We start from the raw sequence: 72,089 nt of genomic DNA on the forward strand, positions 1-72,089 counted from the left end.
AACCAAATGACTAAAAACTGAATCAATGAAAACCCCATGAAATCAGTGTGCATAGAAGTGGTTACCATAAACACAAACGTGGCTTTTGGATGCAAATGCGCTTCTATGAAACACAGATGCAGCTTTGGAACACAGACACAGCTTCTGGACGTAGACACGCTTGGAAACCCCACAGACACGACTAGGGAACATAGACGTGATTTTCAGAATCTGCAAAAAAATAAAACTGTCGAAGGTGTGGACGTGAACCTAGATGTCGCATATGTGACAGAAAACCAAAAACATGATCTGAAAGTACGCAGATGTGAAAATACCAAAATACTGTCGAAAATGTCAAATCTGCAACTTCAAAACACAAAATCTGCAACAAGGATGTTAAATGCAAAAGGGACAAGAGTCCCACCGGGCGTGCCAAAATGTATATGGTGAAAATGGAAACAACAACAATGTTGAAAGACTAAATGAATTCAACCACAAAACCCTAGCCTAATAACAACAAAGATCCACCATAACATATGAAGATTACCTAAGACAATGCAAATCAAATGAAATCACAAAGATTATACCATCACATGTCCAATAGGGTTTGAATCTCCATTCTTCCTATCTCCATTGATCTTGCTTGATATATTTGCTCTCAGATTTTATGTGCACAAGAGCTCAACAAAGAACGGAATGTGGTTGCAAGTAGGATCTCATATGAAAAGCGTAGTGTAGTCAAAATGCATAAATTGATTAGCTAGGGTTTGATAATGAAGGAAGCATCTCCTTATATAGAAGACACTATATGAAATGGAGGGATAAGATTGAGAGGTGTAAAAGAGGTCGGCTATGATTAGAGGGTAGGTAGAGAAAATAAGAAAATAATAAGAGGGTAGGTAGTGTATGAATTAAGAGATGAATGACATGTGTCATAAGTAGAAAAGGTTAGTGAATTAATTAAATAAATAAAGATTTATTTAATTAATAGAAGTGGGATCAATTAAATAAATAAGATATTTATTTAATTTATGAAAAGGATAATTTAAATAAATAAATGTATTTATTTAAATGAGAAATAAGGCTAGAAGAGGATAAATGAATTAATTAATTAAATAAAGATTTATTTAATTAATAGAAGAATTAGGCTAAAGTAATTAAATAAATAAAATATTTATTTAATTAGACTTGGACAATTTTAGGTGTCTACAGTAATTATTCATAATACTACTGCAGAGTATTCATCTCATTGTGGGTAGGGTTTCCCACCATGGTTTTTCTCTTTCCAGGTTTTCCATGTCGAAATATTGGTGTTATGTGTGTTGTGCCTTCATGATATATATTTCATTGTGTTGTGCTCCGGTATAAGGTTTATAACTAAATTAATTGATGTACTTTTGAGTAAACTGATTCATCTCCCTCTCGGTTTACTGCTGGTATCAGATCATTCTAATAATTGGTATCAGAGAAAGGTCCTCTCTGCAGAATCTTAACCACTTGAGGAGATCTGATGGCAACTGCATCTAGTTCTACATTCAATCCTTACCAAAAGGAGAGTCCCATATTTGATGGTACAAATTACAAAATGTGGAAGGAACGAATGAATATTCATTTCAGATGTCTGGGAGCTGAATTTTGGGAGATAGTGGAGAAAGGGTATATACCTCATGATCCTAATTCTATAACATCGGGACCTGTTGATGAAAAGAAGAGAGATGAAAAATAATGAGAGAGAAAAAGAAGCATTGTTAAGCACCCTATCTGATCAAAAGCTATTGAATATCATAGAGTTGCACAATTCTAAGTTGATCTGGATAGAGATTGAAACTCTTCATGAAGGTGACCAGGCTGCAAAAATTGCAAAAGTTCAATATTTCTAGGTAATATATTAAACTTTGAAGATGGAAGAATATAAGAAGATAAGTTATTTCATGGATAGAGTCAATGAGATTGTTATGGGTATCAAATGTTGTGGCAGATCGGTTAGTAAGGATGAGATAGTGTCAAAAGTTTTGAGAGTTCTACCTCCGACTTATAAGATGAAGGCTACTGCTATCAATGAACTCTGGACAATGTCAAGTACCACTATGACCAGAGATACATTACTTGGGAATTGATTGCTTTTGAACTCGAAGAACTTGGAGATCAAAGTGCTACAAAAACTAAGACTGCATTTAAAGCATCTACATTCGGTAAATAGAAGATAGATTGGAAAGAGATGCATGCTAAGGATATGGAGGAAATTGAGAGAGAAGAAAGAGAACTTGAAGAGATGGAAGCCCTAATTGCTAGAAGAATTCCTAAAGCACCAGGTGGAAGTAAGTATGAAGGAAAAGCCCCTTTTAAATGTTTTTCATGCAATAATATTGGTCATTTTGCATCTAGATGTCCTGAAAGAGATGCTAGGAATCATGAAAGATTTGTGAGGAATGATAAGCCTAATCTTGAATATCAGAGCAGACCTAGATTCAGAAGGAATAAGGATAAATCTTTTTATTATGGTGGTGATGATGATTTGGGTATTTCTGATGATGATGATGAACCTATGAGTGGATCTGTCAATGGTGCCTCATCCGACAAAGATTGGGTCTTTATTGCTATTAAGGATGATTCTCTTGTTGGAATTGCACACTCCAATGAGAATTGAAGGTGATTGAAGGTGTTTCAATTGATTGCAACCTTGCAGCATTGTGGAAACTAGCAGGCACCGACACCAACAAGCATAGGCACAGGCACTGGCACCAATAGGCACTTCATCAACAAGGACAATAATGTTCACCAACATCCCAGTCGACAGGAACAACTTTTTGTATTTAATTGTAATATCTTTTGTAAGCCGACATGGCATATTGTTATAGACTCATATATGTATGAGATCTTGTAAATCATTTTAGTAGTGTGGTAGCATGGATGCAAAAGTGATAAGCAAATATTAAGGCAGATTTTGTATAAGGGTTTATGGTTATAGAATGAGCTTAAACTGGTACTGAACCTAGCATAGTAGATGCTGAATTATAGTAGTACATTATATTGGATTCTCATAATCCATTTTGTAAGTCAATGAGACTTCCTTTTGTAATTGAGCAGTGAGCTCTAGGAAGTTGGCCTTCCTGCATGTGCAGGCCCCTCTTGTAAGTAATATCTATTCATTGGCCAGTGAGTGAATATTGTGGGTCACAAATCTCACTGAGGTTTTTCCCACACTGGGTTTCCTCATTAAAAATCTTGTGTTATGGTGTGTTTTCTATGTTGTCTTTATTGTTCCTATTTACTACATTAATTCTTGTTTACCGATATACTATTTTGGAATGCAAAATACTTAATAAGGTTAAATATTCTGTTAACTGGTTAGATACTAATTCACCCCCCCCAGTATCTTTGGGACTATCATCAATCCTAACAATTGGTATTAGAGCCTGGTCCTCTATTTTCAAAAGTCTAACAGCTTGAGGAAGATTCTAACACCAGTACAAATGGAGAATTTAAGAAAGCACTTAGAAGGAGCTCTTGTGGACTATGATGCAGAGAAGTTGAAGAATATTAAACTTGAAGATGATTTGAGGACTTCACAGGAATTCATTCAAGGACTTCATAGGAATTCATTCAAGGACTTTAGGAGAATCTGACCATTGCTCGAAATAAGAGAAAAGAACTTCATGAGAAGATGCAGAGTAATGATGATGAAAAGGAAACTTTTAATGAGGTTGTAAGCAACATGAGGCAAGAAAACATGACTTTGAGGAATGAAATGCAAGATATGACTATGAGGTTTTGTAAAGACATTGAAGACAAAAAGAAGAATGAAGATGACTTGACTAGAATTCTCAATGATGGTGGAAATGAAAATCTAAGACTCGGTCATGAGAATGATATGGAAAGGCTATTTAGAAGAACAATGTGACTTATTATGCTTGTAACAAGATTGGACATATTGTAAAATTTTGTAGAAGCAAGACTTCACCGACAAATAATAAAGGATCTAGTTTGAAAGGCAAAGAAAAGGTTGATGAGGTAAAGCAAGAATTTTCAAGACAATGGATTAGAAAGAGAGATCAAAATGTTGATGAGACTATTCCTTCACCGGTAGAACATAGTATTACTCCACTGGTAGGAGACTCTTCATCCAACTAAAAAGATAACCCTTGGGGTATTGCAACAAGTTTAAAATCATGCAATTTTACCCTTGGTTGATGGTAAGAAGATAGATTTCTTCTTTACCAGCAGATGTGTTAAGTTTCACTTAACCAACGAACATTTTATGTGGTTGTTGGAGGAAAAGACATTATAAATCTTTGATTTTCCCTCTTTTTCATTCATCAAGCATTCAAACTTTTAGAGAGTGCGAAAATCCAAGCGAAGGCATTCTTAGCAAGAAGTGAAGCAAGTTCTTTCAAGCATTCAAACCTATCAGGAAGATTAAGGTATTGCAAACCCTACTGTTGTGGAAGTAGTTAAATGCCCTAGACCCATTTTTAAAATCATTCCTGAGATAGTGAAACAAGATGATTCCCTAAGTGCTTTTTCTAAAATTCCAAAAGGTGTTGCATATGCTGAAGACCCTAGAATCTATATTCATTGCCATATTGAGGAATTAGGTTTGGAAGAAATATTGAAAATATTTAAAACTGTTATTTGTGATGAAAGTGGAATTGTGAAACCCGAACATAAGGTTATTGAAACTTTAGGTTTTGTGGAAATCCTTGACATCCCAGAGTTTCCTAAGGAGGTAGTAAGTATTGTTCTTAGCAGAGTTAATGGTGAATTCTTTTGCCTAGACTCTGTTTGTAAAATCACTAAGGAAGCAGTTAGGGAAGTGATTGGTTTACCCTCCACTGGTAGAAGGCCAAATAAAACAAAAAAGGTTCCTAATAACACTGTCATGACATTAACAGGAGCAACCTATGATAGTAGATCCTTGAGAGTGAATGATGTAAAAGATGTGAATGTTAGATTCATAAGTATGATTTTAGGTTATAAGGCCACCCATGCAAACCGACTCAACTCTATTTCTAGTCTATGTATTAAAAGTGCATATGATATGGTCAACAATGATGCAAAGATAGATATATGTGAGTGGTTAAAGTATGAGTTAATAGATAATTTGAAAAAGATCAAAGGAGATAAGAAAGGTACTTTTCATTTTGGTAATCTCTTGGTATGTCTGATGTTGTATCTTACAAAAGAGGTTCCCGGTATTGGTAAGAAAGACTTTGGTTATGATATATCGGTAGGTAAACAATTGTTAGATATCTTCACTGGTATGGGGACAGAAAGGATAACAATATCATTGAGTACTTCCAAGCCTTTAAAGCAAAATTGAAAAGAAGAGAGAGATTACCACAAAGTATTGTAGATAAATATGAGAAGGAAATATGTTTTGTAATCAAGAAGGATGAGATATGGATGGAGGCGGTTCTTCCTAGAACTGTATGGGTAATAGAAATGGGATATGAGGCAGATGTAAACATCATCAAAACTTATGCTAAAGCCCTGTTAGAAGCCCCTACAGAACCAGAAGAAAAGGTTCTTGGTAATGCACAAACAATAGAAAGTGGTGTACAAACATTGAAATAGAGAAAGAGAAGAGAAAATTACATTAGGAGTGCATCCAAGCAAGTGATGGAAATAAAAGAAAACATTATGAACATCACTAGTATTAAGGAAAGTGACTTAGAAGGATTACAACTAGAGGCACATCTCTCACCGGTTGGTACATCCTCTGACAGTGAAATTCCTATAGAATTTAAGAGAGTTGATAGGAAGAGAAACCGGTAACCTCTCCTCCTCCCAAGAAAACAAGAACACCAAGGCAAAAGCAATAGGCAGTGAGACCACCAACAAAGAAGTTGACACAAAAGAAGAAAAAGCAGCAACAGGTTATACCACCATTGGACAACTTACTAAATGAAATAACTAATGATGGAAACTTATCCAATGTAAGCAAATTATATGATACATTCACTAATGAAGAGAAAGAAAGTATAGAGAATAGCGACATCGTACATCTTGACATATATAAGAAAGTGTTAATAGAAGTTGTAGATGATTTGCCTAGTGAATTGTATAGGTGGTTAGATGCTAGGAGGTTAGCAGTTATGGAACTTGATAAGAAACTAAGGAATGAAAAACTTTTGGTTGTTCATCCGGTTAACTCTGTTGAAGAGATTGATGAATTGATTAGTGAAGCTAATAGGTTAGTTTTTGCAAGCAGTCATAGGCATGTGATCCTAATGGCTGACAGAGTTAATAAAATTTCAAAAGAAACAACTGACAAATGGGACATCTTCTTTATTGAGAAAGAAAAACCAGAAGAACTAAAAATACCTAAGGGGAAAGGCAAGGTAGGGGAACTACTAAACATTAAAGTAACGGATAACCTACCATCACCTTCAGTTACTCTACTTGTATAGACTGATAGTGCACCGGCTACTGAAAATGTGGATACACCACATGAGAATACAAACCCTGAGTCTGAAATTTTGTACACTATGAACATAGACACTCAAGAGGTTAACATTGTAGTTGATAAGGAAAGCATAGAGGAAAAGAGAGATGTTACTACTGAGTAATTGGTAGATAATATTGAGGTTGGAACACAAGCATAACACATTAAGATTGGGGTACAGGTAGAGAAAATTGAGCATTCAATGGAACCCTTGGTTAGTGAAATGGTTATTGACAATAACAATGCAAGCACAGAGAAATCAGCAGAGATAGTAACTAAGATATTGGCAATAGAGAATAAAGAAAAACCAATGGAGATACTGGTAGTAGACAACACAGTGAAACAACCAGAGAAACTAGTAGATACACAGGTACACATTGAGGTAGTGAAACCAACAATGACAGAGAAACCAGAACCTTTGCTAGTGGAAATACAAACACAGACTGACCCACAAGAGGTCGAGACAGGCAAAGTAGTTACTCCCACCTAAAGCACTAAGATTGTAAAGGTAGTTGGGAAGACATCCAGTACTTCACTGATAGAATTTAGACCCACCAATGTGACTGAAGTACTTTTGGATTCAATAAAGAAAATAACAGACTATAATGCATTGGCCTATAAGGAAATTGATGAAATAATTCCTATTCTTAAGTTGATTGCACCCAAATACAATGTAGATACTAAGGATTCTTTATGTCAGTTAGATACATTGTCTAAATTCATTTCTGGAAATATATTGAATGTTGATCAAATAAATGAAGAAACATTCAAGGAGAAAATGGAAAAAGAAAAATAGAAATTCTTTGAGGAAACAATAAACAAGTGCATGAAATACATCAATACACTTTTACTGGCACTGAGCACAACAATTACAAGTTTAAGGAACTGTATAGAGATACTTGCAAGACAAATCTGTTGACAGTGGATATTGACAAAGAAATCAGCAGAGTTCAAAAGGAGATTAATGACATAGTTGATAATATCATTGGTTCATCTGAACCTATATCAGTTATTGAATAGGAAATTTCTAAATTTGAAGAAAAAATGGAGAAGAAAGAGAAAGAGAAGGAAAGGATAAAGGCAAAAGCCAGAGAGCTAAAGTGCAAAGTAAGTCCTAGGTTAGATAATCTTATCTCTCTGCGGAAAGAAATCTCTAAGGCATTAATTCAAGGACAAAAGACACCAGAAGAACAAATGCATCATCTCACCGGTACAATTCAAAGAACTGAGGCAATTGTGAAGGACAGTAACATGTTTATTCAAAGCTTAAACTTGGTTTTAGCAGACATATTCCATATTGTAACCAATCGGTTACAAAGTTCAAGCTGAAATCTGCACTCATTTGATAATTTTTGACAACCTTTGTCATTGATGTCAAAGGGGGAGTAGTAGATAGAGAAAAATGATTATCAGAGGAGATCATCTTCTTAGGGGGAGCACACATTTCAGAGCACACATTTTTGGTAAAATTTTGGACTTCTTTTTTGGATATAGTTTTTGGATTTTTCTCATGAGTGTTGCCATCATTGCCAAAGGGGGAGATTGTTGGCATTGCACACTCCAATGAGAATTGAAGGTGATTGAAGGTGTTGTCATTGATGGAAACCTTGCAACATTGTGGAAACTGGCAAGCACCGACACCAGCAGGCACTTCACTAACAACAACAACAATGTTCACCAACATCCCAACTATCAAGAAAAACTTTTTGTATTTAATTGTAAAATATTTTGTAAGATGACATGACATATTGTAATACAATCATATATGTATGAGATCTTGTAAATCATTTCAGTAGTGTGGTAGCATGGATGCAGAAGTGACAAGCGAATATTAAGGCAGATTTTGTATAAGGGTTTATGGTTATAGTATGAGCTTAAACCAGTACTGAAGCTGGCATAGAAAATGCTGAATTATAGTAGTACATTATATTGGATTCTCATAATCCATTTTGTAAGTTAGTGAGACTTCCTTTTCTAATTGAGCAGTGACCTCTAGGCAGTTGGCCTTCCTGCATGTCCAGGCCCCTCTTGGAAGTAATATCCATTCATTGGCCAGTGAGTGAATATTGTGGGTCACAAATCCCACTGAGGTGTTTCCCACACTGGGTTTCCTCGTTAAACATCTTATGTTATGGTGTGCTTTCTATGTTGTCTTTATTGTTCCTATTTACTGCATTAATTCTTGTTTACCAGTACACTATTTTGGAATGTAAAATACTTAATAAGGTTAAATATTCTGTTAACCGGTTAGATACTAATTCACCCCCCCCCCTCTTAGTATCTTTGGGACTATCATCAATCCTAACATCTCTGGAATCTGTCATTGAAACAACACATACTAAAGAAAAGGCTTTAGTTGCAAAAACTGAAGAGACGGATGAATGGGTCATACATAGTGGATACTCACATCACATGACTGGTGACAAGATAAAGTTTTTATCATTGCAAGAATTTGATGGTGGATTGGTCAGATTTGGAGATAACACAATGTGTAGGATCAAAGGCAAAGGAACAATATCATTGAATGGTAAGACTAATACTAATAATGTTTATTATGTTGAAGGATTAAAGAATAATCTTTTAAGTGTAGGTTAGATGGTGGATAGAGGATTTTATTTGCAATTCAAGGATGGAAAATAGAAGATCATCAATAGATCTAGATTGGAGATTGTTTCTGGAACTCAGACCAATGGAAATATATTTCATTTTAACTCCGCTGAGAAGGCTTGCTTGATTCCTCGGATTGAAAAAAGTTGGTTATGGCATAAGAGGATGTGTCATGTAAATTTTGATTGCATAGTGAAGATCAATTCAATACTGGCTATCCGAGATTTTCCCAAGATTGTTAAACCTCATAATCCAGTATGTAGAGAATGTCAAATAGGTAAGCAAGTTAGAAATTATTTCAGAAGTATGCATGATAAATCTAATGAAGTTCTTGATCTTATTCATATTGATTTGTGTGGACCAGAAAGGACTAAAAGATTTCATGGTGATAGATATTTTATGTTACTAATTGAAGACTAGTCTAGAATGATGTGGGTAGCATTTTTGAAACAGAAATATGAAGCTTTTTAGAAATTCAAAATCTTTAAGCTATGGTTGAGACTGAGATGGGATTGAAGATAAAATGATTGAGATCAGATCATGGTGGTGAGTTTACACCCGATGATTTCAACAACTTCTATGAAAGGAATGGTATTAGGAGACATCTTTATGCACCTAGGACTCCATGACAACAGAACAAATCAGTGGAAAGGAAGAACAGAACAATATTAGATGCAACAAGGATAATGATGACATAAGATAGATTACTTGATATCTATTGGAGGGAAGTTTTCAATACAATGACATATACTTTCAACAGAATACACATAAAAGGTTATACCAGTAAGAATCCTTATGTAAATTATGGTTCGGTCAAAATCCTACTATCGAATATTTTAGAATTTTTGAAAGGAAATGTTATATTAGAAGAGATGATGCATTAGGAAAGTTTGATCCTAGAAGTGATGAAGGAATATTTTTGGGTTATTCTACTAAGAGCAAAGCACACATATGTTATAACAAAATATTGAATAGGATAATGGAGAGCATAAATACCAAGGTGGATGAGCATGGCAGTAATCATATCAGATCATTTGATTATAGACTGGAAGATGAATTTATCAGACTGAAACCACTAATGCAAGAATCAGTTTAGTACATTGAACCTGTCACTCCAGTAGCATTAGAAAATTCAATAGTGATAGATGAACATCAAAACGAGTCAGCAAATCAAGAAAATTCAAAGACTCCTAGGTATGTAAAAATAAATCATTCTGAAGATCAAACTATTGGAGATAAAAGGAAAGGTGTGATGACTAGGAGAAGGTTAGTTGCTGAAGAGGTATGTTTAATTTCTTAAATTGAACTGGAATCATTTATTGAAGAGAGTAAGGATGAAAATTGGATAAAAGCAATGGAAGAGGAACTAGATCAAATCTTTGGGGATTATTGCAAGGTGTGCGCTCTTGGTTTCCTTGTGTTGTGCACCGCAGTGCTTAGGTTTGTGTCATGGCTTAATTTCCTCCTATGGATTATATTGGTTTCATGGCTTAGTAAGAAATAATCTTGCACTTCATTGTCTACTACTGAAGTAGAATATACTGCAACTCCTACCAACTGTACTCAAATTTTATGAATGAAACAAATGTTAAAAGATATAAGGGTAAGTTATGATGAGCCTATTATTATTCACTATGATAATACTTCTACTATTCACATGTCAAAGAATCTGGTATCTCATTCCAAATCAAAACACATTTCTATAAGGTATAATATCTTGAAGGAAAAGGTTGAATTAAAGGAAGTCAGATTGGTTTATGTGCCTACTAAGGAACAAATTATAGATATTCTAACCAAACCATTACCTAAAGACACTTTTGAATATCTCAGAGATCAGTTGGAGGATACCAACCCTCTAGAAGAGACTTAGAGATGTAGGAATGCATCAGTCTGGTAATACTATTAGATATTTTCATTAATCCAGCTTGATGAGATGGTGCTACTACTCAAGGGGAGTAGTCAGTTGTTTGGTTCATTAGTCTTGATTTAGTATTCATCCTTTGTCATTGATGACAAAGGGGGAGAAGGTATTCATGTGAAAAACTATGAGATATTTTTATGGTGTTTATTTCAGATCAATCTTTTCTCTTTCGGAGATTGTTGGCATTCCTTGGCACTTGGATGTTTTTCACATTCAGTGTTGGAAATATATTGGATTTGGTTAAGTGTTATCATTGATGTCAATACTATATCCTGATTGGAGACTATCCCGATTGGATCTATCCTGGTTAGTCTTGGTGATCTTCTTGGTTTTGGCTGTTATTCTGATCCATTATGATCAGATCTATGTAATCGGTCTTGGATACTTATTATGGTTGGTTACATGCTTGCTATATTCTGTTGGTTCATTATTTGGTGCTTTGACTACTATCACTTTTGGAATTTATCGATACCGACTAGTTTTTGGCTTTACCAACTTGCTTCTACTATCCTGGTTAGCTTTACCAGTATGCATTATTTGGTGACTTGGTTAGTGGATTTTGGGTCTGACTTATAGAATTAGTTTCCATCATTCCAAAGGTTCTTCTTGATCATATTCTGAGTATTTGGTGACTTTGCATTGGATGGCATGTTGTTATGATAGTCCTATTTGGATCTGGTTAAACTTTACGTTATTTCATTAAGGGTTTCTACTAGTTGGTGAAGCGTGTTGGATTTTGGTCTTAGAGGAATCTCTAATGGATATAATTGCTTGAATACTTGATTTAGGTCCATCCTATGTAATGTAAATCATAATATTGGTCTAGTGGTATTGTGTAATGTAATTTTTGTAATTATGTGTTTATGGGTTTAGGGTTTAGTCGACCTTGTCAATAAGGTTGATGGTCTATATTTATAGGTGACTTATTCATGTAACTTGTATATGAATTGGATGGATGGTTATGTCTGGATTATCAAAGAAAGGATTATGTGTGAATAAAGTCATATCATTCAAGTGAAGGTTGGATTGTTTTGTATTGCAGAGCAGACATCAGTACTTAACCAAAAACATATCAAGCATTAGTAGATGCTAATTCCATAGTTCATTTCTTTCCGAATTGTAGTCCGATGTTTAAGTAAGTGAGACTTCCCTTTGTCGTGAGTAGTGCGCTCTAGGCTGTTGGCATTTTTGCAAGTGCAAAACTCATTGTATTTATTCATAATACTACTGCATAGTATTCATTTGATTGTGGGTAGGGTTTCCCAACATGGTTTTTCCCTTTCTGAGTTTTCCATGTCAAAATATTGGTGTTATGTGTGTTGTGCTTTCATGATATATATTTCATTGTATTGTGCTCTGGTATAAGGTTTATAATTAAATCAATTGCTATACTTGTGAGTAAATGGATTCACCCCCCCCCCCCCCCTCTTAGTTTACTATCGATATCAGATCATTCTAACAATTGGTATCAGAGGAAGGTCCTCTCTACAGAAGTTTTGCCACTTGAGGAGATCCAATGGCAAATACATCTAGTTCTACATTCAATCCTTACTAGAAGGAGAGTCCCAAATTTGATGGTACAAATTACAAAATATGGAAGGAGCGAATTAAGATTCATCTTAGATGTCTTGGAGCTGAAGTTTGGGAGATAGTGGAGAAAGGGTATATACCTCATGATCCTAATTCTAGAACACCAACACCTGTTGATGAACATAAGAGAGCTAAAAATTATGTGAGAGAAAAAGAAGCATTGTTAAGTGCCCTATCTGATGAAAATCTATTGAATCTTATAGATTTGGAGAATGCTAAGATGATCTGGAAAAAGCTTGAAACTCTTCATGAAGGTGACCAGGTTGTGAAAATTACAATGCTTGAAGGTTTTCGTTTAAGATATGAAACTTTCAAGATGGAAGAAGATGAGAAGATAAGTTCTTTCATGGATAGAGTCAATGAGATTGTTATGGGTATCAAATCCTATGGTGGATCGGTTAGTGGGGATGAGATAGTGTCAAAAGTTTTGAGAGTTCTACTTCTGGCTTATAAGATGAAGGATACTACTATCAATGAACTCCGAACAATGTCAAGTACCCCTATGACCAGAGATACATTACTTGGGAAATTGACTGCTTTTGAACTTGAAGAACTTGGAGATTAGAGTGCTGCTAAACTTGAGACTACATTGAAAGAATCTACATTCAGTAAATAGAAGATAGATTGGAAGGACATGTATGCTAAGGATATGGAGGATATTGAGAGAGAAGAAAGAGAAGTTGAAGAGATGGAAGCCTTTATTGCTAGAAGAATTCCTAAAGGACCAGCTGGAAGTAAGTATGAAGGAAAAGTCCCTTTTAAATATTTTTCATGCAATAAGATTGGTCACTTTGCATCTAGATGTCTTGAAAGAGCTGCTAGGAATCATGAAAGATTTGTGAGGAAGTATAAGCCTAATCCTGAATATCATAGTAGACCTAGATTCAGAAGGAGTAAGGATAAGTCATGTTATTATGCCAGTGATGATGATTTTGGTATTTATGATGATGATGACGATGAACCTATGAGTGGATCTGGTAATGGTGCCTCATCCGATAAAGATTGGGTCTTTATTGCTATTAAGGATGATTCTCCAGAATCTATCATTGAAACAAATCATACTAAAGAAAAGGCTTTAGTTGCAAAAATTGAAGTGAAGAATGAATGGTTCATAGACAGTGGATGCTCACACCACATGACTAGTGACAAGAGAAAGTTTTTATCATTGCAAGAATTTGATGATGGATTGGTCAGATTTGTAGATAGCAAGGAGTGTAGGATCAAAGGAAAAAGAACAATATCATTGGATGGTAAGACTAATACTGATAATGTTTATTATGTTGAAGGCTTAAAGAATAATCTTTTAAGTATAGGTCAGATGGTGGATAGAGGATTTCATTTACAATTCAAATATGAAAAATGTAAGATCATTAATAGATTTGGACTGGAGATTGCTTCCGGAACTCTAACCAATGGAAACATCTTTTATTTGAACTCCAGTGAGAAGGCTTTCTTGATTGCTCAGATTGACAAAATTTGGTTATGGCATAAGAGGATGTGTCATGTAAATTTTGATTGCATAAGGAATATCAGTTCAATACCAACTGTCAGAGATTTTCCCATGGCTGTTAAACCTCATAATTTGGTATGTAGAGAATGTCAAATGGGTAAGCAAGTAAGAACTTCTTTAAAAAGTATACATGATAAATCTAATGAAGTTCTTGATCTTATTAATATTGATTTGTGTGGACCAACAAGGACTAAAAGCTTTCAAGGTGATAGATATTTTATGTTACTTATTGATGACTATTCTAGAATGATGTGGATATCATTTTTGAAAGAGAAATTTGAAGCTTTTGACAAGTTCAAACTCTTTAAAGCTATGGTTGAGACTGATATAGGATTGAAGATAAAATGCTTGAGATCAGATCATGGTGGTGAGTTTACATTGGGTGAGTTCAACAACTTTTGTGAAAGGAATGGTATTAGGAGACAACTTTTTGCACTTAGGAATCCACAATAGAATGGATTAGTGGAAAGGAAGAATAAAACAATATTGGATGCAACAAGGATAATGATGACAAAATCTAGATTAACTAATATCTATTGGAGGGAAGTTGTCAATATGGTGGTATATAATTTCAACAAAGTACACATAAAAGGTGATACCGATAAGACTCCTTATGAATTATGGTTTGGTCATACTCCTACTGTCTGATATTTTAGAATTTTTGGAAGTAAATGTTACATTAGAACAGATGATGCGTGACTTTTGTTCATTGCTTTTTCACTCCACGGGATAAGGGAAACCTCCACTTTGTTGCCTTGCATGCCTTATCTCATGAGCCTTGGCGATGATTCTCTTTATCACTGCGGGATAATCCCTGGCTTCTATCGGCTTTACCTTTCCTTACCCCGTGGGGATGCACATGATAAGGAAGTCTTTATTTGTCTCTTCGCTCTCTTATCCCACAATCTTCTCTTTATCCCTGTAGGGATGCATAGGATAATAAATATTTCTTTCCTTGGCTTGTAAACTTATCTCGCTACCACTTTTGAACTGGTAGGAGTCCTCGCAGGATAAGAATATCTTTAGTATCCATTGTTATTTCTTACCATGTGCGATCAATCTTCATAATGAAGAGTGTTGCAGGATAAGCTTCTATGCTTGTTACTTCCCTTGCCATTTCTTATCCCATGCCACTTCTTAGCATCTCGTAAATATTGTGGTATTACATTTTCTTTAGTCCTTTGAATAAATTCTTATCTTGCTGTGCCCTTTCTATATCCTGAAGATACTACAGGATAAGCTTCTCCTTCATATCTTTAGACTCTTTCTTATCCCATGATGCATTTTCTCTACTTTAGTTGTATTGTGGGATAACATTTCCTCGTGTAGTGTTATTTCCTTATCTCACACAACTGAGACCTACTGCAAATACACTCATGGGATAAGCTATGCCCACACATTTCCTTTGATCTTCTTATCCTACGCGACTAAGATACCAAGGCTGGCACTTAAGTGAATATTTAGAGCATGTGGAGACCTATAATGGGTAAAGTGATCATGTGATGGGGCCACATAAAGGAAAAATATGACTAAGCTTTATTCACCGGGGAAATTATATGATCCTTAAGGAACAAATATTTTAGGTAACGGACCCGATATAGAAACTTGACATGTGGGTCTGGTAAACCTATGACATAGAACCCTTTGGATCATGTCCTAAGGTGAGAAAACCAACTGACACTGATCAATTGCAAAATATAACATGGCCCGAGAGTACAAAGGGGAAACTTAGCAAAATAAAAATCATCCAAAAACCTTAAACCTTGGGATTTTTATCACAAGAGAGACATATTAAAATCCAAAATTCAGCACTTCCAACAATGCAAAAATATGAGCTCACCAAATGAGCTACAAAGGCCTATTCTGAAAGGCGATTCTGAATACAATCTGCAAAATTTTGAGCCCGGGACTTCAAAATTGATAAAAGTTTTGAAGTCCCAACACGTGGTGGTGTTGCGGTTGTTGTTGTGGCAATTCATGATGCTTGTAGATGTTTCTAGATCAAGTCCTATACATGTTGATGGTCCACATTAATCATTGTGTACATTATTGATGATTTCTCTAGTATGTTCATGTTATGTGGTGTTCTTAGCGGACCAAATGATTGTAGGGTGTTGCAGATTTTTGTGGCTTAATTCTTGGAGGTGTGTCATGTTTGAGGTGTTGGTTTAGGTCCATACTAAATCTTAGCTGATATTGTTTTGGTCTGCATGTAATCCTATAGTGTGTATGGTTATATGCTTTATAATGAGTGATGAGTGTTGAGCCAACCTTGAAATATACGTTGATTATTTGTATAAATATGTGTAATAATCATGTGAGAGATGTATCTACATTGTATCTGTGAATGTGTGAGATGTGCGAATAATTCTTTAATCTTTCGGTAGCAGTGAAGTAATGTGAAGAAGTGTGGCATAACAAATCAGATTGTGTGCTTAACCAGAACTACAACCAGGCATGAGGATATACTATTTTCTCAATTCATGATCCTCCTAATGTAATCCAAATATTTATGTAAGACAATGATTCTTCCTTAGAATTGTAGCCCTTCTTGTTATGTGATTTAAGCAGTGAGCTCTAGGAAGTGTGTCTAAATGCATGTGTATTCCCCATTATAATATTTCATATACTCCTAACAGGGTATTATCTCATTGTGGGTAGGTTCCCACTGTGGTTTTTCCCTTAAGCGGGTTTTCCATGTCAAAAATCTTGGTGCTATGTGTGTAATTGATGTGGTGTTGATTTTTCTTTCATTTTTAATCATCATATCTGAGATTATGTTTGAATTAAGTAAAGTTTGAGAGTAAAATGATTCACCCCCCCTCTATTGGTATTTTGGATATGTTGATATGGTTTTGTCATTGATGCAACACCTATCATCACTTGTCGACACTTATAATGACTTGGAGATATTTGGTTATGTTCACCAGCAAGTCAGAGACTTATGCACAGTCACTAGTATTTGGTTCACCAACAGATTATATTGTTCACTGGCACTTGGAATGACTTGGAGACTACTTGGTTATGTCAAAGACATTATTTGATCACTTTGTTTTGGTAATTTGGTTATTTTTTTATTCGGGTTTACATATTTGTTGTTATCAGAAAATAGGTCTAGGATATGCATCGACAAGCATATCTATTCCAGATCAACACGACACATTATGGAGATGATTTATTATTATTGTAAATGCATTTGAGCCAACATCATGCATCAGATATTGATTTATTTGTAATTCATTTTATTGTAATATCTTTTAGTGAGCCGACCTATTCAATTGGTCTTAGGTTATGGTATAAATGTAAGATCTCATTTGTGAGATTGATATGAGATTGGAAAAAAGAATTGTAGTAAGGTATATGCAAAAATAAGTAGAGCTATACACGCAAACATCATTTGAAGGTTGAAGGAAGGTTTTTGTGAAGGCAATTAGAACTAAACCGGTACTGAATCCAGCATATGAAGATGCTATTTTATGTAGTACATTATCATTGGATTTAACCATCCAATTGTAGTCAATGTGACTCTCATTTCATGATTGAGCAGTGAGCTCTAGGTAGCTGGCCTTCCTGCATGTGCAGAATCCATATTGTACACACATACTATCTACAGTAGTATCATTTGATTGTGGGTAAGGCTTCCCATCATGTTTTTTCCCCTTACAAGATTTCCACGTAAAAATATTTGTGTTATGTGTTGTGGATGTTGTTGTCTTTCTATTTCATGCATTAATCTTTACCAGTACTACAATTAACTGATAAAACTGTCTACCGGCATAAAGTTTGGTTTACTAGTATTAAGCATTAATTTTTGGTTAATTTAATTTTGGTTGAATTTATTAGACAACTGATTCAACCCCCCCCTCTCAGTTGTCTCTAGGACCTAACAATTGGTATCAGAGCGTAGTCCTCCTTTTGCAGAAGTTTAATAGCTTGAGGAGATCCAATGTCTTCTAATTATTTCAGGAAGGATAGTCTACAACTTGATGGAACTAACTATGACATATGGAAGATCAGGATGGAGACACATTTGAATTGCATTGGAAAGGACATACGGGATGTTACAAAGAATGGCTATACTACTCCTACTCAAGGTCAACCTAATCCACCTAACTTGGCTAAAGATGAGGAAAATGATTGCAAAGCAAGAGAAGCACTTTTGAGTGCATTATCAGATTAGCAAGTCATGGGATTGTTAGACAGATCTACTACTAAAGCTATTTGGGACAAACTGGAAACATTGAATGAAGGAGAATCCATAGTCAAAATTGCAAAACTTGAATGTTTCTGGGTTAGGTATGAAAGTCTAAAAGTGGAAGAAGAAGAAGAAATAAATTCTGTTTTTATGGAAAGAGTAAATGAAATTGTTTTGGGTATACAATGTTGTGGAGGAACCTTAAGTGAAGATGAGATTGTTTCTAAAGTTTTAATAGATTTTACACTAGCATATAAAATGAAAGTTACTACTATAAATGAACTGAGAACAATGCCTAATGCATTAGTATCTAGAGACACCTTGGTTGGAAAACTTCTAGCTTTTGAGCTTGAGGAATTTGGTCTTGTTAGTACTATTAAGATAGATCTATCTTTCAAGGCATCATCATCAACTATAGCATCATGATCATCATCTTATAAATTTGATTGGAAAGCCTTCTATGCAAGAGAACTTGAAGAAAGCAGGAGAGAAAATGACGAACTTGAACAACTTGAAGCACTATTTGCAAGGAAAATGCCTAAAGGTCAAATTGGAAGTATGTATGAAGGTAAAGGACCCTTTAAATGTTTTAACTGTAATAAGATTGGTCATATGGCTTCTAAATGTCTTGATAGACATGCAAGATTAAGAGAAGAAGCTAAGATAATATATAAGCCTAACCTTGATTATCAAAAATGCAAGTTTAAGAAGAATAGAGACAAATCTTGTTATTATGATGATGAAGGAGTTACTAATGATTCTGATGAAGATCTGATAGACAATGGATGGGCTTTTGTTGCTATAACAGAAGATCAACTGACACCTACTGTTCAACCGATAGAGCAGGCCCTAATAACTAAAATTGTAGATAAGGATGAATGGATTATTGATTCAGGATGTTCACATCACATGACTAGTGATAAGAGTAAATTCTTAACCTTTCAGGAATACAATAGAGGTCTAGTAAGATTTGGAGATGATAAAGTCTATTTGATCAAAGGAAAAGGCAATATATCTTTTGATGGTAAGCACAATACTGATAATGTTTACTATGTTGAAGGTTTGAAGCATAATCTTTTGAGTGTTGATCAACTAGTTGAGAAAGGATTTCAGTTACAATTCAAGAATGGTAAATGCAAAATCTTAAACAAAACTAGTTTGGAAATTGCAACCAGTAATTAGACTAGAGGTAATATCTTTCATTTGAACAACAATGAGAAAGCATGTTTGATTGCACATATTGATGAAAATTGTTTATGGCATAAGAGACTTTGTCATGTAAATTTTAATTGCATTGTGAAAAACAGTACAACTAAGGTGGTAAGAGATTTACCTAAGATTGTTAAACCTCACAATCCGGTATGTAAGGAATGTCAATTTGGAAAGCAAGTTAGAGCAACTTTCAAGAGTATTCCAGAAAAGTCTAACAATGTTCTTGATTTAATTCATACTGATTTATGTGGTCCAGCAAGAACTAGAAGTATACAAGGAGATAGGTATTTTATGCTAATCATTGATGACTATTCTAAAATGTGTTGGGTTACTTTTCTCAGGGAGAAATCTGAAGCATTTGGGAAATTCAAAGTATTCAAGGTAATGGTAGAAAATGAAATTGGCAAGAAAATAAAATGTTTAAGATCAGATCAAGGAGGTGAATTCACATCTAAGGAATTTAATACATTCTATGAAGTGAATGGGATCAGAAGACAATTATCAACACCCTAGACACCCCAGCAGAATGGAGTTGTGGAAAAGAAAAACATAACTATCTTGGATGCAGCCAGAAGCATGATATCAGAAGAAAATCTACCTCATATATACTAGAGAGAAGCAGTCAATACAATAGTTTATACATTCAACAGAGTTCACATCAGAGGTGAAACCGGTAAGACCCCACATGAACTATGGTTTGGTAATACTCCTACTCTTAAATATTTTAGAATATTTGGAAGTAAATGCTATATTAGAAGAGATGAGTATATTAGCAAATTTGATCTTAGAAGTGATGAAGGAATATTTCTTGGTTATTCATCTAAGAGCAAGGCATATAGATGTTTTAACAAGAGATTGCAGAAAATTGTTGAGAGTGCAAATGTGAAGATTGATGAACAATTTAGAGAAAATTCAGGGTACACAGACTCTGAACCGACAATAGAGATAATCACAAACGAACCAACTGTAAATACACCAGTACAAAATGGTGATCCAGTTACACCAACATCATCTGGAGATTCAACAGTCACTGAAGAACAACAACAAGTAAAAACACCCTCATATGTAAGATTGAATCATTCTAAAGATCAGATAATTGGAAATAAATTTCAAGGAGTTATGACTAGAGGAAGACTGGAAAATGAAGAGGTATGTCTTATTTCTCAAATTGAACCTACATCAATTAATGAGGCATGTGAAGATAAATATTGGATTAAAGCTATGGAAGATGAATTGGAACAAATTGAAAGGAATAACACTTGGTCATTAGTTCCCCGATGTAAAGACAAAAATGTAATTGGAACTAAATGGGTTTTCAGAAATAAACTTAATGAAGATGGTAAGGAAAAAAAAAAAAAAAAGATTAGTGTGTAAGGGATATTCATAGAAAGAAAGAATTGATTACAATGAAACCTTTGCACTGGTAGCTAGAATTGAGGTAGCCAGACTTTTATTGGCTTTTGCAGGACACAAGAACTAAAAAGTATATCAAATGGATGTTAAATGTGCATTTTTGAATGAAGATCTTGAAGAAGAAGTTTATATTGAACAACCTGATGGATTTTCTTTGATAGATAACAAAGACATGGTTTGCAAGTTAAGGAAAGCTTTATATGGATTGAAACAAGCTCCTAGAGCTTGGTATGCTAGATTGGACAAATATCTTTTGAAGCTTGGATACACTAAAGGTAATGCTAACAACAATCTATACTACAAACTGACTAATAATGACATCTAGGTTATTGAAGTTTTTGTTGATGATATAATCTTTGGAGGAGAAGATGGTTTGTGTAAAGACTTTTCTAACAAAATGTAGCAAGAATTTGAAATGTCTATGATTGGAGAGATAAAATTCTTTTTAGGATTGCAGATTTCACAGACTGATAAAGGTATATTCCTATGTCAATCTAAGTACTTGAAGGAATTAGTAAAGAAATTTGGCATGGAAAACTGTAAACCGGTAAGGACACCTATGACTACAACTGATAAATTATCTTTGAAGGATGAATCAACACCTGTTAATCCAACTAGATACAAGTCTATGATAGGAGGTTTACTGTATTTGACACAAACAAGACCTAATATTATGAATGCAATATGTATTGTTTCAAGATTTCAGAGTAATCCTAAAGAAAATCATGAATTAATAGTAAAAAGGATTTTTCAGTACCTACAAGGCACTACAAATCTTGGTTTATGGTATCCTAGAAATGAAAATTTTGATTTATATGCATACACATATGCTAATTAGGCAAGAGATGTAGATGATAGAAAAAACACCACCCACAGAGCTTTTTTTCTTGGTAGCAAACTAATTAAATGGTGGAGCAAGAAACAAAGTTGTACAAGTCTATCAACAGTAGAATCAGAATATGTTGCATCAACAACTAACTGTACACGGGTATGTGCAGGATCATGGTGTGCCAAAATAGGCCCTTAAATGGCAATGAAATTTTTAAAAAATCAAAGTTATGCAACTTGACATGAAAAATTGAATAAGTTATGAACATTATTTTTAAAATATGTAAGAAGAGAATCTATAGAAAATTGAATGTAGTTTCTAAGCTACTAGTTGTTTTTTGAAAAAAAAAAATCCTATTTGATGAAAATTTCAAATTTCAATGCAGTGGTACAAAAATTTCAGGAAAAAGATAAGAAGTAGGTGTATGCCTGACCACCCTAATCACAATCAAATTATAATATTTTTTTATAAGATTTATAATATAAGTATTAGACTCATGTCCAGATGTGACACATATTTTTTTATAATTTTTTATAAAGTAAATAATTATTTATGATTTTTTTACTACAGCTTTTCAGAAATTCAAAAACTCCTACGTCTGACCACCTTAACTTGGTCAGAACCTTATTAAATTCAATTTATTTATTTTCCCTATAGTAGACAAAGCATATGATGTGACACATGTTTCAGATTCAAAAAATGTTATGCGGTTTGAAAGTTATGAGTATTTTTCAATCAGTCTATCAATCAGGACTTTTGTCAAAATTCAATTAGAAAATAAATAATTATTATTTATAAAAGTCAAAATAAGACACGCCTTATATTGTTGGAAAGCTAATAACGTCCTTAAAAAGCCCTTTTCGTTTTATCAATTTTGGCTATTAAAAAAGTCGTCAGCCACCAGTGTAAAGTTTGGAAAATCAAGGAATACTGAAAAGCACGTTTTTTCAATTGACTTTCTAGGCTTGTCACTTCCAAGCCAAACCCCAAAGAAAACCCAAACCAAAATGTGGAGGGAAAAATTTATGTTTTAAAATCGAATATCCGATTTTATCGAATATCCAATTTTTGAAAAAATAAAAAAATATATTTTAGTAAATTGGGCATAACTTTTGCGTTTTATATCAAAATTTTGATTTTTTATAGGTGTTGGAAAGGTAATTAAGCGCTCTATGATATTGAATAGGTATATTTTCAATTATTTGTTTTAAAAAATAATTATAATTAATTTAAATTCATCCTTCATTTTTAAAACATAAAAAACCCATCACTTTTTCATATGATTTCCCTATTGCATGAATTTTTGTAATAATCATCTCAAAATAAACTAAATAAGTAATTAATTAATAATAGAAAATATATGAATTTTATTGAGTTCAATAAATTTTGATAAACCATGTTATCTATGTTCATTCCTTTCTTCACCTCTCTCTCCTAAACCTATCACTCCACCTATTTGTTTCTTCCTCCCTCTCTTTTGTCCATATTTATACATCTCTCTCTAGACCTATATCTCTAACTATGAATGAATACCTCATTAAGTCTCTCAAGCTCTACAAGGTTCTTATATTTCTACCTCTCCATAATTTCTTCCTCTATGTCTCTCTCTCTTCCCTAAGATATGAACTAGCCTCTCTTCATTTCCTTCCCATCTTTGGCAACAAAATTTAGAGGGGACAAGGAGAGGCATAGGGAAGTATCAAAAAAGGAGAGGGGGAGAGAGGTGAGAAGGAGAGATTAATTGGGGGGAAGAGAGAGTGTGAGAGAGAGAGCTATAGGTAATTAGGTGGAAGGTGAAGAGAGAGAGGGAGGGGGTGATTGGGGTGAAGAGAGAATGAGAGGGAGAGTTTGAGATTATTAGGGGGTAGGAGGAGAGGGGGAGAGGGGAAAGTATCAACAAAGAGAGAAGAGAGATGGGGATAGAGGTGAAGACAGACATAAAGAGTAATTAGGGGGTGGGTAGAGGGGGAGAGGGAAGTATCTATAAACCCATAGGAGGAGAGAGGTGATCGAGGGTAATTGAGGAAAAAAAATAATGTGAGAGAGAATATGGTGTCCTAAAGGGTCATATGGTGTCTCATGAATGTTTAGGACACCATATGACATAGTAGGACACCATATGATGTTGTTATAAGTCTTATGGTGTTCTAAGGGGTCATATGGTGTTCTATGAGCCTTTAGAACACCATATGGTGTCATTAGGGGTCTATGGTGTGTTAAGGGGTCATATGGTATCCTATGACCCCTTAGGTATTTTTAGGGGTCATATAGTGTCCGAATAGGCCATATGGTGTTGTTGGGGGTTTTATGGTGTACTAAGGGGTCATATTGTGTCCTAAGGGGTCACAAGACATCGTATGACCCCTTAGATACCATATGATCAATTAGGTTTTGTTAGGGCTCATACTATGTCCTAAGAGGTCATATGGTGTCCCATGACCCTTTAGAACACCGTATGACCCCTTAGAACATCATATGGTGTCATTATGGGTCTTATGGTGTCCTAAGGGGTCATATGGTGTCCTATAACCCCTTAGGACACCATATGACCCCTTAGGACATTATATGACCCCTTAGGATACCATACGATACCTTGGGACACCATATGATGTTGCAAGGAGTCGTATGGTGTCCTAAGGGGTCATATGGTGTCTTATGAACCCTTAGGACACTGTATGACTATAAAGACGTAAATCGAGCTAACTTCAAATAATAGCCGAAATACTCTTTATTCTTAAATAAACTCATAAATCAGTTAATAAACCTATTTCATTTTATTTTTCCATCCATAGCTTCATTTGATCATTCCATTTAGATCATAATAAACATGAAATTTCTATAAAAGATAAATATTCTTTATTCAATAAATCGATAAAAGTAGTATTTCGATCATACAATAATTACGCATTTCAAGTTGTTGTAAGTTCAATAACAAAATAATACAAAGTAAAGGGTGAGATGCATCCGTTGATCTACAACCCAAGTTGTCGCCAATACAATCTTTATCATGAAGACGAGAACAAAATTCAGGCACTTTTTCCGCCCAACATTGAAGCTTACGCTTCCTCGGAATTCTTGGTCAATCAAGAATACCCGACCCTGCATGAATTGCTTAGCAAAAGAATTCAAAGGCAAGATGGAATCTGGTGTGTGCCTAGATGATACATGCATTTTCAATTTTCTACTTCTATTAAGAAACAAGCATTCATTATCATTCAAAGATGTGTTAGAGAGGATAAAATAAAAGAATTTCGTCTATTTCTATGGATAATTCAAATAATTACTCGGCTGAGTATAATGCCATGCACAACAAAAATAGATAGTTGGAAAAAGCAACTATTCTTTCGTTTGAATAGAAATTGATAGAATAAATCTTTTATTACAACCAATCCTATATGATAGGAAACAATCTTTTATGGATAATCAAATATACATCTAAAAGAAAACAATCTTTCCCTTCTATCTTTCAAGCAATTTAAAGACAAGATTAAAATATTAAGAAGGTGTAACACATGTATGTATCTTACATATAAATTGAATAAAATGAGTACACATTCTTTTATTCAATTATCAAAACATTTAAATAGCATAATCATTAACATGCATTCCATTTCTTATGGTTTAGAATTCTAAGTTTATCTCCTCTAAACTCTCTCTATCTTTCTGAGTGGCCTGGTTTATTTACCTCTTTTCTCAAAACATCATATTTAGGTTAATACTAATATGTGACATTTCATGATTTAAAACATAACACACCGACTTCACTAATTTACCATAACGACAATTGAATATGATACAAGTTCATAAAAATCCTATGTATAAGGCCTTTTAAATGAGACACTCGATAACCATCTTTACTTTTCATGCAAAATTCCATAGTGTAAGTCTTTCCTTGTGATATCAAAATAACTTCATTATTTAATAAGTCGTTATCCTATTATTTCATCTTCTTCATGGTTCAATCTCAAAGTTTCTCTCTCTATCCTCTTACTTTATTCTTAGAGGATTGAGTGATCTAATTTATGAGAGTTTCACTAAGTTTATCAACAAACTTAAGAAAATATTTCACTATTGTATCTATATTTACGTGAACATAATTTTTGAACAATTAACAATGATTCCTTTCATGATTCTATCTCTTCCATTAGAATATTTCATAAGTCTAAAACTAGATCACCCTTTAGAGAATATCTAAAGCAACCTATGATACAATTCCTATCACTCTTTAGCATTTTCCATGCATGTTCATAGTTATTTTATCATATGTACCTTATAATACATTTCTCTATAAGACTATTCAAAAGAGAGTTCAAACAATTTTTTTCTAATCATGGCTTGACTCAATCAAACTTCATTCTAATAAACATTATATAACTTCATGACTCACTCACTATCCTTGCATAATGACCAAAGAATTAAGGTAGATCCTACCTCCTTATGCTCTTGTTATTGGCTTGAGGTGATGCACTTGCTTCCCTCTTCACATTTGCCTACTCTCTTTCAAGATGGTTCACAAAATATTTGTCACTTTCCATCTATTGATTCTTCTACTAACTCCATCCTCCATATCCTTCTTTTCTATCTCTTCTATCTCTAAACTTTACTCTGAAATTCGACTCTAAATCTGAAATGATTACGACTTGATCATAAAACACATCTAAATATCCACTACTTTTCTCTTCTTCATTCCATTCTCTAATCCTTAGTTGCATCTCCCCTCTTTCCCTCGAGCGTTCACTATTATTTATACTACTCTCCTTCTACATCAGTTGCTATAACCTTGGCTTTAACTTAGCCATGACATCGACACCTCTGATAATCATTCAAAGTTCTCTTAGTTCTTATGACTTAGAACTCTACTGGTTTGCATATATGTCGACTAGATTGGCTTCTATAGTTGACAGATCTGATTACCTATGCCCACATCTAATCCTTTCCTTGTCTTAGCTAGAGTTCTATTTAACAACAAAGCGTGATAAAATTGCAGACCTTCCTACCTCTCGGGTTATATGCCTTTGTCGACACGTCTCCTAGTCTATTTACCATCGACCTATTGTTCTCTGCAGCGATGGAATGCCAAGTCGGTCACTTTCTACCGAGAGTTGTGGGAGAGTTAAGTCAACAACCGACTTCTCTGCGAATTCACCAAGGATTGGGGAGTTAAGTGCCAAGTCGACTAGAATTTCATAACATGCAAAGTTAAGTAAACTACTTCTTTCTACACATGTCATTCATGGTAGATATCAATGGCTTTATGAATGGTAGACCACCTTGCCTGTTGACCATTCCTTATTTGGCAGTTTTTGTCTTGCAACATGGTTTTATGTGTCTTGCAGCATGATTATGCTTTTATCAAAAGGGAGGAGGGTTGGTAGTTAGTGGTGTTTCCCTTAAACTATGCCTACCTTAGTTTAAATATATTACCTTTAAACTCGCATAATACCGCATTAGACCTACAACGTGGAGTATGTAATATCAAAAAGGGAGGAGGGTGGTCGGTGGTAATACCAACTCCTCCCTTTTATTAAGGGGGGTGGTCGATATTAGTATCGAGCACCTTCTTTATCATTTAATTCTCTTTAAAAAATCTTAAACTTCACCCCCCACTTTTTTTTTAATTTTAATTTTAATTTTTATTATATTTTTAATATATAGTTAATGACCTTTCATTAATATATATATATATATATATATAAACATTAATCTTTGTCTAACAAATTAAATATATATGTAAATATATATTTTGGTTTTTCATTAAAATAATATTCATAATTTTAAAAATATGTTTTTATATATCATAATTACATATGTATATACTTGTATATGGTCAATTCATACAAGTATATGGTTGATTCATATACATATATAATATGTATATATATTTATTTTAATCTCAAATGATTACGTAGATATAAACAAAATTCATGAAGTAATCATATTTCACGATAATTGGATATTTATAACTATATAGATATACATGTATATGATTAAATCATTTTCTTATATACATATATATTTTATACTATTGACCAATTTAGAAAAGTAAGCTCATAATTATTCTTTTTCATACATTATACATATCTGAACAAGAAGAACATAAAAACCTAGGGTCAATATTTGTTTTTGAATCCTTTACACATTTCATCTCTTTTAACAATAAAGCATAATATTTCACAGTCACTCATGTAACTTATATATATTTCAATCACTACTCAAATCATGCAATCAATGCATATGTATAAATATTTAAATCAGTCTACTACTCATTCCAAATTCATCATTTCAATTTGAACAAACACTCAATAGGGTCATTTAAATCATCCATCTTTCAAGATGAAAATATAAATCCTAATGTGGTGTGTGAGAGATTCCATCTATCCTAACGAAATACAAGAGCTAAGACAACTCTACCTGAACCATGTTCTCGCCTTCATCATTTTTCACCTGTTCCTACATTCACTTTGCACTCAATCGCTCATTAGCAATGACAATCCCAATTTACAATAAAAATTATTACTGATCATTCAATTGTATATAAATCATTTCAGTATATTCGATATACTATCTTATTTTAATATCAGTTCTATTTTCATTTCATTTCAATTTCATTTGAAAAATAAACATTATTTTCCTAATTAAATAATTATGGAAAAAATAGGGTTCGTGACATCCTTCCCCTCTTAAAAGAGACATCATCTCAATGTCTTATTATTCTATCAATAAGCACAAACTTTCTCAACATCATAAACATTAACCACACATTATGGTCTCAATCAAATATAGCAATAATAGTATCATCTATACTATCCAAATTTACAACATGCAAATCAAAATCAGAGTATTCAAGTATTTCATGCATCAAGCAAATACTACTCTAAGAAAACAAAAGATGAATATGATATTCAATCATTGCATCATCCTCCCAAATAGGACTATCATCAGAATATCGGTCCCACTTGATCCAATACTGAGTGAAATCTCTGCTAAGTAGTCTTAACACTACTCCAATCAAGAATTTGGATGTGCTCCACTAGCACTATTCCTAGATCCTATATCCATAAGCATCTGGATTCATACTTCCAACACATCAAAGGGTCCCACATATCTTGGTACCAACTTTAATGATTTCCTCAATAAAATAAAGCTCTTATGAGGCTTCTCTCTCAAAAGAATTTCTTCTTGAGTAATAATTATCTGAGAGTCTTCTTTCTATTATCATAGCTTTTTCTTGTTTGTCGACTATCTCTTCCAATATATTCTTGATCAATTTCATTTGCTCATTCATTTCTTTTAAGCATATTAGAACCAATGATGATCCTATCTTTATTCTATCCCAACTGACAAATGTTTGTCATTTATGCCATAAGCATCATAATGGGTATCATTCCTTAAAAACATATGAAAAGATTTTGTTGTATGCCAACTCAGTCCAAAGGCAAATATTTCTTCCATTCATATTTCTAATTCATGAGATACATCAAAATGAATTTTCCACAACCTGATTAACTCCTTCTATTTTTCCATTCGGCCATCTACATAAAGATGTCATGCCAATTTAATTTAGTTCCCAATATATATTCAATATTGTCCAATTCCAAAATGTCATCCAAACATTCCTATTTGATATTTCTATTTTTGAAACTCTATGCAATTGATAAGTTAAATGAGTAAATGTCTTCACAAGATTCAATGATTCATCTTTAAATATATCCAAGTATGAAATATGCAAACTTTGTCAATCTATTGACAATAACCAACTATGATGTCATGCTTGTTCTTTCTCAAAAGCAATCCTTGAATAAATTTCATATTGATTTTCAACCACCTATACTTAGGTTTGATATAAAAGTCCTATTATATGATCTTTCTCAACTTTTGATTGCTAAACATTGTGTTACATACCCAACTATCTTTTCCAAAGTTCTTAGGTTCGTCACATCTTTATCAACAATCTCTAGATTAACTAGATATTTCCAAATGTTTTAAATATGGTGAAATATTTACTTACTCAAGTTTATGCCTCTAAGTGAGTACATCCTTCATTGACGTTCTTAATTACCCTCCAGTTCTTTTCTCAAATCTATCAAATCTATGATCCAAAGCATCTACTTTCAAAACCTCAATAATGTTTTTCTTCCAAGTGATTCTACATCTATTTCTATCTCAAGTTTGACTTTATAGTAGACATGGTAGATAAAATTTCCTTGATCTATGAGAACCCATCATTTGACATTCTTTTTATTTCCAGCTATTCCAACCAACTCAATCTGTTTCATACCTTAAACTTCTATCAATCCATAAGATTTCCAAATTACTATGTATGCTCTTAATCAACAAATAACAAGGCAACCATGATGGCAGAAAATTTCCTAACATCATAACATATCTTATACAACTACTAGCACAACCTTATACTCATTAATCTCAAATGTGTTTTTAATGCCAAAGACTATATATTCTTGAATGTTTAATATTCCAAAACCTATTTTAGCAAAAGACATCTTCCATGGTCACATGATCTCGAAGGTAAAAACTAAGTAAGATCTCATATAATTGATGAACTAATTTGAATTTGTCTATCTACTAAATATGTATATAAAATTTATTTTCCTTTGCAAGGTCTATTCTCTTATTCCACACATTGAATTTACTCAAACTAAAAATTATACAACACATAGTATTATTGCCCTAACTGACACAACACCTAGGCTTGATACACTCTCTGCTCTTACTCTCTTGCACATACCATCAGGGGTTCACTATGATCATGATAAGGACAAAATGCGATATGCAACCAAAAGACAACTAATCCAAAAACCAATGATCAAGTAATTCATCAATAAACCCAATAAATCATCAAACTGAATACATATCAAATGTACCGTGTATCTAGGACTAATCACATATGAAGGGGAGTTGCAACACCTTGGGGTATCTTTTCTAGAGTGTGCAACATAGTACCTACAATTTCATGTTTGAAGATAAGGACACAAAACTAGAATACATAGTCCTATGCAGATTTCATCATATCATCCATAATTCCTATCCATAAAGTACCTACCTTGTACACTATAGACATAGTGTAGACACCTAAAAATGGTCAACGCTTGCAGAATCATACTTTAACATTTGTGCATTGCCTCATCTTAGGTTTTTGCGTTGCATTAACATTTCTCCTATGTCATGCACTTGGTCTTTATCATTTGTGAGCATCGAGTCTTTCTTCTGCACTCTTCATTTGTCTCGCTTTCGAATTAGGTCTTGTCGATAACAATCTTTAATCATGATTTTGGTCGATCTTGTCAATCTCTTATCAACTTGTCAATCTTGTCATATTGCGATCGATTTGTCATCGATCCTTGTCCTCTTCAATCATGTCAATTTGGATCAATTTGTCATTGTTCCTCGGTGCATTTATCAATCAAATCATTTATCAATCCAAAATCATGATCGAATCGATATTAATTATCTTTCATCAAGACCTAATTCATCTTCTAGGGTTTTATGATTTAATCATTTAACCTTGTTTGTCATTTCTTCCTTTAGGATTAATAATTTATTTATTTTATCCCAAGTCTTCTTGCCACAATTAAATGTTCATTTAATTGGCTAACTATTCCTCTTTGTGAATTAATTAATAAATGATAAATTATTAATTAATTTATGTAATTTCTAATTTCCATCAATTTCTTAATTCCTCATTTCTAATTTTCTAAATTCATCTAATTTCAATTTCCTCCTATTTCTCTCCTAAATTCATGGAAATGACATGTCAATTTGTCATAATTTTGTCATAATTGACAATCAATCAATTTTTGACATAGAAGTTGTCATAATTTGTCATAAATCATCAATCAACAAATTTTGCATAGAAAGTGCATAATTTGTCATAATTTGTCATAATTGACATAATTGATTTGCAATTTCCATTTGAATTGAATCATGCTAATCTTGTCATCTCTCCAATTTGTCTATAAATTGGATGAATTTCTTCAATCAAATCCCTTGATTCTTGATCCCTAATCAGACTATTAAATTTCTAATCACTTTGTCAAATCACGCTTCGAGTATTCCTGTGTCAATGTCAATCTTGCTTTCACATTAGGTGTATGCACTTGAAGGTGAGATCTACAACAAAACTATTTGGAGAAGAAAGAAGAACAATGGAGCTGCATGAAGGGAACATCTGGTTTGCATAATCTTTACTTTTTGAATGTTTCAATTTTCATGTCTCTATTGAATGTGTTTAGGATAGATCATTGCATTTTAGTTTTCATGATTGAGCTAATGATTAGTATGTTTATATTGTTTGTGATGATTTCCTATTTCCTATGCATACATTAATTGGTGAACCCAATGTGAACACTAACCATCTAACCCCTTTATGGTGTTTTTGAGTGCTTTCAAGTTGATTTGCAGGCCAAAAAACCCAAAAATAGGGTCGTGCAGGGTTTTCTGGAGACTCCTACACCTGTGTGAAGCAACTTGCGCCTGTGTGAAGCAACTTGCACCTATGTGAAGCAACTTGTACCTATGTTGAAGACATTTTGCGCCTTTGTCATGCATTTTGTGCCTGTGTCCTGAGTTCTGCGCCTGTGTAAAGTCCAGAATAGGGGTAAAAATGCAGTGTTTTACTTGAAAATTGTCTTGATTTTGCATTCTGTTTTCTATGTTTTGGTTTTCGGTACTAATTATCTGTGCAGAATCTTGGCATACACATGGAAAAGACAAAAAATCAGACTACTAACATGTGTTATGCAGAATCGATAGTCAAAGAATAAGCACCTCATACTTTTAACTTGGGTTTTGCAGGTTGCCTTGGAGAAACAACTAAACTTGGTGTTTGTCATTAATGTTTTAGGCACCTAGTGATTTCTAAATAGGTTGGAATGAATATGTTTTTTCTTTGATTGTTGAGTGTGACATTGGAGTAGGAGAGTATGCTCTCATCCTTCTTAGGGTGATCAGAAATCCAGATCTTCGATACCATGCTCGTGTCTTTGATTGTGTGTCTCCTTTAGAGGGCCTGCCTTCCCGACCACTTTGCTTTTGCAAGCAAGTGATAATCATGAGAAGGGAACGACACAAAGTGAGTACGGCTAGAATTCCTTGGCATTCTAACTCACTATAAACAAATACCTGATGAGCGAAAGCTTTGAAGGAAGGGTTACGTGGGAATTGTAGTTACTTGGGAAGTGATGACCCTTGAACTCTTTCTCATATCAACATCTAAGCAGGGCCTCTTGGTCTAAATCATGCTTGCATGACTACATTTGTTTGGTATCTTGATGGGCTTAATGTCTCAATCACGCTTGCATGACATCAAGGAGTAACACTTAACAGAAATCCTTACTACACACCTTGTTTTAGAGGCCAAAAACCCTTCTAGTTGCTTGAGAAGGAAAAGTTCGGATACTTGGAAGAGATACTAAGTTTTCCATGGGGAGATTTCCATGGGGACTGATGGTTGGCTGCCCTGAGAAGTGAGTGCCATGGAGTGGAGCCCGTGGGGTCAAGCATCTATGTATTCTCCTTGAATCCCATAATGAGTCTACCTCTCAAGTACGTAATGTCCTTGCCTACCATAAGAAATGTGGGAATGAGCATGATTGTCTTGAGTCTAAGTTGCAATATCTTGTATTCTTTGCTTGTCAAAAGTTGAATTGTATCTCATTTCAAAGAACAAAACAAATTGATCCAACATAAGATTAAACACAAGAGACATTCATCCAACAAAAGTTCAACAAGATTCAAAACTCATCTTCAAACATGGTTAGCAAACATTGTTCAAAATCTCGTCTCAACATTCATGTCACTTACATTTAGGTTCATCCTAGGTTGCAGTTTGCAAAAGTTATTGTCAACTACCAAGGTTAAGTTTCACCTAGATCACACTCCTTTGCATATCAATAAGGGTCATTCATTTGCATGCGTCCTCTTGCATTAGAGTAATACCATTTCATAATTCAAACTTAGGTTGACATTGTCATACATTCATATTTGTATACCCTAGGTCTCTTCATTAAGCTTAGGTCATTATCATATCATATTAGGGTTATTTGCATAGTAATTGTCCCTTTGCATATAGTCTCAAAAACTAGGTTTTGTCATACTTGAGTAATCCAAATCTTTGATAAACACTAAGTCATTGTTAGGAAGTCTAGACCTTATCAAACTTTTGTCTTTTTGTCATCAATGTCATTTGGTCAAACCTTGCATAGTATCCAAGCATATAGGGGAGACATTGTCATTTTGTCCTTTGAGGCCTAGACATCATTTCAATTTCCTAAGGGTCTCATTTTTAGAATTGCATTCATAAGTTTGTCAAAATCTCGAAAAACAACCAAAAACATAGATTGCATGCTCGTCTATCTAGTTTGCATTTAGTTGCATATCATATATTGTCCTTGAAAAATTCAAAAAAATATTGCATTTGCATAGTGACATGACTATTGAAACAAGGTTCCAAGCACCAATGATGTAACAAAGTTTGACATATCAATCGACAATGCAATCACAATTATATCGAACCCAACAACAAGGCAATATCGATCAAACTCTTTATGATGAAACAAGTCTCCAAATACAAAAACTAGAGGCGAAACTAGCTCAAGAAGAAGAGATATTGGAACAAAGAGTGCAAAACATTGAGAAGAATAGATCACAAATGTCCAAAGTGTTTCAAAAATTTCCAAGTCAAAATCCAATGATTGAGCCAATTGATGTAAGATCTCTTCTTGAACGATCAAACATACCAGCTCTCCTCTCCCAAATAGAGATGATGAAACAATTTCAAGAAAAGAGACAACATCAATTTCAACATTATGTGCCTCCACAACAAGAACAAGAAGGTGTTTACTATCAATCTGATTTTCAACCAATACAACCAATGGTTCAACCAATTGTCCAACATATTCAACCAACGCAATCAATGGTCCAATTTCAACAATATGTCCAACCAACTATACAATGTCAACAAATGGTTCAACCAATGGTGGAATATCAATGTCAACAACAACAACCAAACATTCAAAAACAAAGGTTGCAGCCCACACCAAGCCAAATTTTGAACATGTCAAACCAATCAAATCAACATCTAGTTCGAAATCAAAACATGACATCAAACCAAATTCTTTCCAAACAAGTTCAAATTCCAGATACAACTATGTCAAAACCTCGAAAGAAAGGTGGCTTTATTGCAAGGCTCTTAAGGAACCTACCAAGTGAGTTCTTTGAGGAAGATCAAGATAATACAACTATGTCTAGCAATGCCTCATCCCCCCGCAAACAAATTGATTCTCCAGTGGCATCTATCCCTACACCTTTAGAAGTTTCACAAGAACCTTCTATATTGCCAAAATAATCCAATTCATGATGCACATCCTTGTCATGTTTCAGAAATACAAGACCCAATGCCACCATGCACTTTATTGCCATTACCTATTTTAGAGGACCCCATTCGAAGTCCCTCTTCCTCATGTTCAAGCATTGATTCCTTGCCAGAATCCATCACAAATGTTCAAAGTGCATTTCCTTCATGCCAAAACATTGATTCCTTGTCAGAATCCTCCACGCATATCCAAAGTCTAACCTCATGTCAAGAGGATAATTTAGAGCATGAAGAAACATGTCTTAAAATAGATCAAGATAAAGATCTTGAAACCTTATCATCCCATCCAATTGTTGACCAGGACCCCATCTTCCCAGACACTCACGATGATTCCCCTATTCTTGTCCATCCTATCCAAAGTTCTATTGACACTCCATTCCCCAAGCAAGATCAAGATATCCCAGTCCATCCAATCCCAAATGATCCCCTTCCATTTCATGAACACAATGTCCTTTCAAATCCCATTGGCATTCCACTTCCTAAGAAAGATCAAGATCTCCTTTCCATCCTTTCCGATGATCCCATTGAAAGTCAAGAGCAAAGCACCTTTAAAGAGGATTCCAATGATCTTCCTCCTTGTCAAGATCAAATCATTCCTTCAAATCCTCCACAAGATCCACTTGTTCCTCCATCTCCACGTCTTAATCCAGCATATCCACTCCAAGATTGCATTTCTTTTGATGATCCCATTATTTCTCCCATTCCATCTCTTGAAGAGCTTGTCATTGAACCATGTCCACTACATAATCCTAGTCCCCCTCATGATCCTAATCTCCCTCATGATTATAATGTATCAGTGCAAGATGTTCATGAACCCTCGACATGCATAATGGGTTCTTCCACTTTGGTGCAATCCAATCCACTTCAAGGTTTCATTATTTCTCTCATATCATATCCACCTCATAATGGACTCGCGTCTTCTTCCCAAAGAAAAGAGTATCCTACAAGTCAAGATATTCATAAAGGCAAAGGTGTAGACCTTCATGAGAAAGAACACCTCCATATCAAAGAAGATCTTAAGGGTCATGTCTACACAACTCACTCTCAAGATGTTGGTACCCCTCCATCAAAATTCAAACATATCCCTTCCCCATCATACCTTCCACCCATCTTAGGTCCTTATATCCCTTCGTCCTCTATGCAAGGTTAGCAAAGGCATACATCCTTGAGTAAATTTCATCCATCCAAAAGAAGTCCATTTCATTCATATCCATCCATGCATTCCTTTCCCCCTCCAAGCAATTTGGATGCCAAGTATAAAATTCATAAGTCTAGAAATCCACATGTATTCAAGGATCAACATGTCCAATCTAATCAACATGTCAAAGAAAAGAAAAATATGATCCAAAAAGAAAAAGAAATATCCAAAAGGCCACAAAGGCTCATTGAGCAAAATAAAGAAAATTCAAAATATATATGGGTTCCTAAATCCCTTGTGCAAGCAATGCACTCCAAGGAATCACAAAAGCATGAAAAATCAAAAACCATGTGGATCCCTAAGCGGCTCCTTGAAGCACAAAAGCCTAAAGAAACATCCAACTTGGCATCCAAAGTTGTTATTCCTCCATCCAAAACTCTCAAATTTATTCCTCCATCACCTTCTTCATCCATTTTGGGCCCTTATGTCCCAAAATCCATATCCTTTCCTCCATCCAAATCTCAATATCCAAAATACATTTTTCCTCCATCAGTCCATCATCCCTCAAGGTGTGTGCCAATGTTGATCTTGCCTTCATTTCCACCCATTGAATCCCAATTCTTCCAATACCCTATCCATTATCCAATGCATATTTTCCATCCTTCAATCCCTTTGATCCCATCCTTTGCATAAATCCTTTCCTTAGTTTCATGTCATTTTCCATGTCCTTATCCTACCAACGTCTTTGACCATACTTTTAAAGGTCATGGTCCATTTTTTTCAAGGTTACTATCCAAACAAAAAGATTCTTGAGTCCTTCTTCCATCCCCTATCATGTGTCCATCTTCTATTGAAAAAGTCAAAATGCAAAAAAAAAAAAAAAAAAAAAAAGTGAAAAAAGTGAAAAAAAAATAGACAAAAGAAAAAAATAAAGAAAAATAATTCGTCCACTGGTGAAAACCTAGCAAACAGGCACCTTGGGCAAGTACCATGATGAAAACCTAGCAAACAAGTGTCATGCATAATCTATGAACTTCTTGCACACCACACTTGGGGGCAGGTTTCCTCCTTCATATCCTATTGCCCTTCCATTATCCTATCGAACCCCTGTCATTACCCTCCATTATCCTATTGTCCTTCATGTCCATATCCCCTTTTTCACCTTTGATCTTGACAAGGCTGATGATCTTCATGAGCATCAAGGATCTTGTTTTCAGCTTTCAGTCTATCATAGCTTTTGGTCTTTATCCATTTGCTTATTATAACCTTTCATCCATATTCCCTGGCTTATTGCAACTTTCTGCCACTATCCCTTAGCCAATCTCGACTTTCAGTCCATGTCCCTTATCCATTCTTGGTCTTTCTTATCCTATCCATATCTTATCACTATCCATACACCCTTTTTCATTCCTTGATTTGGATCTGACATAAGGACGCAAAATTTAAACATATTTTTCAAAAACCTCTTGACATGTCCCTCATGCCATGTTCCCGCTTTACATTGTCATATCCAATCTCTTGTCCCATCATGCAATAGCCCTTGAAAATTGCATCCACGTTGTCTTCCCTCTATCCACCATCATTTCAGCAAGCCTATTTATTCACCTGTCATATTCCTTCCCTTGCTAGAAATTGGGGGCAAAATCATAAAAATTAAAAAGGTCCTGAAAAAAAAATCAAAAAAATTCAATAATGTCCTGAAAAAAGATCATAAAAATTGAAAAATGTCCTTAAAAAAGATCATAAAAATTGAAATATGTCCTGAAAAACGATCATAAAAATTTAAAAATGTCCTGAAAAAAGATCATAAACATTTAAAAATGTCCTGAAAAAAGATCATAAAAATTGAAAAATGTCCTGAAAAATATCTCTAAAAAAGTCATATAAAGTCCTGAAATTTTTTTTTAAAAAATCGAAAAGAAAAACAAAAACAAGCATTTTGCAATAAATAACCCCTCTGTGCATAAGACAGATCCCTGAGCATACATCCAATGACACGCAATCACGCATTGTGCTTTACTGAAATTACACTTAAACAGATGAACTTTTCACTCAAACCAAACATTCAAACTGCTCAACATTGTCATATCAATCGAACGTTACCATCAATATCATTTGTCCTTGTCTCTACTATCATGGGTCTTATACAGGGTGTGGTATACTCGAAACTAGACTATGTCTTGTCTTAGACGGGGTACCACATGTCCTGAAACCAGACAGCATGATTGTCCTATCAATGCTTTCAACTTTTGACAATGAAGATCAAGATGTTTGTTTGATTTGTTGGAATTTGTGCATCTTATCTTTTTATTGATTTATCTTTGTCTTCGGTCATGTTCCTATGTTGCTTGATGATGTCACTAAGTGATTTAGAGTGACCAGGATGGTTCATGGTCCTTTTCTTTTTTTTGTTGTGATTGTTGTTTGTTTGTGATGTGTCTGTCTTTTGCAAAAAGGGTTGCATTTCAGCTCTGGCCCTCAATGCCATGATGCTATGCATCCATTTTGCTACAAAAAAATAAAGGTTCTCACCTACAAAGTGCATTACTGAAAGCAAGTTTTTCTTCATCTCTAACTGTCTTCCGCCTCATTTTCTTCTTACTAACATTTCTTCTGTCAGTTCGGTCTAGTGCTCCGATTTCCAACCATACATACTGCATCCTGCATCCATTTGGTTAGTACATTTGCATTACATCGAGCATCACATCAAGCATTTTATCCATTTCATATTATAAATGTCTCAAAAATACATAAAAAAATAATAAATCCATACATGTTCCACAATAAACAGTGCATAAGTCATCCATACATAGAAAATCACATAAGTCGTAACACATTGCATCCCATCATATCGATGCATATCATATCATATGTCCCAATAATATCGGAGTACAAAATTGGACTGTCTGTCCTAAGTATGGCCCGCAGGCTGACTACAAAATGTCAAACTACATAATGTCCACTGTCTAAGGAGTATGTGCCTCTGTCACTGGGTGCTCCCTTTGTCCTCCTCATCCCTGCCATGTCTCGTGGATGATGTCCCTCCTGGTCCTAGCTATGGTGGTCTCATAGGTCCACTCACCCCCATGCTGCTCAATGACCTCCGAGAGCGTGCCCTGCTCTCTGTCCTCGATCGTGACCGATATGAAGGTGCTCTCTACTCTGGTGGAACTGCACTCTCATATAGTGTCCTCCAATGGCGTATCTCCTCTCCGATCTCTACCAACATCTGTGCCATCTCGTGTGCACTGGCATCCCATCCTCATCTCCATCCTCATCATCCTCCTCATCCTCATCCCCACCCTCATCCTCCTCATCCTCATCATCTCCCTCCTCCTCTCCTGTGAGTGGGAAGTCCTCCTATCGCCTCGGTACTGGAATATCTGGATCTGTCAATGGCACTGGCCGCCATCGTGCAAACCATCTCTCATACTCCTCTGTCATCCCAGCGTCCACAACATCTGATTCCCAATCCCACTATCTCTACTGTAGCTGTGAGAAGTCCGCATATGCTGTGTGTGGCTGAATCATACTCCCCCACTGACTCGTCTCTCTGTGAGATTGGGCAAAGTGTGCAGTCCTCCTAGGTACATCCTACCTCTCTCCAAACTGTCATCTGACTCTCTCTGGCAGGTACAACTCAATCACTCTCTGGCGATTCACTGGTCACCCAATCAGGTACCTCTCTTGTCTACAATAAGGTAGCTCCTCACTGTCATCTGACCATCTCGGACAATCATGATATGGCCTCCATATGAACTCTCTCAATCGGTCTAGCTCATGTCGCCAATATAGTGTGTATCCAAAAGGACCCTGTCTCAATGCTACCCCATAGCAGTACACATATGGTCGGTGTGGTACTACCTGTCTATCTGTAATCAGTCGACATATCGCTATGTGCTCAAATACCCATACCTGTAGCAGTGTAACTCCACAGCTCAAAGTTTGAACTCCCTGATACGCTATCTGATGCAGCTGAAAATACAGCATAGCCAATACACATGGTCCCCATGCGTACACTGTCCCCTCTATTGCCATCTGCTCTATCACTCTTCCCCATCCAATAGGGAATCCATGTCCTCGTCTGTCCCCTGCTAGTAGGCATGCTATAACCACAACTATCACCACATATCGTCGATCATACTCCGATGCCATGATCTCCCAGCCAATCTCCCTCTCCATGATATCCAGATCATCTGTGTCGCACTCAAACAATCTGCACAATGCATCTCTCCCTATCACTAGGTCATACTCTATCATCTCTCCATGAATCAGAATGCGGAGGATACGCCATACATCCTCCAATGTCACAGTTGCCTCTCCAGTCGCCAGATGGAAAGAGGAAGTCTCCGAATGCCATCGCTCTGCCAATGCGGTAAGTAGTCCTGTGTTTTCCCTAATCTCGGGCATGAATGTGACATAGTATATCCCAAGTCCTGCTAAGGTATCTCTGTCTGTGCTCCTGAGTCTATGTCGTAGCATGAAGCAATCTGGTCGGTTCTCTCGTGTGATCTATGGATATTGTCAACTCTACATCACAATTGGGGCATATTTTGTCAGTTTTAGGGTTTTCTCCTATGGGTTTCATTTCCTCATTTTCATGTCTAATCAGGGTGTTTTTCATCTCATCTGACCTATCCTACCCTTATCCCCTTTTTCCGGATCATTTGCATGTCATTTTGACCAAAATTAGGGTTTGCATTGCACAATTGCGCCTGTGTTAGGTAACCTGCACCTGTGTCAGGTAACCTGTGCTTGTGTCTCCCTACACAAGTGTAGAAGACCCTACACAAGCGCAAGATTCGCCCTACACAAGCGCAGGAGTCCTTTTTTGCATCCCCTGTGGGCCCCGCAATGTCCTGCAAGCACTCAAAATTCATGAAATTGAAAACATGGGTTTTTGAGATCCATACCGCTGCTCCTATGTCATCCGATCGTATGTATGTGCATACACGTTCTCCAAGGTGATCTGCCATTGGAAAGTTCACCATCTATCTGCAGAATCATACTTTAACATTTGTGCATTGCCTCATCTTAGGTTTTTGCGTTGCATTAACATTTCTCCTATGTCATGCACTTGGTCTTTATCATTTGTGAGCATCGAGTCTTTCTTCTGTACTCTTCATTTGTCTCGCTTTCGAATTAGGTCTTGTCGATAACAATCTTTAATCATGATTTTGGTCGATCTTGTCAATCTCTTATCAACTTGTCAATCTTGTCATATTGCGATCGATTTGTCATCGATCCTTGTCCTCTTCAATCATGTCAATTTGGATCAATTTGTCATTGTTCCTCGGTGCATTTATCAATCAAATCATTTATCAATCCAAAATCATGATCGAATCGATATTAATTATCTTTCATCAAGACCTAATTCATCTTCTAGGGTTTTATGATTTAATCATTTAACCTTGTTTGTCATTTCTTCCTTTAGGATTAATAATTTATTTATTTTATCCCAAGTCTTCTTGCCACAATTAAATTTTCATTTAATTGGCTAACTATTCCTCTTTGTGAATTAATTAATAAATGATAAATTATTAATTAATTTACGTAATTTCTAATTTCCATCAATTTCTTAATTCCTCATTTCTAATTTTCTAATTTTCTAAATTCATCTAATTTCAATTTCCTCCTATTTCTCTCCTAAATTCATGGAAATGACATGTCAATTTGTCATAATTTTGTCATAATTGACAATCAATCAATTTTTGACATAGAAGTTGTCATAATTTGTCATAAATCATCAATCAACAAATTTTGCATAGAAAGTGCATAGTTTGTCATAATTTGTCATAATTGACATAATTGATTTGCAATTTCCATTTGAATTGAATCATGCTAATCTTGTCATCTCTCCAATTTGTCTATAAATTGGATGAATTTCTTCAATCAAATCCCTTGATTCTTGATCCCTAATCAGACTATTAAATTTCTAATCACTTTGTCAAATCACGCTTCGAGTATTCTTGTGTCAATGTCAATCTTGCTTTCACATTAGGTGTATGCACTTGAAGGTGAGATCTACAACAAAACTATTTGGAGAAGAAAGAAGAACAATGGAGCCGCATGAAGGGAACATCTGGTTTGCATAATCTTTACTTTTTGAATGTTTCAATTTTCATGTCTCTATTGAATGTGTTTAGGATAGATCATTGCATTTTAGTTTTCGTGATTGAGCTAATGATTAGTATGTTTATATTGTTTGTGATGATTTCCTATTTCCTATGCTACACATAGAATAATATCTTTCACAAGAGTTAAGTTAGAATAATTATCTGTCATAATAAATCAAGCATCCCAAACATCTAGGTTCTAATAACAACCATCACTTGTAAATCAATAAAATCCCAACTTACAACTTTACTATATAAGTACCCAACTCTTACTCAATAAACTATCATCCGATGAATGTGTTCATTAAGTATGTCATTCTAGGAGATACTCTTTCTCAATCTATCTGGACACCATGTTGATTTCCCAAAAAAGAAACTTTACTTATCGGTTGTTCATAAATTATATCTCCCGAACTTATATCTCTTCCCATGGAATCAATGGGGTGCATCCTTTTGACTTATCTGAACTAAATATATAGTTGACTCAATAGGGAGATTCACATATAGATATTCTTTGTCTATCTCCTCAATAGGATAGTCCAACTATTCTTGTCTCCCAAGGGAATTGTAGATGAGATTTTCATTACCCTACTCAGCTTGCTTAGCTATTTCTTCTTTCTTGGCTTAGGAGTTTATTCCCTTCTTCTTTCATCCTAGAAGTAAACAACTTCCTTCCTCGACCTTATAATTCTTGTCTTGATTATTCTAAATACATTTCATAGTAGGAGGGAAATATTTCTTCCTTAATCAACCATCTTGCTTCTTCTAGGTTGTTGTCATCAATTCACCATAGAAGGCTCTATGCTCCTTTATTTGCAAATATCATTCATTAAATATCCAATAGAGAGTTTGTCAAGCACATGACTTCATTCATGAAGCAGGCTCATAGGCCCTAGAGCTATAAACTATGCTCTGACACCAAAATGTAAAGATGCAAATCGAGCTAACTTCAAATAATAGCCGAAATACTCTTTATTCTTAAATAAACTCATAAATCAGTTAATAAATCTATTTCATTTCATTTTTTCATCCATAGCTTCATTTGATCATTCCATTTAGATCATAATAAACACAAAATTTCTATAAAAGATAAATATTCTTTATTCAATAAATCGATAAAAGTAGTATTTCGATCATACAATACTTACACATTTCAAGTTGTTGTAAGTTCAATAACAAAATAATACAAAGTAAAGGGTGAGATGCGTTCATTGATTTGCAAACCAAGCTGTCACCAATGCAATCTTTAGCATGAAGATGAGAACAAAATTCAGGAACTTTTTCTGCCCAACCTTGAACCTTACGCTTCCCCAGAAATCTTGGTCAATCAAGAATACCCGATCCTGCACAAATTTCTTAGCAAAAGAATTCGAAAGGCAAGATGGAATCTGGTGCATGCCTAGATGATACATGCATTTTCAATTTTCTACTTCTATTAAGAAACAAGCATTCATTATCATTCAAGGATGTGGTAGAGAGGATAAAATAAAAGAATTTCGTCTATTTCTATGGATAATTCAAATAATTACTCGACTGAGTATAATGCCATGCACAACAAAAATAGATCGTTGGAAAAAGCAACTATACTCTCTATAATCCACATTCGGCACCTGTCCTAGAAGGTAACTTTCCACAAACAAAAGCCTATCTAGCTTTGTTCTAAAATAAATTCATATGCAAGACAATCTTTCGCCTTTCAATTCTAGCTTCCTATTTCTTGCAAGATAAAAGTACTAAGCTAAGAAGAAAATCTTTCATTTCAATAGAACTTGATAGAATAAATCTTTTACTACAACCAATCCTATCTGATAGAAAACAATCTTTTATGGATAATCAAATATACATCTAAAAGAAAACAATCTTTCCCTTCTATCTTTCAAGCAATTTAAAGACAATATTAAAATATTAAGAAGGTGTAACACATGTATGTATCTTACATATAAATTGAATAAAATGAGTACACATTCTTTTATTCAATTATCAAAACATTTAAATAGAATAATCATTAACATGCATTCCATTTCTTATGGTTTAGAATTCTAATTTTATCTCGTCTAAACTCTCTCTATCTTTCCAAGTGTCGTGGTTTATTTACCTCTTTTCTCAAAACATCATATTTAGTTTAATACTAATATGTGACTTTTCATGATTTAAAACTTAACACACCGACTTCACTAATCTACCATAACGACAATCAAATATGATACAAGTTCATAAAATGCCTATTTATAAGGCTTTTTAAATGAGACGTTCAATAACCATCTTTACTTTTCATGCAAAATTCAGTAGTGTAAGTCTTTCCTTGTGATATCAAAATAACTTCATTATTTAATAAGTCGTTATCCTATTATTTCATCTTCTTCGTGGTTCAATCTCAAAGTTTCTCTCTCTATCCTCTTACTTTATTCTTAGAGGATTGAGTGATCTAATTTATGAGAGTTTCACTAAGTTTATCAACAAACTTAAGAAAATATTTCACTATTGTATCTATATTTACAAGAACATAATTTTTGAACAATTAACAATGACTCCTTTCACGATTCTATCTCTTCCATTAGAATATTACATAAGTCTAAAACTAGATCACCCTTTAGAGAATATCTAAAGCAACCTATGATACAATTCCTATCACTCTTTAGCATTTTCCATGCATGTTCATAGTTATTTTATCATATGCTTATAATACATTTTTCTATAAGACTATTCAAAAGAGAGTTCAAACAATTTTGTTCTAATCATGGCTTGACTCAATCAAACTTCATTCTAATAAACATTATATAACTTCATGACTCACTCACTATCCTTGCATAATGACCAAAGAATTAAGGTAGATCCTACCTCCTTTAGCTCTTGTTACTGGCCTGAGGTGATGCACTTGATTCCCTCTTCACATTTGCCTACTCTCTTTCAAGATGGTTCATAAACTCTTTGTCGCTTTCCATCTGTCGATTCTTCTACTAGCTCCATCCTCCATATCCTTCTTTTCTATCTCTTCTATCTCTAAACTTTACTCTGAAATTTGACTCTAAATCTGAAATGATTATGACTTGATCATAAAACACATCTAAATATCCACTACTTTTCTCTTCTTCATTCCATTCTCTAATCCTTAGTTGCATCTCCCCTCTTTCCCTCGAGCCTTCACAATTATTTATACTACTCTCCTTCTACATCGGTTGCTATAACCTTGGCTTTAACTTAGCCATGACATCGACACCTCTGATAATCATTCAAAGTTCTCTTAGTTCTTTTACTTAGAACTCTATTGGTTTGCATAAATGTCAACTAGATTGGCTTCTATAGTTGACAGATCTGATTACCTATGCCCATGTCTAATCCTTTCCTTGTCTTAGCTGGAGTTCTGTTTAACAACAAAGCATGATAAAATTGCAGACCTTCCTACCTCTTGGGTTACATGCCTTTGTCAACACATCTTCTAGTCTGTTGACCATCGACCTATTGTTCTCTGCAGCGGTGGAATGGCAGGTCGGTCACTTTCTACCAAGGGTCGTGGGAGAGTTAAGTCGACAACTGACTTCTCTGCTAATTCACCGAGGATTGAGGAGTTAAGTGCCAAGTCGACTAGAATTTCATAGCATGCAAAGTTAAGTATACTACTTCTTTCTAGACACATCATTCATGGTAGATATCAGTGGCTTTATGAATGGTAGACCACCTTGCCTATTGACCATTCCTTATTTGGTGGTTTCTGTCTTGCAACGTGGTTTTATGTGTCTTGCAGCATGATTATGCTTTTATCAAAAGGGAGGAGGGGTGGTAGTCAGTTGTGTTTCCCTTAAACTACGCCTACCTTAGTTTAAATATATTACCTTTAAACTCGCATAATACCGCATTCGGCCTACAACGTGGACTATGTAATATCAAAAAGGGAGGAGGGTGGTCGGTGGTAATAATGACCCCTCCCTTTTATTAAGCAGGGTGGTCGATATTACTATTGACCACCCTCTTTATCATTTAATTCTCTTTAAAAAAACTTAAACTTCACCCCCCACTTTATTTTTATTTTCATTTTAATTTTTATTATATTTTTAATATATAGTTAATGACCTTTCATTAATATATATATATATATATATATATATATATATATATATATATATATATATATATATATATATATATATATATATATATATATATATATATATATAAACATTAATCTTTGTCTAACAAATTAAATATATATGTAAATATATATTTTGGTTTTTCATTAAAACAATATTCATAATTTTAAAAATATGTTTTTATATATCATAATTACATATGTATATACTTGTATATGGTCGATTCATACAAGTATATGGTTGATTCATATACATATATAATACGTATATATATTTATTTTAATCTCAAATGATTACGTAGATATAAACAAAATTCATGAAGTAATCATATTTCACAATAATTGGATATTTATAACTATATATATACACATATATGATTAAATTGTTTTCTCATATACATATATATTTTATACTATTGACCAATTTACAAAAGTAAACTCATAAGTACGCTTTTTCATACATTATACATATCTGAACAAGAAGAACATTAAAACCTAGGGTCAATATTTGTTTTTGAATCCTTTACACATTTCATCTCTTTTAACAATAAAGCATAATATTTCACAGTCACTCATGTAATTTATATATAATTCAATCAATACTCAAATCATGCAATCAATGCATATGTATAAATATTTAAATTATTCTACTACTCATTCCAAATTCATCATTTCAATTTGAACAAACACTCAATAAGGTCATTTAAATCATCCATCTTTCAAGATGCAAATATAAATCCTAATGTGGTGTGTGAGAGATTCCATCTATCCTAACGAAATACAAGAGCTAAGACAACTCTACCTGAACCATTTTCTTGCCTTCATCATTTTTCACCTGTTCCTGCATTCACTTTGCACTCAATTGCTCATTAGCAATGACGATCCCAATTTACAATAAAAATTATTACTGATCATTCAATTGTATATAAATCATTTCAGTATATTCGATATCCTATCTTATTTTATTATCAGTTCTATTTTCATTTCATTTCAATTTCATTTGAAAAATAAACATTATTTTCCTAATTAAATAATTATGGAAAAAATAGGGTTCGTGACAATGACCCATTAGGTGTCTTCAGAGGTCTTATTGTGTCCTAATGGGTCGTATGATGTTGTATGACCCCTTAGGACACCATATGCTTGGGAGACTATATGGTGCTATGGGTCATATGGTGTCCTATGACACCTTAGGACACCATATGACTCCTTAGGATACCATTTGGTGTTTTTATGTGTTGTATGGTGTCCTATGTCCCCTGAGGTGTCATTAGGGTTTATTTTATGTCATAAGGGGTCATGTGGTGTCCTATGACCCTGAGGACACTATATGATGTCGTTAGGGGTCATATTATGTCCTAAGGGGTCATAATGTGTCTTATGACCCCTTAGGACACCACATGGTGTCGTTATGGGTCATATGGTGTTATAAGGGGTCATATGGTGTTCTATGACTCCTTAGGACACCATTTTTATGTTGTTATGGGTTGTATGGTCTCCTAAGGGGGCATATGGTGTCCTATGACCCCTTAGGACACCATATGGTTTCATTATGCATCGTATGGTTTCCTAAGGGGTAATATGGTGTTCTATGACCCCTTAGGATACCATATGGTGTCATTAAGGGTCGTATGGTGTGCTAAGGGGTCATATGGTGTCCTATGATCCTTTATAACACCATATGACCCCTTAGGTATCGTTAGGCATCATTTTGTGTCGTTAGGGGTCATATGATGTCCTATGACCCCTTAGTATACAATATGACCCCTTAGGTGTTGTTAGGGGTCATATTGTGCCCTAGTGGGTTATATAGTGTCCTACGACCCCTTAGGACACCATATGGTGTCATTTGGGATTGTATGGTGTGCTAACGTGTCATATTGTGTCCTAAAGATTCCTAGGACACCATATGACCCCTTAGGTATTGTTAGGGGTCATATTGTGTCCTAAGGGGTCATATGGTGTCTCATGACACAATATGACCCCTTACGACACCATATCATGTCATTATGGGTCTTCTTGTGTTCTAAGGGGTCATATAGTTTTCTAAGGGGTCAATGGTTTTATATGACCCCTTATGATACCATATGATGCCTTAGGATAACATATGGTCTCGTAAAGGGTCGTATGGTGTTCTAAGGGGTCATATAGTGTTCTATGGGTTCATATGGTTTTGTATGACCCCTTAGGACACTATATAACATCGTTAGGGGTCATATTATGTCCTAAGGGCTCATATTGTGTCATATGACCCCTTAGGACACCACATGGTGTCATTATGGGTAGTCTGGTGTTCTAAGGGGTCATATGGTGTTTTGTGACTCTCTAGGACATCATATTATGTTTTTATGGGTCGTATGGTCTCCTAAGGGGTCATATAGTGTCCTATGACCCCTTAGGACACCATATGACCCATTAGGACACCATGTGACCCCTTAGGAGACCATATGGTGTCATTATGTGTCGTATAGTATCCTAAGGGGTTATATGGTGTTATATGACCCCTTATGACACCATATGATCCCTTAGGACACCATATGGTGTCGTTAGGGGTCGTATGGAGTACTAAGGGGTCATATGGTGTCCTATGACCCCTTAGCACACAATATGACCCCTTAGTACACTATATAGTATCCTTAGGGGTCATACAGTGTCCTATGACCCCTTAGGTGTTGTTAGGGGTCATATTATGTCCTAACAGGTTATATGGTGTCCTACAACCCCTTAGGACACCATATGGTGTCGTTAGGGGTTGTATGGTGTGCTAAGGGGTCATATTGTGTTCTAAAGGTTCCTAGGACATCATATAACCCCTTAGGACACCATATAACCCCTTAGGTATTGTTAGGGGTCATATTCTATCCTAAGGAGTCATATGGTGTCTCATTACACCATATGACCCCTTAGTAGACCATATCATGTGGTTATCAGTCTTCTTGTGTTCTAAGGGGTCATATTGTGTTATATGACCCGTTAGGATACCATATGACCCCTTAGGAAACCATATGGTGTGGTAAAGGATGGTATGGTGTCGTAAGGGGTCGTATGGTGTCCTCAGGGTTCATATGCTGTCATATGACCCCTTAGGACACTATATGACGTTGTTAGGGGTCATATTATGTCCTAAGGGGTAATATTGTGTCTTATGACCCCTTAAGACACCACATGGTGTTGTTATGGGTCGTATGGTGTTCTAAGGGGTCATATGGTGTTCTATTACCCTCTAAGACACCATATTATGTTGTTATGGGTTGTATAGTCCTCTAAGGGGTCATATGGTATCCTATGACCCCTTAGGACACCATATAGTGTCATTATACATCATATGGTGTCCTAAGGGGTCATATGGTGTTCTATGACCCCTTAGGACAACATATGGTGTCATTAGGGGTCATATGGTGTGATAAGGGGTCAAACGGTGTCCTATGACCCCTTAGAACACCATATTGTGTCTTAATGGTGTCATATAATAAGGAGGTCAAGTGGTATCATTAGGGGTCATATTGTCATAGAATAAGGAGGTCAAATAGTGTCATTAGGGATCATATTGTGTCCTAATGGGTCATATGGTGTCCTAGAACCCCTTAGGACACCATATGGTGTCGTTAAGGGTTGTATGGTGTGCTAAGGGGTCATATTATGTCCTAAAGGTTCCTAAGACATCATATAACCCTTTAGGATGCCATATGACCCCTTAGGTATCGTTACGGGTCATATTGTGTCCTAAGGGGTCATATGGCATCTCCTGACACCATATGACCCCTCAGGACACCATATCATGTTGTTATGGGTCTTCTTGTGTTATAAGGGGTCATATGGTGTTATATGACCCCTTAAGATACGATATGACCCCTTAAGTGTTGTTAGGGTTCATATTGTGTCCTAATGAGTTATATGGTGCCCAACAACCCCTTAAGACACCATATGGTGTCATTAGGGTTTGTATGGTGTGCTAAGGGATCATATTGTGTCCTAAAGGTTCCTAGGACATCATATAACCCCTTAGGACACCATATGACCCCTTAGGTGTTGTTAGGGATCATATGGTGTCTCATGACACCATATGACCCCTTAGGACACCATATCATGTTGTTATGGGTCTTCTTGTGTTCTAAGGGGTCATATGGTGTTATATGAACCCTTAGGATACCATATGACCCCTTAGGACACCATATGGTGTCATAAAGGGTGGTATGATGTTGTATGGTGTCCTAAGAGGTCATATGGTGTCATATGACCCATTGGGACACTATATGATATCGTTAGGGGTCATATTATGTCCTAAGGGGTAATATTGTGTCTTATGACCCCTTAAGACACTAGATGGTGTCAATATGGGTCGTATGGTACTCTAAGGGGTCATATGGTGTTCTATGACCCTCTAGGACACCATATTATGTTTTTATGGGTCATATGGTGTCCTATGACCCCTTAGGACACAATATAGTATTAGTATGCATTGTATGGTGTCCTAAGGGGTCATATGGTGTTCTATGACCCCTTAGGACACCATATGGTGTCATTAGGGGTTTTATGGTGTGCTAAGGGGTCATATGGTGTCCTATGACCCCTTAGGTATTGTTAGGTGTCATTTTGTGTCGTTACAGGTCATATGGTCTCCTATGAACCCTTAGGACACAATATGACCCCTTAAGACACCATATAGTGTCTTTAGGGGCCATATGGTGTCCTATGACCCCTTAGGACACACTATGACCCCTTAGGTGTTGTTAGGGGTCATATTGTGTCCTAACAGGTCATATGGCATCCTACGACCCCTTAGGACACCATATGGTGTCATTAGGGGTTGTATGGTGTGCTAAGGGGTCATATTATGTCTTAAAGGTTACTAGGACATCATATAACCCCTTAGGACACCATATGACCCCTTAGGTATCGTTAGGGGTCATATTATGTCCTAAGGGGTCAAATGGTGTCTCTTGACACCATATGACCCCTAAGGACACCAGATCATGTCGTTATGGGTCTTCTTGTGTTATAAGGGATCATATGGTGTTATATGACCCCTTAGGAAACCATATGATGTTGTAAGGGATCTTATGGTGTTATAAGGGGTCATATGGTGTCTTATGATCCCTTATGACACTATATGACCCCTTAGGTGTCATCATGGGTCATATAGTGTCCTAATTGGTCATATGACATTCTTTGACCCCTTGGGACACTATATGGTGCTACGGGTCATATGGTGTCCTAAGGGGCCATATGGTGTCCTATGACCCCTTAGGACACCATATGACCCTTTACGATGCCACATTGTGTCACTGTGGGTTGTATGGTGTCCTAAGGGGTCATTTGGTGTCTTATGACCCCTTAAGACACCATATGGTGTCATTAGGGGTCTTATTCTATCGTAAGGGGTCATATGGTGTTTTATGACCCCTTATGACACCATATGACCTCTTAGGAGACCATATGGTGTCGTTAAGGGTCATATTGTGTCCTAAGGGGTCATATGATGTTCTATGACCCCTTAGGACATGATATAACCCCTTAGGAGACCATATATACTAATTTCCAAATAAGGAGAGATATAAGGGTGAAGAGAGATGAAGAACTAAAGGACAAGGACATAAATAGAGATATAGATATTAAAGAGTATGAAGTGAGAGGGAGAAAAACTAAAGGACAAGGATGGATAGAAAGAGGTAGACATATCTAGATATTGAAAAGGAGAGAGGAAGATAGCGATAAAAAATGAAGATAAAGAGAGAGGTAAAGACAGATAAATTAATGAACAGATGGAGAAAAATGGATAGAGAGGGGTAAAGAGAGATAAAAAAATAAAGAGATAGAGAGATATAAAGGGAGAGAAATATTGATAGATAGAGATATATAGATAGTGAAAGAGAGTGAGAAAGAGAGATAGAGATTATAGATAGAGATAGATAGAGAGGGAGAGAGAAAAAGAGGAAGATATAGAGATATATAAAGGCACTATAGAGAAGGATGTGGGGAGAGAGAAAAAGATATATAAAGATGAAGTAAATAAAGAGATAAAAGTAGAGAAAGGGAAAGATACTTCAAGAGGGCGATAGAGGAAGAGATAGAGAAGTAGATTAATCATGTATAGAGGAATATATATAAAAATAGAGGAACATATAAAAAGAGAGATTGATAGGGAAAGAGATGGAGATGTGAAGATGCGGATAGAGATAGATATGGATAGAATGTGATAGAGAGAGTAAGACAAATGAAGGGAGAGATGGAGTGAATAAGTGAGATTTAGAGATAATGAGATATAAATATACATGAAGATAGATCTTTAGGGATATAGAGAGAGAGGGGACAAGATAGGGAGAGAAAGGAGGTGATAGAGACAAGTAATATATAAGTATAGGTAGGATAAGTTAAAGGAGGGAGATAAATAGAGAGAAGAGAGATTATTAGAGAGAAATATAGAAATAAGGAGTGATAATGATGGAGTGGGAGAGGGTGAGATATGAATAGAAAGATGGAGATATATGCAGAGATGCATGTAACTTGGGAATTTATTTATCTACATGGAATGAGAAAATAAGTGACATAAGTAGAGAAGAAAGAGATATATAAAATATATTATATAAGTATAGATAGACAAGTGATAGATAAAGGAGGTGATAGGAAAAAAAATGAGACTTTGTATGCAAAATTTGTGAGTATTTAAAGTTTTAAAATTGAAGGAATAACTTCAAATTATTATAATTAATTTTTGGTCCATAATATCATCAAAATACCTCATCCATTTGATAGTTCTATGAATTACCTTTCCAACGCCTATAAAAAATCAAAATTTTGATATGAAAAGCAAAAGTAATGCCCATTTTACTAAACTATATTTTTTATGTTGAGAAAATCGGATATCCGATATCCGATTTGAAAAGTATGATATCACAATAGTGACATCACAAATCGGATATCCGATTAAATCGGATATCCGATTTGGTTTGGTATTACCAAACCAAATTCAAATTTTGCCTGACCGGAACAAAAAGTCAAAGTGGATTTTGGCGTGTTTGGGAAGGTTGAAAATGCATTTTTTTTTTTCATTGCCACTTTTTGGCCCCCCATGATCTTGCACATACCCACATAGGTATTATGGATCAAACAAATGTTGAAGGACATAAAGGTAAAATGCAAGGAACCTATAACTATTTATTGTGATAATATGGTAGCAATTGATATATCAAAGATCTCAGTATTTTACTCTAAGACTAAACATGTTTCTATCAAATTCAATTTTCTAAAAGAGAATGTTGAAGCAAAAGAAGTGAAATTGGTTTATGTGAATACTAAAGAGCAGATTGCAGATATTTTTACAAAGCCTTTGCCTAGGGAGACTTTTGAATATCTCAGAGAGCATCTTTGAGTCATACTCTCACCAGTAGAGACTTAGACAGTTGATGTTTGTCATCAACCAACAAAATTAATAGAGAAATATTTTATTCTAGCTTTGATGAGGAGAGCTACTTCTCAAGGGGAGTAGTTGGTATAATAAGTTGGTATTTTGTATTTAATCTGGTTTTTGTAATACTTTGGCATTTGATGTCAAAGGGGGAGAGATTGATATAGAAAAACACATTATCCCTTGGGGGAGAGATTGTTGGAGAGAGTTAATGATCTCTTTGAGAGATCATTGGTTTTTGGTTTTTGGCATTTCTATTTTGGTACTTTGATGGTTTTTCCATCTTATGTTTCCATCAATGCCAAAGGGGGAGATTGTTGGTATTTTGGATATGTTGTTATGGTTTTGTCATTGTTGTCAACACCTGTCATCACTTGTCAACACTTATTAGCACTTGGAGATCTTTGGTTATGTTCACTAGCAAGTCAGAGACTTATGCACAGTCATCGGTATTTGGTTCATCGACAAATTATATTGTTCATCGGCACTTGGAATGACTTGGAGACTACTTGGTTATGTTAAAGACATTATTTGATCACTTGCTTTTTGTGATTTGGTTATTTGTTTATTCGGGTTTGCATATTTGTTGTTATCGGCAAATAGGTCCAGGATATGCACCGACAGGCATATCTATTCCAGATCAGCATGACACGTTATGGAGATGATTTATTATTATTGTAAATGCATTGGATATTGATTTATTTGTAATTTATTTTATTGTAATATCTTTTAGTGAGCTGACCTATTCAATTGGTCTTAGGTTATGGGATAAATGTAAGATCTCATTTGTTAGATTGATATGCGAGTGGAAAAAGGAATTGTAGTAAGGTATATGTGAAAATAAGCAAAGCTATACATGTAGACATCATTTGAAGGTTGAAGGAAGGTTTTTGTGAAGGCAATCAGAACTAAATTGGTATTGAATCCAGCATATGAAGATGCTATTTTATGTAGTACATTATCATTGGATTTAACCATCCAATTGTAGTCAGTGTGACTCATTTCTTGATTGAGCAATGAGCTCTAGGCAGCTGGCCTTTCTGCATGTGCATAATCCATATTGTACACACATACTATCTGTATTAGTATCATTTGATTGTGGGTAAGGCTTCCCACAATGGTTTTTCTCCTTACAGGGTTTCCACGTACAAATATTTGTGTTATGTGTTGTGGATGTTGTTGTCTTTCTGTTTCATGCTTTAATCTTTACCAATACTGTAGTTAACTAATAAAATTGTCTACTTGCATAAAGTTTGGTTTACCGGTATTAAGCATTAAGTTTTGGTTAAGTTAATTTTGGTTGAATTTATTAGACAACTGATTCACCCCCCCACCCCTCTTAGTTGTCTCCGGGACCTAACACCCTCTTAGTTTGCTACATTGTTTCCAACAATTGGTATCAGAGCTACATCCTCTGATGAAAAAATCTTGACCACTTGAGGTGATCTGAGATGGCAACCTATGCTTATAAGAAGGATAGCCCGAGATTTGATGGAATGAACTACACTCTTTGGAAAAACCAGATGGAATGTCACTTGAGATGCATGGTTGAAGATTATAGGGAGATTACTAAGAATGTGTATAATGTTCCTCTGAATGGTCCTACAACTCTAGATGAGATAAAGGAAGTTGAATTCAATATTAGAGCTAAGGAAGAATTGTTGAGTGCCTTGTCTGATTCTGCAATGACTAATGTGATGGATTTGTAGACTTCCCATGAGGTATGGAAGAAGCTAGAGACATTGTATGAAGGTGAAATCCATGTTAAAGTTGCTAAGTGAAGCAAACAATGTAGGGAGATCCAATGAAGGATAGCCATGCCTTGTAGCCTATAACACAAACACCATGCAAGATATCGATAACTGATTCACATAGCATAAGATATAACTGGTAAAATAGAAAAGATCAATCTTTATAATAGCTAATAAATTACATATGCTCTCAAGCTTTACACATGCTGGACCACAACCCAGGACTAGAAAACAACCCTTACAACTCAAAAAAATGATCCGCAGATCATCTGCTCAGCAATTTGGCCTTTAATAATAGTGTGCACTGTTCTACACTGATGGAGACCTTTGTCCCTCTAGACTTCAATCTCCCTGGACCAGAATCCCTCTAGAAACTACCTAATCAAGTCAGCCAAACACCAACCAGTTCAAGATGAAATATGCAAACAATAATGGGTCAGCCCAAATCCCCAAGAACATCTTCAAAATGCATAAAACTTCACATGGACCTCCAAGAACATCAGTCAAGGCCCAAAACAACATCTCCCAATGATCCACAAGTTAAGAAAACCATCCGCAACCCAAAATTCAGCTACGCCACACTCACTACAAGATCAATCAAAATCAAATCTAAATACCATCAATCTCGAACATGATTAAGACAATGAAATCAAGATGATATATCCAAATCAACAACGCTAAATTCTCAAACATGAAGAAATGCAATGATCTCCATGCAAGTCCACTATTAACTGCTCCAACCAGATGAACTACTTCAATGCTCTTGCATCAGACTCTCGGGGTTAATTGACAAGTGAGTCCCATCACTTGATCGGGTTCAATGATATGTTAGTAGGTACTTGCAACTACCTCAGGGGTTCAGTGGTTTGACTACAGGTTCTAATTGCCTCTCCTCAACAAATCTACCAAACCACCCTGTAGCCTACATTGGTCAGCAATCTGTTCAAGTGTCCACCCACCAACTGCCTCAAGCTCAAGTTTATAGGTTTGGTGGTCTGATTGCAAGCTTTGTACTATCTCAACTTTTTACAATCTGAACAAGTATACAAGTTGCCTCAAGTTATTTTCAACCAACCAATTCACAACAGGTTCCTAAGCAGCTCTTCCTCCAGCCGGTTCATAACTAGGTCTTCCTCCATCAACAGGTTCATAACTAGCTCTAATACCACTTGATGCATACAAGTTAGGGAGATCCAATGAAGGAAAATCCTGCCTTGCATCTTATAACACAAACACCATGCAAGATATCGGTAACCGGTTCACACAACACAAGATATAACTGGTAAAATAGAAAAGAGAAATCTTTATAACAGTTAATGAATTAATATGCCCTCAGGCTTTACACATGTTGTACTACAGCCCGGGACTAGAAAACACTTCTTACAACTCAAAACAATGATCTGCAGATCATCTGCTCAACAATTCAGCCTCTGGTAATAATCTGCATGGTTCTACACTGATCTGGACCTTAGTCCCTCTGGATTTTAGTCTCCCTAGACCAGAATCACTCTGAAAACTACATCTTCTCTCGACCTCTTCTTCCTCAGACCTTTGTCATGCAAAATGAATCTCCAAAATTCTTATTTATACCATCTGCAAGCAACACAACTCAATCAAGTCAACCAGAGATCAACCAGTTCAAGATGAAACATGCAAACAATAATAGGTCAGCCCAAATCACCAAGAACATCTTCAAAATGCATAAAACTCCATGCGGACCTTCGAGAAAATCGGTTAAGGCCCAAAACAACATCTCTCAACAATCCACAAGTTATGAAAACCATTCACAACCCAAAATTCAGCTACGCCACACTCATTGCACGACCAACTGACCTAAGAACACACCAACACCAAAACAATACTAGAATCGATATCTCATCGGAATCAAATCCAAATGACATTAATCTCAAATATGATTAAGACAATGAACTCAAGGTGATAAATCTAGATCCATAATGCTAAATTCTCAAAGATAAAGAAATGCAATGATCTCCATGCAACTCCATTATTAATTGCTCCAACTGGATGAACTACTCCAATGCTCCTACATGACTAAGTTGTAGATCTTGAAAGAAAGTATGAGATGTTGAAGATGGATGAAGATGAGAACATCACCTCCTTTATGCAGAAAGTGGATGATCTTGTGTTGAATATTAGATGTGTTGGTGGAGTATTGGAAGAATCAAAGACTATGGCTAAAGTGATGAGATCCTTGTCTCCTTCTTACAAGCACAAAGCTTCTACTATTAAGGAGATTCAGATGGTGACAGATGTGACTAGAGACATGCTAATTGGAAAGCTTGCTACCTTTGAGTTGAATGAATTTGGTGAATCTCTTCCTAAGATTTAATCTGCATTCAAAGCTACTATTTTCAAGAAGCATAAATATGATTCGAGAGATAGTTCTACAAGGGTATCTAGATATGAGAAGGAGATGAGAGATCTTGAAGAAGAAGAAAGAGAGCTTGAGGAGGTTGAAGCCCTGATTGCTAGAAGATTGCCTAAGGGAGCCGATAAGTGTGAAAGAAAGTTGCCTCTTAAATGTTTTTCATGCAATAAGATAGGACATTTTGCCTCAAGGTGTTGGGAAAGAGTTCCTAAGAAGCCATTAAAGCCATATAAGTCTAAATATCAGAAGAAATGTTATTATGCTGCTGATGAATATGTGACAAATGATGAATCTAATAAGGGAAATTTGGGAGATGAATGGGTGTTTACTGCTATCAAGGAAGATGATTCGGTGACTATTGATTCTACTAGTTGCATTAATGAGGAGAAATCTTTGGCTTCTAAAATTGAAGAAAAAGATGAATGGGTTATTGATAGTGGTTGCTCTCATTACATGACAACTGACAAGAGTAAGTTTGTGAGTATGGAAGAGTATAATGGTGGTGTAGTAAGATTTGGTGATGACAAAGCTAGTATAATCTATGGTAGAGGTTCTATTTCTCTTGATGGTAAGAATAACACTGATGATGTCTTGTATGTTGAAGGTTTAAAGCATAATCTTTTTAGTGTTAGAAAGGTGGTTGATAAGGGATATGATTTGCAATTCAAGAATGGCAAGTGTAAGATCTTGAGTAGTTCTGGAATTGAGATTGCAATAGGTACAAAGACTAAAGGTAATATCTTTCACTTGAATGTTGATGATAAAAGTTGTTTGATTGCTTAGATTGATGAAAGTTGGTTATGGCATAGAAGGATGTATCATGTGAATTTTGATTGCATCATTCAGATAAGTTCTACACAAGCAATGAGATATCTTCCTAAGTTGGTAAAGCCTACTAATCTGGTATGTAAGGAATGTCAATTAGGGAAGTAGACAATAGTTTCTTTTAAAAGAAAATAGTATAGTTTTAATGGAATATTTGATCTTGTGCATACTGATTTGTATGGTCCTTCTAGAGTGAGAAGCTTTCAGGGTGACATGTATTTCATGTTGCTGATTGATGACTATACAAGAATGATGTGGGTTACTTTCTTAAGGGAGAAGTCTGAAGCATTGGACAAGTTCAAGATTTTCAAAGCTATGGTTGTGACAAAGGGTAGATTGAAGTTGAAGTGTCTAAGATTTGACATAAGTGGTGAAATTACTTTCAGTGAGTTTAATTCCTTTTGTGAAGAGCATGGGGTGAAGAGACAATTATCTGCTCCACGAACCCCTTAGCAAAACGGTGTTGTGGAGAGGAAGAATAAAACAATTCAAGAAGCTACTAGAACAATGATAATTGAAGGAAAAGTTGTGCATATCTATTGGAGAGAAGTTGTGAGTACTACTATATACACTTTAACTAGGTGTATATCAAAGGTGATACCGGAAAGACTCCTTATGAGTTATGGTTTGGTCATGTTCCTACAATTAAAAATTTCAAAAAAATCGGTAGAAAATGCTATATTAGAAGAGATAAAGATCTAGGGAAGTTTTATGCTAGATGTGATGAATGAATTTTTCTTTGTTATTCTACTAAGAGCAAGGCCTACCAGTGTTATAATAAGAGATTGAGAAAGATAGTTGAAAGTGCTAATGTGAAAGTAGATGAAGGAAATGGGTATCAGCCCAGATGCTCTAGATATGATTTAAATAATAAAGATGTCAGTTTAGGTAGAGGAAAGCAAGTGCAAACCCAAAATCAAACTCAGATTGCTCTGAAAAATCCCAAGAATGAAGGAGAAGGCACAAGTGCTAGTGCAAAAGAAAGAGCTCAAAAGTTTGGAAATAAGGAAAATCCTAAGACTCCCAAGTATGTGAGGTTGAATCATTTAAAGAATCAGATCATAGGTGATAAGATTAAAGATGTGATGAGTAGGAGAATAATTGCAAAAGAGTATTGCTTGATTTCTAAGACTGAACCTAAAGATGTCAATGAAGCATGCAAAGATGAAAATTGGGTTAAAGTAATGGAAGAAGAATTGAACTAGATTGAAAATAATAATACATAGATTCTTGTTCCCAAACCTATGGATAAAAATGTAATTGGAACTAAATGGGTGTTTTGAAATAAATTGGATGAAAAAGGTGAAGTTGCTAGGAATAAAGCAAGACTTGTTTGTAAGGGTTATTCTTAGATGGAAGGAATTGATTTTGAGGAGATTTTTTCTTTGGTAGCTAGAATTAAAGCTGTTAGATTATTTCTTGCTTATGCTGATTACAAAGATTTCAAATTTTATCAGATGGATGTCAAGTCAGCCTTTCTTAATGGTGAGTTGGAAGAAGAAGTTTATATATAGCAACCAGATGGATTTTAGTTGACAGATGAGAAAGATATGTTTTGAAGATTGAAGAAAGCATTATATGTATTGAAGCAAGCCCCAAGAATTTGGTATGCCTGATTGGATAAGTATTTGATGAAGCTAGAATTCGATAAAGGTGTTGCTGGCAGTAATATGTATTTCAAGATTGGTCATGATAACATCTTGATTGATGATGTTTTTGTTGATGATATTATTTTTTGTGGAAATGATTATTTGTGCAAGAAGTTTGCTAATGATATGCAAAATGAGTTTGAAATATCTATGATTGATGAGATGAAATTCTTTTTGGGATTGCAAATTACACATTTGGATAAAGGTATCTTTATCTCACAGTCTAAGTATGTGAAGGAATTGTTGAAGAATTTTGGTTTAGATGATTTAAAGCCAGTTGGTACACCTATGGTGACCGGATGTAAGTTGACAAAGGATGATGATTCTTTGAAAGCAAACCAAACCAGATATAGATCTATGATTGGTGGATTGTTGTATTTGACTCAGAATAGATCAGATATTATGAATGTTGTTTGTCTTATTGTTAGATTTCAAGTTGATCCTAAGTAATCTCATGTTGTTGTTGTGAAAAGAATTTTCACATATTTGAAAGGGATGGTTGATTTTCATTTGTGGTGTCTTAAAGGTGATGACTTTACTTTGAGTGCTTTTACTGATGTTGATTGGGCAGGTGATGTTGATGAGAGAAAGGGTACTAGTGGTGGTACATTTTTCTTGTGTAAGAAGTTGGTTTTATGGATGAGTAAGACCCAAAATAAAATTTATTTATCTACTACCGAAGCTGTGAATACATTGGTGTTGCTAGCAATTGTACTCAGGTGATATGGATGAAGTAGATGTTGAAGGATATCAAAGTTATCTCTTATGAACCTACTACTATATATTGTGACAATTTAGGTGCTATTAATGTTGATAAAATAATATAAATAAAATTATTTATTTTTCAAAATTATTTTACTTCACTTTATGATGATAACAATGATTTAATTTTGTTTACATTGTTTACTCAAGAGCTATTTTTATTTCCTTCATAATTTTAAGTGTTTTATTTATTAAAAATGGCATTCAAAGAAATATAATAATGTAATAAATAGCTAGTTTAAATAATATAGATGATTTTTTTTAATAATTTGGAAGTAAATACTAATTAGGGTAATTTTTAATGTTTAAATTATTATAAATATATAAAAAGAAGTTGCTTTTCGAAATTCTATGTGAATATTGCACAAAATATTTTTAGTTTTTTATTAAAGAATATGCTATTATATTTTAACTTTTACATCTCCAAGTTCAACACATTCTTTTTCATTATCAGATTAAGTTGTCTAACACCACATAAAGTCAACAACATAAAAAGGACAGTTGCATATGATATATCTTAGAGAATGATAATGTGATAAAAAGTTTTAGAGATTTTAATTTTAGGAGTCATGGAGTGATTCCTACCTACTTTTAGGTTTGATGATGAGCTTGTACTAAACCATTTTCCATAGTAGATCAATGTAGGGTTTAGAAGAAGTCCTGGTAGTTTGGAGTGCATCTGAACTATCCCAAACAAGGGTCATGTGAGCTACAATTTAGCCAAGTCTTTTAAAATTAGCGGGTCTCTTACCCCATAGTCCCATGTGGTTGCTTAAGTCTATTTTCTGCTTAAATTTAAGCATTTAAGTGTTCCCATGCAACTTTAAAATTGTGAAAAGAAGGATCTAATTTATAATCTTTCCCTATTTTGGTGGAGCAACTATTATTTAGGAATTAAAAATAAGTTGTGGAATAAAAGGGGAGGTTGGAAATATGCAACAACTTCTTATTAAACAAAAAGGCCATGTGGAAGGTAATCCTGGGTCAGCTGGATGTGGGGGAGTGGCTATGAATCATATGGGTCAGCTGGTTTCTGTGGTGGCACTCCCTCTAGGCACCCAGTCTAACCATTTTGCAGAGGCCAGCGCTGCCCATTTTGCATTACACATGGCTAAAAGGGAACATTTTAGAAAGGTCTGGTTGGAATCTGACTCACTCAACACTGTCAATTGTTTGAATGGGTGTAGGGATCCTAGTTGGACTATTGCCAACTTGATCAAAGATTGTTGTGATATGATTAAAGAGTTGGATGAATTCAAAATTCCTCACGTTTTTCGGGAAGGCAATAAAGTGGAAGATTTATTGGCCAATATGGCGGTGGGCTACATGGCGGTAAAATGGCAGAGAAATCGGGACTCTTTCCCAAAAATCTTGTGTGACCTAGCTTATGATGATACCATCCACTTGCGATAACCAATGAAGAACAATCATGACTTGATTAAGTTGTTGGGGAAATGGATTCCTTTCGATTTCCCTATCTGAAGATCTAGAAACTTCCCGTGTGCCTGGATTTTCTGTCTTCTTGTGCAGACCCTGTCTTGCTTCTATTTGGAGACTTGTCTGGGGTGACCCATTTCCTGTTTCTATTTGGCGACCCAGACCATTATGGGTGGGGACAAGAATAGGCAAGAACCACCCACTTTTGATAAATGGAAGAAAAATAAGGAAGTGTGGCAGGAAATTGTTGATGGGGGAATGGTTCCCTTCTTGGAAAGACTCCATGGCCCTTCTCCTCTGCTCATGAAAATGTTTGTCAATAGGTGGAAGAAAGTGGTTTTGAGGGCCTATGGTGTTGATTATCAGCTGGATGAAACCCTAGTGGCTATAGTTATAGGTTTGGCTTCCTATGGCAGAAGGTTTCACAGAGACAAAAAAATAGGGGAGGAAGACATGGCGAATTTTTTTCATAAAGATAAGGAGTGTTCAAGAGTTAATAAAATGGCTGATGGTGGCTACAATAGAAAGGATCTTATGGTTCCCTGGGCGGACATGGCCTAGTTCATCATGAGGTACATTACGCTTGATGGCAGATATGTCAATTTCTTTTCTTATCATTTTACCATCTTGAATCACTTTAGGCATGGAAAAGTTATTTTGATTCCCTTCTATCTCGTTTCTTCTTTGGAGAATAGTCTTGAAAAACATGTAGAGAATCCCAATAATCTGGTCCTCCATGAAGGGCTTATTGTGCTCATTATGGAGTACTCCAAAGCCCTTGAAGTTGTACCCTCTCTCTCTGAGAAAGGCCAAATCCCTAATACTAATGTTCAAGATGTCTTTGATTCAGATATGGAGATGAAGGATAATGGGAGCGCCAAACCCATTGTTGACCCTGATTATAAGACGATTGAAGAGGGTGAGATATTGGTCACTCCTAGAACCCATAGCAGCAAGAACCCCCCAGATGGGCTACAAGTAAATATCAATTGACCAGAAGATGATTTCTAAAACTGAGCCTTATTCCAAAAAGAAGAAGTTGGTTGCCAAAGACTATGCTCCCAAGACCTTGGACCAGGAAATCAAATTGGACATTCTTCTTAATTTCCTAAATGAGAAGCGGAGGACTTTGCCTAAAGATGTGAATAGTGGTTTACAAAAGGATGGTTTTTTGATGAATCTGGTGATGGAAGCGACTAGAAGCCAGGAGAACTACTGAAAGTGGGTGGGGAAGGAGATTGATACTCTCAAAGAGGGGATTAAGGAGATAATTGATATCTTCATTGATTTGCTTGAGCCTAGCAAATCTGAGAAGCTCATGATCATGACCTAGAAGCTTTCATATGATGTCGAGGTTATGAAATACAAACATGAGCAAAGAATTGAGAAGGTTGAGTAGTCTATGGAGGAGATCAAGAATAATCTTAAGAATCTAGTTGACATAACTAAGGAGGCAATGAATAATAGTATGGAGGGGCTAGAAAAGATCAATGCCATGGTGGCGGAGTACAGATCCAATCCTATTGACAGTGACCCTGATGATAGTAATAGAAAGAAAGACCTGGACCGTGAAGACTCTGTTGTTGGTGGCAATAAAACTACGAGCCCTAGTTCCAGAACTAGAAGGAGCATCAATAAGGGTACCTTCAGGTTCATTATGGAGGAATTGGAGGAAATCAACAAGGCTACCATCTAGAAGAACAAGGAGTTGGTGCACTCGCTTAACTGAGTGTTTGTCTGTGTTTTGTTTTGTTGGTTGTTGTTTCATTTTGCTTTTGTGTTTGGTCTGGGGTGTTCCCCTATTTCGCTGTTGGTTACTATTTTATTGGCTGATGGCCAGGTTTTGTAAAAATTTTGGTTTTGGGTCCATGTAAAACCCGTTTATCTTTATCAAAAACAAAAATGTCATGTGGCTCCACAATTTCCTTTCCCTGTTTTTTTAAAGATTTTATTTCTATTTTTTTTTCAAATTTTAAGTGCACACAAATTAGTATTAATAATATTAATACAAAGTTAAGATGTTTTGTTTAAAAATAAGTAGCAAAGATAAATATTCATAGGGCCAGCTGCTCCACAAATAATTCCTAAAAATATTGAGCAGTGGCTGCTAGCCAAAATAAGCTAAGCAACTCCATGGGAACATGCCTTTAGAAAGTAAATGAAGAAAAAGGAAAGTGTACAACGTGCCTATCCATGCATACAATGTATGGATGGCAGGAGAAAAATAAACAAATGAGCCAGATAAATTAATGTTGTGAAGAATGGATGGGTGAATTAGTTTGAAATTGAGTGTTGCTTTTATGAGATGTTGCCATTATTGTAGTTGGGTTACCACAAACATGAACCGCTACACTTACAGCAACCATGCATTATTTTAGTGGGAGTAAAGTCCAACAGATCCTATAAATTCAAAATCATTGCAAGGAATATTGAATGCAAACTAACAAATTGATGAATGAAAAATTAAAAAAATTCAACGAGTGGGATGGCTTTCATTGCCTTGCATCCCCTCTAAAGAAATTTGCACCATTGATATTTCAAGTGAGCAGCTCAACTTCATATAGGGTACACCTTTGGTGTAATAATATGACATGGAAAAAGAATAAATGGATAATAAAGTAAAAAATTATAGATTGAAAGCACAAGACTAAATCAGTGTGTTTTGGGACTTATGAGTAGTTGTATTCCACAAGATGGTGAGTAGGGTGTGTCTTTAATTAAATAGAAGCTCCAATTAGAAGATTACACTAAAGAATAATATCTAAGAATTGAATAAACCTACAAAACCATTCAGATCTCATAATGATAAAAATGTAGAATGAAGAGAACTTGATAACAATGCTTATTATGTAAAGATATTGTGATGTAGAAATCTCATGAATGTGAGAAAATACTTTATCTTTTACAAGAGAATTTTTAAATTACAAGAAGATCCTATAAATTTTAAGGGGATTCATGTTTTTAAAATTTAGTCATGGGAGATGTTATAGTCAATAACTATTCTTATTTATATGAAAAAAATTACAAAAACTAACAAAAGGAATTACAATGATGATTTTTGGCAACATACAAAATTAGGCTTGACATTTCTTACAAACAAGAAGCATATTATGTAAAGATATTGTGAGAAGATAATGTAGGAAGCTCATGAATGTGAGAAAATACTTTATATTTTACAAGAGAATTTTATAAATTGCAAGAAGATCCTAGAAATTGTAAGGAGAGTCAAGTTTGATAACTCAATGATGAACCACTAGTACCAAACCGGTACTGAGAGGGGGGGGGGGGAGTGAATCAGTACATACACAAATACAATTCAAAACCAGTTTGACAACAACCACTCTCAATGACTAATAAATAGAGATACCGGTAAAACAGAGTGCAACCAGTAGCATCCAGAATAACTCAATCAGTCATGAACCGGTCACTTACTAAGCTTTTCTCTTAGCTCAATACCACATTATCATAATATTCTCATGCATGAACTAGTAGACCTAACCATCAAATCTTCACAACAGTGAGTTCAATATGTTTTATAGACAGGCATAAAACATAGAAACTTCATGTGCATAATAGATAAAACAAAGCATCACAAGACAAGACAAAAGCATTTCACATGACACACATATTTTTCATGTGGAAACCCAATTGGGAAAAACCACTGTGGGGATGAATACCCACAAGCTGCTTTTTGAACTCTTTAGCAATCCGCTCTATTAGGAGCCTTGTCCAGTTAAGAACATTACAAAAGGTTCTGGTAGGAACTGATCCTATTAGGGATCACCCAATTAAGGGATACCCTGTTAAGGGTTAAACCTGGTAGGGTCACCTTGTTAGAGGATTTTAAGAACTCGATAGCTGAAAGGATCTCCTAAGCTTTTCTAGCTTCTCAGAACTCATTAGCTTCGAGTTACTCGGTTAAGGGATTTATAGCAAGCTGGTTAAGACCACTCAATTTAAGGGATTTTGAATCAAGCCAGTTAAGGCTACCCTGTTAGGGGATTTTGCAACTATTGAAGTGGTTAGAGATCAACAGGTATTACAATGATTTGTTAATAGTACTTAATACTAATATATATCCATTTAGGCTCCTCTTCTCCTTCTGCACATACACTTTGCAGGTATCTCTTTTCTCCTATGGTCTAGCAAGAATCTTGTATCACTTTCATTGGATACACACTCACTACTTTTTGCCAACAACTTTAGATAGAAACCTAACATCGACCTTATAGGGAACATACAGGTTGGTAGAAAAAACCCTAAACCCTAAACCTATTAGGTTGAGCAATTCAAACGGTTCGATCCTGACCATTGAAACATACTGCATTGAATGCACCAGTCTTGAGTCGATCTCAAGACATTCTCCATCGTCCATTATCCACCATTTTCATGGCGGCTGATAACCCATCATGCGTTATCACTATTTGACAGACTTCGCACATTCCCAAGGTAGATAGGAATAGTCTTCTTCATGCAAGATCCTTCACACGCATAGAGCTTACATGGCAACACGATCTATTCTCCATCATACTATTGACTCATCACACAAAGATCATTGATTGAGTCACACAGACTTGACATACTCCAACCAGAAACCCCGAAGTGGAAGCTGCCTTACCAACCGGTAGTCATACAGTGCTTCCATGTGCCGATTCCCATAACTGCATGCCGGTTCACTTTTGAACAAATGTGTCACTTCACTTAGACATATACCAGTTCACACATATGCCAGTATCTCTTTCTTCTCTTATCTCATGTGCCGGTTCACACTATGTCTCATATTGACATCAATGACAACATACAATATCATTATGTCTTCATGCTAGTTTATATAAGGCTCATGCCGGTTCTCATAATGCCAACAATATCCCCCTTTGGCATTGACGTCAATATACAAAAGATATCTTCTCTGCTTCACATCTTCTCCCCAGTTGCTGCAGATGTCTTTTCATTTCACTCACTTCTTCTCCCCCTTTGACAAAAATGCCAAAGTGGAGGTACAATCACCACTGTTTCCTTATGTTGCTCCCCCTGAGGATTAGCATCCTTAAACACACCAATCAACCAAAGATTTGTCTATCCAGTACCTGACTGATGTGGAACTACCACTTTTAGTTCACCTCCTGAAGGGGCAATACCCCTAATTCACCTCTCAAATGCACAAATGTTGTCTTTGGGAGAGGCTTGGTGAATATGTCTGCTAACTGCTCCTTACTGGACACATGGTCCAGTGCAATCTCTTTATTCTGAACCTTTTCCCTCAAGAAATGATACTTAAGTTCAAAATGCTTGGTTCTAGAATGTAATACCAGATTCTTTGATATATTGATAGCACTTGTGTTATCACAGAATATACTTACCGGTTCAGATACAGGGATCTTGAAGCCTTCCAGTACATGCTTCATCCAGATTGCTTGAGTACAGTTCATGAAAGCTGCAACATACTCCGCTTCCACTATAGACTGAGAGATGCAACTCTGCTTTTTACTCATCCATGAGACCAGTCTACCATCGAGAAAGAATACACCACTGGTTGTGCTCTTCCGGTCATCCACATTACCAACATAATTAGCATCTGTGAATACTTTCTGATTGAAATTATTGTTGTATGGGTACGACAATCCATAGTCAATTGTTCCCTTCAGATACCTAAGAGTCCACTTGACTGCACTCAAGTGAGATTCTCTTGGATTCTTCTAGAACCTTGCAATGATGCCAACTACATGTGCAATATCTGGTCTGCTATGCACTACATAGTGCAACTTACCAATCATTGATTGGTATTCCTTCTCATCAACTAATGCAGAATCATCTTCCTTTGTCAATTTGCAACCGATCACCATCGGTGTACCAACCAGTTTGCTATCTTCCATGCCAAAAGTCTTCAACACCTCTTTGACATATTTGGACTCAATGATGAAGATTCCATCTTTCATCTACTGGATTTGCAGTCCAATGAAAAACTTAATCTCCCCTATGAGTGGCATTTCAAACTCTTTCTTCATCTCATCAGCAAACTCATGACTCATCTTGTCATCTCCACCAAAGATGATGTCATCAACAAAGACTTCACAGATCAGGATCTGATCTTCTTCAGACTTCAAGTAGATATTACTATCTTCACTTGTTCTCTCGAATCCAATCTTCACAAGATGGGAATCTACGTGCTAATACCATGCCCTAGGTGCTTTCTTTAGACCATATAATGCTTTGTGTAGCCTACATACCATGTCACTGTCTTCAGATAGGGTAAACCCATCTGGTTGCTCAATATATACCTCCTCTTCAAGTACACCATTTAGGAATGCAGATTTTACATCCATTTGATACACCTTGAATCTCTTAAAAGCTGCATATGCAAGAAGCATATGAACTCCTTCCAATCTGGCTACAAGAGCAAAGGTTTCCCCATAGTCTTCACCTTCTTCTTGAGCATATCCTTTGCATACTAGCCTGTCTTTATTCCTAATCACTGTGCCATCCTCATTCAAATTTTTTCTAAACACCCATTTGGTGCCAATGACATTCTTATGCTCTGGTCTGGGTACCAAGGACCATGTACCATTTTTCTCTATCTGGTCAAGTTCTTCTTCCATTGCCTTGATCTAGTCTTTATCATTATGAGCCTCTTTGAATGATTTAGGATCAAATTCAGAGATCATGCATAAGTTTTCTCTGATCTTTGTTCTGGTAAGGATTCTTGCATCCTTATCACCTATGATCTTCTTGGGATCATGATTCAACTTGACATACCGAGGAATGGTCTTAATTGGTTCTTCTTGCTTTTCTTCTTCATCCTTATCTTCATCAGTATCAACATTCACCGGTTCAGGAACACTGTTACTAGTGCTCGCTTGACTGACAACCAGTTCCTAGAAGGTTGCAATTGGTTCATTTACAACTTGCTCACTACCAGTTTTCTCATTCTTCTCAGAGGATTCATAAACTCTTACATTGATGCTTTCCATAATTCTCTGAGTCCTATTGTTGTAGCACTTGAAAGCTTTACTCTTGGTGGAATATCCTAGAAATATTCCTTCATCACATTTAGCTTCAAATTTGCCCTGATGTTCACTCCTCTTGATGTAACATTTGCTACCAAGGACCTTAAAATAATTTACCACACGGGTCTTACCGGTCCAATACTCATAAGGAGTTTTGTCCTTGCCCTTTTTGATGAGTACCCGATTCATAGTGTAAACTGCAGTGCTCACCGCTTCTCTCCAAAAGGTGTAAGCAACCTTTCCTTGGATCAACATAGTTCTAGCTGCTTCAACCATAGTTTGGTTATTCCTCTCTGCTAGGCCATTCTGTTGTGGAGTCCGGGGGGTAGACAGCTGTCTCTTGATGCCAAATTCTTCACAGTACTTGTTGAATTCACTGGAAGTGAATTCCCCTCCTTGATCAGTTCTGAGACACTTGATCCTTTTACCGCTTTCCTTTTCCACTAATGCTCTGAAAGCTTTGAATTTCCCAAAAGCTTCAGACTTGTCTTTCAAGAATGTGACCCACATCATTCTTGAGCAGTCATCAGTGAGAATCATGAAGTACCTATCACCCTACACACTTCTAGTTTTCATAGGACCACATAAATCAGTATGCACAAGATCAAGAAAGTTGTCAGCAGTGAAAGATTTACCTTTAAAAGTTGAGGAAGACATTTTCCCCAATTGACATTCTCTACACAAGGTATTATCCGGTTTGCTCAGCACCGACAACCCTCTAACTACCTTGATCTTACTAGCCTTCACAATGTTGTCAAAGTTCACATGGCAGAATCTCCTATACCATATCCAGCTATCATCAAGCTTAGCCATAAGACATGTACTTATATTAGCATTTAGATGAAATAGGTTACCTTTAGTTTGCATGCCGGTGGCTACCAATTTACCATCTTTACCTTTGATTCTGCAAACTCCATTCTTGAATTGCAGAGCGAGTCCACTATCATTTAACTGGGCAACACTTAGAAGGTTGTGTCTGAGACCATCAACCCAATACACATTGTCAGCACTACTCTTTCCATTCAAGGAGATGGACCCTCTGCCTTTGACCATGCATGGTGCATCATTGCCAAAGCGAACCACACCACCATCATACTCTTCTAATGATAGAAACTTGCTCCGGTCACCAGTCATATGGTGAGAGCAGCCACTGTCAATGATCCACTCATTGGAATCATCAAACCGGGAGACAAGAGCCTTCTTATCTGTCACATCTTCCTTTATAGAAATGAACACAATGTCTTCATTTTCTTCACCTTCAGATTCCTCATCTGTGACACCTTCATCAACTGCCACAAAACAATTTCTCCGGTTTCCTCCTTTGAATTTCTTGAACCTTTCCGGTTTTTCCTTGTTGTCACTATTAGGATAGTTCATAGCAATATGTCATATCCGGTTGCAGGAGAAACATTTCAAAGGTAGTTTACCTTTGTATTTACCAGTTCCTTTTGGGAATCTCCTGGCCAGAAGAGCTTCAAATTCCATTAGAAACTCTTCATCCTTCATCTCTCTGTTCTGACTAGGTTCCCCATTAGTGCTAGCCTCTTTTCCTTTTCTAGATGGTATAGCAGAAGCTTTAAAAGCTGATTCTGACTTTTGAACACTACCATCAAAGCTATTTTGCTCATAGGCTGTCAACTTGGCTATGATGGAGTCCAAGGATGCCTTAGACTTGTCTATTGATCTCAGCTCCTGAATAGCAGCAACCCTTATTGCATAGACCGACAACAGGGATCTCAGGACTTTACTTACCACAGTGGAATCTTCTATTTTGCCACCTGCACTCTTTATTTCTCCAACCACTATTTTGATTCTTATTCCATACTGCTGAATGGTCTCTCCTTCAACCATTCTCTTGTCTTCTAACTTTCCTCTCAAGCTCCCTTCCTTAGCCTGTTTTACATGCTCATCACCACCATAGATATTTTCAAGAGCATCCCATACTTCTTTGGGATTTGCCTTGTCCTGAACATCAATAAACTCAATGTCAGATAGACTACTGATGAGGGCTTCCATGACTTGCCCGTTTTCTTGTATCTCTCTCTTTTGGTCATCAGTGAAAGTACCGGTAGGAACAACATATACATTTTCAACATAACTCCAGTGTTGAGCACCCATACTTTTTATGAATATCTTCATCCTGTCTTTCCATATACCAAAGTTTTCCTTGTTGAACTTTGGACCTTCCCTCTTCATCATTTGGCTAGGATCTTTTCCTCAAGCGGTTAAGCTTACAACATAGAGGACCTAGAGGGCTCTGATACCAATTGATAACTCAATGATGAACCACTAGTACCAAACCGGTACTGAGAGGGGGGGGGGTAAATCAGTACAGACACAAATATAGTTCAAAACCGGTTTGACAGCAACCACTCTCAATGACTAATAAACAGAGATACCGGTAAAACAGAGTGCAACCAGTAGCATCCAGAATAACT

The sequence above is a fragment of the Cryptomeria japonica genome, chromosome 1 (genome assembly GCF_030272615.1).
Source record: "Cryptomeria japonica chromosome 1, Sugi_1.0, whole genome shotgun sequence".
Lineage (NCBI taxonomy): Eukaryota > Viridiplantae > Streptophyta > Pinopsida > Cupressales > Cupressaceae > Cryptomeria > Cryptomeria japonica.